Here is a 72,089-nt window from a genome sequence, read left to right on the forward strand (position 1 = left end):
AGTGACTTGAGATCTTTGAATCAAAGTTTTAGCCCATAAATTATACGGATGCTTTTAGCTTTTTGCCGCTCTGATTCCTCCTCCCCCAATTTTACAGATGAAGCTTTTACAGTGCTCCACACATTTAAAGGAGAACATAGCAGAGTATGTGCTGAATACATTCAAGTGCTTTTCCCTTCTTTATACCTCCTTACAGAGGAAAATTAACTTCTCTGTCAGAGTATAGAGACTGTATCCTCGTCCACAATCACTTGCGAGTGGATTTACGGTTCAGGGAACTAGGGGGGTGAGTAAGATCTGGCTGCAAGTGTGGAGAGGTATGTTTCTGAAATATTCTTAGAACCAATTAACTTGTTCACATCTGAACTAGACTTTTTTTTTTCTTCTTTTTAAATTAAAAAATGAATGTAAAGAAACCAAGAGAATGAGGTTAACCAAGAAGCCGTAAAGCCTGATAATTATTTCCTGGCAGCACCGGACCATCGAAGTGTTCCTGCTGGCTGAGAAGGTGTCTTAGATCGTGAGGCGTTTCTTCCTCTCATGATGAGCAGAAGGTGCGAGCCAGCTGCAGTGAGACCTGCCCTGCATCAGTCCTGTGACTGGCTGTGACACCACCATTCCCCAAATCATGGCTTATTCTGAGATTTAAAAGCCCCGAATGGGGAACTGTCTCTTTCTCTTGTCCCTCTGCCATTATGTAACGTGCATTTGTGTTTCCTGTGACTCCTGCCCTCACCGCACTGCCTCCCACTCAAACCCTCAGCTCTTTCCAAACGGGAGGCTCGCATTGTGCCCCGGGCAAATGTCCCTGCACCAGACACCAGGGTTGACCCTCACCTCACTGTAACCTGGCTAGTTTGGCATATGCTCTTTACTTCCAACCTGCAACCTTCCTGCCCGGTATGTCTCTCTCGGAGTCCGTGAAGGAGGGTTACTGAGTAGCAGCCTCCTTTATTGCAGTTTTTGAACATGAATCCTCCTACTTCTTTAATCCTGAAGTACCGTCACAGCTGGAGCTATTTTGGAGTTCTCCTGGCTGAATCCTCAGGTGCTCTGACCTTCTCTGGAAGGGGCCCCCGGGAGGCCCTGGGGGATGACAACCCACCCGAAGCTCCTGCAGAGACCAGGCTGAGGACATAGTGCTCTCTTCACTCCCGAACAGAGCCTCCTACCATCCCAGCCAGATGTTTCCAGACTGCTCTTGTACACATTTCATTCACTGCTGAAGAATTTAACCAGGGCGATGCTGCTTTTCACTAGCGCCATGCCCAGTAGATTCCCTAAGCGAGACCCTTTCCTCTGTAGCCCGAGGCCTGGGGGCCCACCGGGAAGGGCGCCTTGGTCTCCGGCGACTCGGCGCCTCTTCTCTTCTCACAGGGTGACTGTCAATGGGCCAGTTGGGAGATCTGTCACCTCCAGAGACGGCAAATGGATGTGAATGTAAATTCCCAACCTTTTCCCATTTTCCTCTCATTCTTCAGTCCTATTGTCAGATACCTCATTTCTGTTTCTCCGAGGTCTCCCTGCCCTTCCCCTTCTAGAGCCCGTGTTGCCTGGGAGGCAGCTCGTCTCTGACACTGCTCCTCCCTCTGTGCCTCAGGTCCCCTGGCAGTGTGGGGGCGTCTGGAGACTCATTTTACAGGGCTGGGGGAGAAGCCCTACGCCACTGGGCTAGACTCCGATCAATGGAGATGTTGCACTCAATCTGATATAAATTAAGCAACAGACTCTGCAAAACTCTTGCCTCATTCCTGCTGGAGATGCTACGGGAGTGCTCAGACCATGAGAGGTGGAGGCCTTCATCACTCTCGGGACCAGAGGTCTTAGCTTCAGACTTATCAATACACAGGTCCTGGCTCTGTTTCCTCAGCCGATGATGAGCTCAGGTTGTTTTATCTAGTGATTACATAAACTGAAAAGACCATATTGTAGCCAAATATACCAAGATACAGGAGCCAAATGTAATTTTAATACGCTGGCATAATATAATATTTCTGACTTTGAGAAGTACCCTGTATGATTACACCTCCTCACTTTTACTAAGAATGATTATTTGCTTCAGATTAAAGTCAAAACAATGAAGCTGCTTATGGAAAATGACCTTTCTTTTCCTTACACATATCAAGTAGCTGCCCAGAGAAGAGAGCCCAGCAGGAATCCCATTTAACTAACTGAATCCGCGGGATCCAACAAGCCATTCCTTACCGCTGCTGCTCTACGCGAACCAATTCTGTCACTAGAAGCCCAGGGGTTTTTGTGGAGTCACCTTGGTGAGATGACATTTGTTGTACTAGGCATGGTGATGTTAACTTTGTAAAATTTTAAACTCCAAGTTTATATATCCACTTATAATATTCAGCAGGATCCTTGTTTTGATGTGATGTCATCAACCTATGATATGATGGGGACAGAGACTTCAGTTTAAAATCGAGTTCCCACACCTCACATAAGGTTGAATATACATGGCGGGAGATGATATATTTTGATCTGCTCTTTGCTTCTTTCTGCAGAGAGGTTGTCCTGCAGTCATCCCAGGCTTTAGTGTCCCTGAGTATTTTTACATAATCTTAAGTAGGTCGACGCTTAAGAAGCATCATGGGTAGCAGTTTCATTGGCTTGTAAAGAATCATTTAGAAGCCTATGTGCAGCTGATTGACATAAAACTGTAACAGAGAAATATCCGAGCCTTACTCTAAGTAAGAAACATTGTAAAATTGGCGGCCTTGAACATAAGAATACATAGCAAGTAACACGTTTGCAGTATTGCCTGCTTCTGTGCCCCCAGGCTTGGCAAGGAAGGTAGACCTCGGCTCTTACACAAGTGTGCAGATAAAATATGCATTGGAACATTCATCCTTAAAAGGGTGTGTGGCCAGTCTGGCTCTAGATAAAAAAAAAAAAAAAAAGACTTCCTCTGGGTCACTTTATTTCTACTTCTGTGATGACTCCTTCTTGTCAAGAGCTGTGAAGGGTCTGCAAATTTATCCAACTTGCATGCTAAAATGTTAGCCTGCTGCAGCTTCATGGTTGCTGGCAGAAGATGTGACATGCCTAGGTCGAAGGTAAAGGACGATTTATTACTCATAGAAATTGCAGTTGCCTGAATGTCATCATTTTTCTTGTGCGGATTCCTCAGAGTTCCAGTTCCCATGAGCAGCATGAACAGAGCCAGGCGATACCAGCACATGTATTAGGTTGCTGATTAGTCCAGAGAAACAGAACCAACAGGACATATTATCTCACAGGATGTGCAGGAACTCAAGGGGTCCATGAAGAACTGTCTCTCAGCACTTTTTTCTTCCCCTTTAAATCAGTGGTGTCACATCAAAACTGGAAGCTGAAATAAGGTATTTGCACCATAATGAGAATGAATTTATCATAATCTCAACTTTTCAGACTCCTTTATATTTTAAAATCAGCACTGCTCATTGTAGAATTGAAGACTTTGTGTTACTCTTACAGAATTCTCAAGCTTTCCTGGGTAAGATGGAGATGTCTGTGGGAGCTAGGGTACCTGCCTGTATGGTGGGCACAATGGCAGAAGTGACATAATTGTCCACCAGAAACCATGTTCCGTGTTGCACACTGGGATGTTGTTCTTGGCCGAGATCACATTTTTCTAGCCCATCTTCCAGTTAGAGGCATCCACACTAAAGAGTTCTAGGAAAGAATATGAGCAGAAAGGATGAGAACTACTCACAGACCTGGCTCATAGACTGCGTGAGCAACCTTCCACATTCCTTCTCCTTTTGGCCAGTGAAAATGGGCACGGTCATACGGAGGCTTGGAAGCAAATGTGGAAGAAAGCCAAGTCTTTTGTGGAAGTTGAACATCCATTAACTCATTCATTGACTTGATTTCGTTATATTACTTTAATGTGCTATTTTATCTATTTTGATGACTGCCTGCTATAGCAACTAGCCTTCCCTAATCGATACAAGTATGCTGTATTGGTTAGGAGTGATCTTGCAGCAATGTGGAATCATCTCTTGACTTCCCCAAAAGCCTCGGCTCTGTCCTTGGTAATCTAGGTGACATCTATTGTAGAGATTTTAGAGTCCTCTTTTCTCTCCCACAGCAAAATATAAAGTTGATTAAACTGAAGAATACAGGGTGATGAAGATAACAGAGATGTTTAGTGGCTCAAATACCTTCCCTACATTTAAGGACATAATTTATGCTATTTTAGGATTGATGGATTACCTACAAATGGCTATTTATAGTTTGCTGAACCTCTCCGCAGATCTCAGACAGCAGTATCTTTGTTTGTCAACTTATTAACACTAAAGCATTTAACAAAACCCCAAATAATGAAAGGGGGTGGTGGCTGCTGGCTTTATGTAGTATTACATTTAATGATAATCACAAATGTTTGGCTTTCTGGAGACAAATGGCCACTGCAAAGAAAAATTTCACTGATGTGGGCACACCAGTGCCCTGCCTGCATACTCATGAACCAAGAAATAAGCGCATAATTAGCTCAATAGTGTTTAGAACTCTATGTGTTGATATAAAGCAGGGGTCAGCATGTTTATTTCTATAGAGGACCAAGCAGTAAATATTTCAGCCTTTGGGAACCCGATGGTCTCTGCAGAAACTTTTCAACTATGCTGTCATACTCCAAGCAGCCACAGGTAGGACATCAACGAATGGGAGTGATGATCTTCCAATAAAACCTTATTTATGAAAACGGGCTCTGGGATGGTTTTTGTTTTTTTTGGCCCAGCTACCCTCGTTTGCCAATCCCTAGACCTAGAGAATGTATATTCTGTCTGTGTAGAAAAAGATACCTGTTTCAATGGAAACTATGCATGTCTAGCATACCCTTCAGGATTAGTAGATTCTAACTCTGTGCATTGTCTTTGGGTTGTTTTTGTAATATGCAAATTCTGTCCTTTCTGGTAGTAATTTAACTGACTTCCCTTTCATATCCCCTACCCTCCAGTTTTGTCCCCATTTGTTATTGATTTCAAATGCCCTTTCTCCCACATACACTTACACTGTTTTGATTCCTTTGGCTGGTTTGTCAGATCTGCTGGTTCCCTCATATCATGTGAGTTAAAGAAAATCTTTAACTTGTATCTATTTCAGATCTGCATAGAGTGATGTGTGGAGGCTAAAAAAGTAAAAATTTCTTCTACTTTCTAAATTCTTCTAGCTGGGCTAATAAATTAACAGAGATGGATTAACAGGAGAATATCAAATGTTAATACATGTGCAGGGGAAATTCACATAAACATGAACATTCCCAAGGCAGTGTGGTAACATTGGGTACATACGATTTCGGACAAAGGAGAAAAAGTCAGGAACAAGGTGTTAGGTTTCAGAAGTGAGAATGGGCGATTTACAGGGGTCGAGGAGGAGCAGATATGCAGAGCAGGCACGCACTTGCTTCGGTGGGGCATGGGGGTGATCTTCGCGGTGCCTGCCCATCTACCGTACTTAACAAAATAAGGCTCAGGTGAATATGTTGATATATCCTTTCTGAAGAATAATTTTTTATCTGAATCTCTTCTGCAGGAAAAAGGGGAGACTCAAAGAATTTCTCTGTCCTGAAAATCATCTTTCAGTTGTGTGTGTGTTTAATGATTAGAAATTGTTATAGCATTGAAATGAAATTCTAATTGAAGATTTAATCAATTTGGTATCCGAAACCAGTTGTTCCCTCCCCAATCTCACACATAAATGGTGACAACATTGTGTTTATACAGCGTTTTCAAAAAGAGCTTTCATAACCATTAGCTCATGGTTTTCTTTCCACACCTCGCCAGGCTTTGTTAAGGCAAACGATTATCAACATTTCATCAAGAAGGAAAGTGTGACACATAGAAACTTCACAACTGTGCTGCTGTATCTCCTGGGAAAAAGAACCTGATTGCAGGTGGCTGCTTAACTGCTCATTCACTCTCCTGTCTGTCCTTCCTCCCATTTGCTCAGATGAATAGTCCTGCTCCCGTCTCCACACGGGCCTTGCAATGACTTAGCCGTTCGAAGAGAAAAAGGTGCTGCTGGCCCCATGAGTCGAGTTTGCAGCAGCAAACTGACATTTAAGGCAGGAAGTCTTTTTTAATGTTGCTTATAAAAATTCAACTTGGAGCATGAAGCAAATTTCAGGAATAAAAACTCAACAGAAGAGATATGAGTGTATATAAATAGGGCTCCTGTAAAAGCCGATTACAGCTTTCACGAGGATCCCGTGCAGGAGATAAGAATGATAGAATGCAAATGGCAGAATTCGGTGTCACTGCAGCTAATGGTATTGTCCCAGAATGTTCGAATCTCTCATTTTCCAGCAGGGAAGTAGCCGGAAGATGACTCCCAGCTCTCCTAGAGCTGTGTTGCTGTAACCATAGGTGACATTTTCCAGAATAATTAGAGGGTGATTTTTCAGGGAAAGTGTGCAGTGTTTCTATTTTAGACAGAATGTGATGGAGGAAATTTAAAAGTAGATGGTCTTGCTTGTAAGGGTACATTTCTGCTAAAATTAGTACTAAATTGGTTGGAGATTTGAAGGCAGGAATAAGCGGGTCTGGAGACTGGAGACTGCCTTCTTTGGAAGTTTCTCCACAATCTCGTCTTACGTCACCGAGACTTCGTGTTTGCCTTTGTTTCTCTATTCAGATAACTAGTAATACACATGTTTCTTTGAGGAGCCATTAGAAAGTTTATTGTCTAAAATAACTATTTGTTTGCTGTTTTTCCCTCTGTGACTATTAAAGTGTTGTATGGTATGTATGCATATTATATATTCTAACATTCATACATGACTAATGATGATATGAAAGGAAAATTACAGTATTTTGGTTTCTGTTGACCCAAGTAATTTTAAAAATATTTAATATAGCTTTTTAATTGTTCATGGACTATTAAGTGTCTGAAGTTCTTTCCCTCTGTTTAAGATAAAATGAAATTCTTTACACCCTTGTTTGAGGTTTTTTTCACTGTTATGATAAGCTGACAAATACTTAAGTGAAAATTAAATGCATATGGTTTCAGATTCACTGAATCTGCTTCACAGAGAATTGTGTTAAAAAAGGACTTTTGAACTTTTTATAAGAAGCCCATTGAATATCTTTCATGGCTTTTTAGAGGAATCAGGAATAGAAAGTTCCAGAATCCCAGGAACAGAGACAACTTGACCCAAAAAGGTAAAGTTACATCTAAGGCTTGGAAAACAGGAAATTCTAGATGGTTTTTGGCAAAACACACAGTGCCCTGCCTCCGCTCAGTGTGTGGTAAAGTTTCCCCGTCTGTGCATTCCTTCTAAGTCAGGGCTTCTCTAAAGACAGAAACTCCCATTCCATAGGGAGGGACAGTACCCGCAGCAGCGATACAACCTTCTTGAGGATGAACAAAGAATACTGTCACTGTGGCTCCTCAGCAAACTATTGCCCATTTCAAAACCCACCTGGGGACAGGACATTTCCCAGACACTGGGGAATCACCTTCCACGTGGGAGGGAGGGAGCCATTGTTCAGAAAAGGAAGTCGTGTGTGAATGAGCATGTTTGTGTCTTCTGTTGGATCAGCCACAGAACTGGGCTGGGCAGGGCTGTGCATCTTGGAAATATATGTTCCTTTGTGACGGTCCTTCCCTGGAGATAGTGAGCACAGAGCACCCCTCCTCTGCAGCCCAGAGGAAAACACCCAACGACAACACCAACACCAACAAGAAGGACAGAAACAGTGGGTGTGTTTGAAATTCCATTTGCATGAAGAATGCTGGGGAAAGCCTGCCAGTGATCATGGGGAAAAACAGATTCTGCTGCTTATTGTTCTGCTCCCTGAGTAAGTCGGCACAGAAACGTGGGCGTGTGCAGTCTGGAAGAATATAGACTTGGACAAAACGTGGGAATCACTGGTTTTCATTGTCATAGGGGATCTATGTGAAGTGATTATTTAGCTCCTAAAAGTCAAACAAAATAATAAAACAACAACAACATGGATGTATCCTCTATTTCCCAATGCATTTAAAACAAAACAACAACAAAAAATTGATGTGGTCAGCTGAGGCAGGATAGGCTTCCTAAAACCTTTACAAATATTTAGTGTTATGATCCCGAGGACTATTTAAAATGTAGCCAACCCTTCCTCAAGCTTTCTAAGCCCCCAAAAGGAATGTGGTGAGCAAGGAGTTCATGAACATTAGAACTTAACTGATGATCCCCAGCTTCTCCTCCTCCCCCATAGGTCACCGTGAATCACAGTTTTTGTGGTTATGCTATTCAAACAGGCAGGCACTTGGTGGTTTGCCTTTTGTTTAATTTGCTACAAGATCACACAAGATATTTTCAACAGAGTTTCAGAAAGCATCTTGGAAAATCCACAAAAACGGGCTGAGTCATCTAACCCAAAACAGCTCATACCACATCTGACTGAATCCTGCTCTTTTGTCTCTTGGGAGAAAGTTCTCAACCTCAGTCAAATGTAAGCACAAGGATGCAGACATTGATTTAGGGTCAGAAAAGAAAGCCCAAACAGACTATGAGCATTGCAAACCTGGACGCTTTTTCACTGTGAAGGTAAAGTGTGTGAGATACAACCTGTCAATGGCTTTGGGACCTCAAGACTCAACCCATAATGGAGATACTAATGGAAAAATGACTGTATTAGGAACTCGTTGCTAAAAATAACAATTTATAAGGAGAGAGCTGCATTCCATCTATCTCCACGTCATCGCATCATCAGATCACAAGGTACAGACCAAGCTAGATTTTTGTCTTTTTTCAGCACCTTTCTCTCTAAATCCACAAAGCAGGTTGTATTTCTTTTGGCCTGTGACCTGATCCTTAGATTAGAGGAGGTGTTAATTTGTTTGCTCAAACACAAGCCCAACGAGAATTTGGCTTTTTGATTTATAACAGGATTGGGTTTCGGGCTTCTAACAATTCAAACTAGTCTTCAAAATAGAATCAATCAGGAAAAGGGAAGGAACACAGTGAGTGGATGAGTTGTTTGGTGTTTGGACATTGCCTTTTTTCATAGGAGAGTCACATTTCAAGCTGGGAGGTGTTTCCCCTTTTCAAAAAATGCTTGTGAAACGCATGACTCACCATGCTATTGCAAACAGCCAAAAAAGTTCCGGAGAGTACAGGGCAGGACAAACCACAGCTAGTCTAATATTTCAGACACTTGCTGAGCCAGTTTTTCCCACTGGGGTCCAGAAGGGGTGGGAATAGAGGGTCCCTGCTTCCATTCCCAAAGGTCGCTCCCCATCTTGAACAGAAACGGATCCGGCAGGGAGAATTCTACGACACGTTCCATGACCGACATTCGCATCCTGCCTCCAACTCTCCCCTTGGCAGAGCTTCTCTATTTGAAGAATCTGGCTCAGAGCATGATGTGGGCGGAGGAGGGAGAGGAATACTAACACCTCAGTTACTGAGAGGAAAAGACAAACAGGTTTTTTCCTAACGCGTGAACCCCAAGTAAGAAAGTGCTTTGTCTCTACCTCTGAAACACACACACACACACACACACACACACACACACACACAGACTTCCCTTCACATAGACATAGATACCACCTTGAAAAATGGATGTTGGCCCGATGACCAATTGTAGTCCAGTTTTGGCATAAATGGATCACTGGCCCTGTGCTGTCAGGGACTTGTACTATCCTAACTGCCATTATGTCAACACGGCCGTGACAGCAGTCCCTCCTGGGGATGGCTGATTTTGGCTTCCAGAACAAGTGTGACTAAAAGGTCCCCAGCCAAGCACCACATGCATTTAACCATGTCTTCTTCATGGAGAGCAGGATGCTGAGGCCACTCTCAGTGCTGTGCGGGGTCTGCACCCGGGACGGGCGCTGTGAGCACGGCGGCATCGAACAGGCATCCTGACACCCAGCACCGGGATGTATGGCCCAGCTACACACAAGGATTCGTTCTGGGTGAGCTCAGAACTACTGGAGAGTGAAGCCCAGAGACAGGCTCCTGTGCCGCAGCCCCAGAACCAGAACACCGGATCCAAGTAGTAACAGATTCCTGATGGTATGGAGATATATATAGCCCCACACACACACGTACATATATACATATATATACATATATACATACATATATATATATATATATATATATAGAGAGAGAGAGAGAGAGAGAGAGATTTTCTGGTGCAAGGTAAACATTGAGTTTCAAAAGGGATTCATTACCATCACTGTTACACTAAGCAACAAAATTTTTAAAAAAATTCTGTGATGTGTATATGTGAGTGTGTGAAGCCAAAGCTACAGAACAGTTAACACATGTATTTTGGTAATTTTGTATCTCAGAACCAAGTCACAGAACCATCTGATCCCTGCTCAGGACGCCTCGGCACTAAATGCCACCCGCTGACCAAAGCAGGGTCCAGGTTTCTCCCAGCACGTCAGTCACCTGTTCTCGCCGTTTTCCACGCTGCGGCCCTCGTGCCATGATGCAATTCCCCTCGTTCAAATGGGTTCTCCACCAAGTCTCTCTTTTTGATAAAACCTTTTTTTGTTTCTGCTCTGTCTTTTTTTTTTTTACCCCAAACTGTTTTACTTATAGGCATACTGCAGTGTCTCCATAGCTATAAGGGAGCACGAGGAAGCCAGAGCTGGGCTGGCTGCCTGTTTCCACACGGACAATCCTTCCCAATGTGTCAAAGCCGCCACTTGCCCCCAAGACACACGCTGGTACCCACGTCAATATCCTTTTTCAAAACAATGATCTGCTGTTCTTAGTTACCATTAGTTATTGAAAACAGGATTTTTCTTCTTGCATCCTGGTCCCGCTACTTCCAGGAGAGCATTTTCCGGTTTCAGTAAACGGCTTATCTTTTATGTGGAAAGAAGTAGGTTGTCATTTTTATTTGGCCTATTTCTTCTCTCCAGCCTGGATGTGTTAAACTGTGAGCTGAATGCAGCGGGGCCACCCCACAGAAAACGTGACAGTTATTAGGAGACGGAGCTTGGCGTTTTGGTTTTCCAGGCAGTCAGTGAACTCTGCTAAAATACACTGACTAACTCACAGCCAGAATTGAAAACCCTCACCAACAAATTTTTTTGCTGAGGATGTGGAAAGGGAGAGGGGACGGGGACAGTCTAAATAAGGAAATCCTATGCACACTGCCTTGGCTGGAGGGAAGGTTCTGGAAGCGAGAGCAGACGCATTGTGTTGACATAGTGTTGGCGGCAAACAGAGATGCTCAGTTTGTGGTGAATTTACACTGTTACCAGCGATGCAAACAATGAGAGTTTTACGAGCTTGTTTACATGTCCAGAAAATACGTTTAGCTTTCAGAAGCGGTGTGCTGCGGCAAGTGTCTGACATTCAGGTGCTGTCCCCAAAATAACTCCCTTCTCAATGGCTCAGGGAGTTCTGGATGTCCTCCTCTGTTTCAAGGTACCAAGAGCCATAAATCCATATTTAATTAGCATTGAATGAAATGCTGAAGATGATAGGATCTTTGTTCTAAAAATGAAACCCAAATGGGTCTGGCTGATTTATGTCTAATTCAGAGTTGTGATTTAATTAAAACGACACACTGAATTAAAAAAAAAAAAAATCTCTCTGGCGGATTCCTTCCCACGTGAAATTTAAATTCAGTGTCTTATGGCTTAGGAATCTCCACATCCCATTTCATTGTCACATTGCTTAATATGTTTATTCACTCCTCTTCCAACCACTTACAGCTTACTTTCTGAACCGGCTTGTTTCTCATTAAATCGCTGAAATCCTTAGTGACTCAAAGTTACAAGGCTGAAGTTTGCATACAGACACATCTTTGTAGATTACCGGTGACTTACCTTACAGCTCCGTGAAGGTCAACACTCTTCTTCACCGGACGTATGTTAATGGGAAAGTTTAGTGTTAACTTTTAAGTATAGGATATTGAGACAAAGTTGCAAATGAAAAGAGAAATAAAGTGATGGATTTTTAGATTGTGTCAGAGGGTGAAATCAAGATTTTAATATGAGAGTGAAATGTCATTAGTGCATCTGAAAAATGAAAACTTCCCACCCAAACCCTAATGGTTATGCTATTTTACAAGAACAAAGACAAGAACTCCTGTAAATTAAAGCTTCTGTCTTCTTTCCCGCTTAGTAGTGCAAAACATTTTAAGCTAATTAAGCTATAAAATAATATAATTTCATGAGCAGTTAATAAATTATTATTAAATAATTTAAAAAATGTGCTTGTACTTCTATAGATGCTCCACTTCCAATTGCCAGGATGCCCAATCGCGGATTTATTCATTTATTTATTTATTTTTTGAAGTGTAAGTTTCCTGGGATTCTGGCCCAGACGATAAAATGCTGTATAACTACCCCATGGAGCCATCAGTCCAAACAACAGATAGAGCATATCTGTCACCCTGAAAAGTTCCCCTGTGCCCCTTTCCCGCGAATTCCCCCAATCATTCTTGGCATTCTTCCCCCTGGCTCTCCTTTGCTGGGCACAGTGTTGGAGGGCCCGAGCTGCTGCAGGCACGGGTAGCGTGCTCCCTCCCCCTCCTGTGGGGGGCTCAGGGCAGGGCCGTGGGTGGTGGGGGCCTCCTGGGATTCTGGCGGTCAGGCCGGTCCACTCAGGCCGCCAGTGCTAGAGAAACTGGCTGCCGGCTCCTCCTTCACATCGGAGTGGCTCCGCCCTCTTCTCCCCACTCTGCAGGGATGAAATAGGCCGGGATCTTCTCCTCAGGGAAGGGCCAGTTCTATGTCCTCAGTTCTCCAGAAGGTTTCAAAATCCTCTGATTCTGTAGACGGTCTGGCTCTGTTTCCCTGTTGGGGTGAAAGGGACTCTCTCCTGCGATTTCTTACACTAGCCAGAAGGGACAGTCCCCTCCAAGTACTTCTGATATGTACATTTTATACAACTTCTTTATTTAAAAAATCAGTTTTTCTTTATGCTCCTCCCAAGCCGTTGAGTACGCAGTGACGACAGTAACACAGGAGCACAGAGAGCTGTGGGAACGGGGCCTTCGGGACACCTTTTCGAAGAGAGCTGATCCCTGTTCCTACAATACAGGTCTCTCACTCTGAGGTGAGTTACCTTCTGAAGGTGAGTATTTTACACCACCCTGGAATAGGTGTTCTTATTTTATAAAATCAGGGAGAATTAGAGATAAGTAGAGATTATCTAATTTAAGAAAACTTTTCTAGGTGAGAAGTCATAGGAAAGGTTGTATATGAGCAGGCAGAAAGTTGAATGGGTTTTGAAGAATGAGTAGGAGTTCATTAGGTAAATGAAAGTGGAGAGGGGGAAGAGGGTTCAGACAGAGGAAACGTGAATGGGATGGAGTGTTCAGGAGCTGCGGAGAGAGGGAGCTAGGGTTAAAGTGAGCATTACTGCTAATGCCAAAAACCTGAGGACCACAGGCTCCAGGAACTGGTGCTGAGGACTGGCCAGCGAGCAGCTCATGCACTGGGGTTTCCAAAGTACTCCTAATGCCTACACAACCTTTCCTTCCCTGTTCTCTTCTGACTCTCCGACTTTACCCTGTCTTCTTGCAGGAATTAGGGCACAGCTCAGAATCAAACCCTTCTTTTCCCTGTTACGCTAGACTATGCATTTGAAAGGTTGGGCTACGTGTTTCTCACTGTGGTACTTGTTGCGTTAGGATAACGTCTCATGTGGAATAAACCCTGGAATCCTTTCATGTGTGCAACAAATATCTGTTGCTGACCTGCGATGCAGCAGGTGCTGTTTTAGTTCTTTGGGATACAGTGTTACACAAAGGAGTTAAACTCCCCATCTTCCCAAAGCTTATGCTCTGTCAGGTAGAATGAGGAAGCAGTGGTGATGGACGCAGAAATGACAATAAATACAATGTATGAGTAAGTTGTATGCTATACAGCACAAGAGAAATCCCATTTACATGTAACAGCAACTATTTTATACAATAATATTTCAAAGCTTTGATACAGAGGGACGTATAAGGTTTAGTCAGAAATTTTGTGATAGAGCCTAAAGATTAAAGCCGACGTATATTTGTGATATAATTTGTTTGCTTTGAAAAATATTTCTTGAAATGAAGCAATTCTCTAACTCTAAAGAGACATTTCACCAACAGATCCCATATATGCAGGAGGTATGGGGATTGAATGCACATCCTGATTTAATGCTTGGAAATTGGAGACAGGGACAGGTGAATGTCCTGACTCAGAAGAGAGGAATGAACCCTAATCTCAGAGGCAGCCTTGTGATGACATAAACTCCACCATCTACAGGTTTGGCTTTTACAAGTCTCGCTCGCCCTGGGCGTCTGTCTCTGCAGAAGCGGAGAAGTGTACAGAAACCACCACTCCGTCATATCACGTGCCGTCATATTGCCTAGTCGTTCAATCACTGGTTGTTTCCTCAGGAAACTTCCACTGAGTATCTGATATTAAACATATGAATAAAAGACATGTCTCATGTTTAATCAATTAACTAACTGATGAACTCAGCCCCTAAGGTGTGCTGGGCATTGATGGAGAAGAGGGAGAAACGGATGCCCCTGGAGAATACACTCCACTGGGAAACTTAGGTAAAGGCAGGTTTCCGCTACTTCAACTCAAGGTTAAGTGGTTTCTTCTCTTCACTGTCTCTAACTCTGCCAGTTGGTTGTGTTAAGAATTGGTTGTGTTGGATTTTCCCATTCGCCCCACCCCTGCTCCATCCTTTCTTCATGATCACTATCTTCATCCCTGTTCTAAGAAGCTGACCCTTAAGGACAGGGTGAGCCAGCTCCCTTGCTGGATAGCTTCTGGTTGGGTTTGGCCAAGGACAATCCTGGAGACACGAGGATGTGGTACTGCTTTCTGGATCTCAAGCTCTTGCCAGATGGCCTTTCCAGGAAGGTCTCTCCGTTGAATGAGCTGAGTAGAATTCCAGCGGGACCTCTGACTGATATTCCGGTTTTGTACCAAGTTTAGGGACCCTGGTGAAGAGTGGAGGAATCAACTTGTGTTTAAGTTCAGAATCTAAGACTTGCTGATATATAGATCATATCGCCTGTTGAACATAGTAAAAAGAATGCATGTTGATAAACTATTATACAAGGATCAACAAAAGTAAGTTTACAGTTATGAGTATGCGCACAGTTTATTCTTGTATTATTATTTATTTATTATTGCATTATTTTCCATATGAGCAACTGTAAACCTACTTTTGTGTACCCCTGTATGCCATCATCAATCTGTTCAAGACCATATCCACAGTGGATGAATTTGGGGGGATTACTATGGGGACTGTGTGTTTGTGTGAGGCTCTGTGTCCTTTCAAGTAGTCTGAGAGAGCTTCAACCAGGAAATGGGCGTGTAGGAATTAAAATAAAGTCGAGGTCTCAATAAGCTGGTATTCCACTGAAACTTGGAAAGTTCAGGGACGGAAAAGCGTGTCCTAGTCAAGAACGTGAGAAAGTGCCCCGGAGTGAAGAAGAACGGCTCACCAGGGAAGAAAGATTAAGGCATCCCACTTTGGTGGCAGACAGGAGTCACTGAATGTTGGGACTTTATAGAGAGAGTGCTGTGAAGAGCCACCCAAAGTGCTCAGTCCTGTGGGTATTATGAAGAACATTACTGTCTTGTGAGAAAGCAGCTGGAACGGAACCGGAACCATCTGCATGGACCTGGGACACATGGGCAAGGTCTTGAATGGGTCCAGCACAGCTTTAAACGTGAAGAACTGGACCTCAGAGGCAGGTCAGTCAGGATTAGGTGTGGAGGCTGGAGCAGGGGACAAAGTCTCATTGAGAAGAGTCTTGAGTATCATGTTGGGGAGGGCGTCTGCTCGTCACATTAATGGGGGCAGTTGAATCAAGGTCCATCAAGGAAGGCGGGAGATATCTGAGTGCTGCGTCCAGCTTGTGGTCGCTGGGACTAGAATGTATTTCCAAGAAACCTTATGGGTAAGTAGTTAGAAAGAAAGGAGCAGATGCAGCGGGTCAATTGTTTGTACATGTGATTTTCTTCTTTGAACTCTTCTGGAACCTCCTGCAATTACTGACATATCCCTTTGGAGGAGCAAAGACTTGAGGTAACTTGGACCCAAGGTCGAGCCTAACTCTGCCATCATGGCCACACACGTGGGGAAGTCCCCAGGCCTTTGTTCTCCAGTGTGAAGTGGGGATGGTGAAAGCAACCTCACAGAACAGGGCCATCTACCGAAGTGGGGGTGAGCCTGTGGGTGCAGAGCAGGTGTCCATCAAACATCAATCTTTTTCTGGAGACACCATCCAAACTGTCGAGTGCTTACTGCATATGCTTTAATCCCTTTTCCTGTCAACCCCCTATACTCCTTCTTCCCCCTGAAAAGAAACTGTAAATGCCTTGAGTTCTGGGTCATACCCCAGAAGTGTCCATTACCACAGGCGCTAAGGAAATGTTTGTTGAATTGGATGGGGCTTGCACTCAGTCATCAGTTAACACTCACCACACTTTGCGTATCTGAGGAGAAGGGCAAGGCACCCTCTCAGAGTCTGCTGGAAGCCAACAGACAGGTTCATTCGCGTGCTCCACAGCAGAAGTTTTCAGTCCTGGCTGCACCTTGGAATTCCCTGGGGAATGATTCAACATTCCTCTGCCTCAGCCTCACTCCAGACCCATCAAGTCAGGCTGTCTGGGGGTAGGACCTGGGTATCAGCATCGCCAACGCTCCCTGGTGATTTCACAGTGAAGCCAACTTGAGAGCCACTGCTCTAACCACAGGGAACATAGGAATTATGGCTTCATCAAAATACCAACTCAGAGGACTCAACTGGCTCCCCAAAAGGACTATATGATTATCACCTTTCACAAGTCATTAATGACAGAAGCACCGAAAGATCTCACTCATGAATTTTGTGAATTGTAAAATAAATACGTGGTAGTCCATTCAAGCTGCCATAACAAGATACTATAGACTGTGTGACCTAAACAACAGATATTTATTGCTCACAGTTCCGGAGGCTGGAAGTCCAAGATCAAGATGTCAGCAGACTTGGTGTCCGGCGGAGGGAGACTTTCTTCCAGGATCGCAGTCAGCATCTTCTCTCTGGGCACTCGTGTGGGGGAAGGGGTGAGGCAGCTTTTGCTTCTTTTTCATCAGTGTACCTCCATGATTTTTAACAATGCCTGGTACACCTTAGATGCTCACGTTAATTTGCTCAGGTCGCCAAACAAACACCACGGACTGGGCGGCTTTAATAACAGACATTTATTGTCTCAGCCCTGGAGGTTGGGCAGAGCTGGTTTTTCTTGAGGCCTCTCTCTTACGTGTGTAGATGGCTGTCTTCTCCCTGCGTCTTCACTTGGTCCTCCCCGTGTCTGTGTGTCTGTCCTGATCTCTTCCTCTGCGACACCACTCAGATTAGATTGGGGGCCCCATGTCTCCCAGCAGCACAACCCAGGACAGTGGTGCATTGAATAGAAGAGTCAGCGTGTGTCCATTTGAACTTCATGGTTCACACTGTCAGGCAGAGCATGAAGTGACTGTTGGTACAGGAACCTGGAGTCGTGCCATGGTGGCCCCGTGACGCGGCAGAGTGGTGTCCTCGCGGCCAGCTGCTGCTTGGTTACTATCGCACCTCAGTCAGAAAAGTGTGCGCATGACGTGTCTGTGTCATTTAGAACCTGTTGTAACCTGCCCTGATTTTGCATTGAGTTTGTAATTAGACAATTACCCCAAGGAACCTAAAAAACCTGCCATGAATGATCATGCACGGCTAAATAAAACGGATGTGAGAGAAATTTTATTAAAATACACAGTGCAGAAACGGACATCGTATATTACATGTCACAGTCAAGAGGGGGGAACTGCCCAGTGGGTTATGTTTCCTTCAAGCCTAAATCTCTGGGTGCTTCAGGATCCCCTTTTACAGCGGTCACCTCATATTGCAATGAACGTGTGTGATCGTGTTTGCTTTCTTGTGCCATTGGATGAACACGGGAGTCAGCACTAGCTGAGGAAATACTCATGTGCTTCCTTTAATTGTGCTACGTTTATGTAGTAAATTTACATGCAATGAACTCTGTTGTAGATCCACTGAAGTCATTCAAGAGTGTCAATGACGCGGTGACTAAAGGTGAAAGTTGAGGTTAATCTAGAAGCCAGGAGCTCTTGTGGGTCATGTATAACGGTGAGACCGGGAATTAGGAGGCAAATGGATTCTTCAGCAAACAATTACTAGTCGATGTCACATTAATATAAAGAATTGGTCTCTTATCTGAACATGGGAGTGCTCTAGAAAAGTCCGTTTGAATGCTGTGTGTGTAGGACTTGGGAGAGAGAGTTATAATAAAGTGCGTGGCGTTGCCAGGCCATGTCTGAGAGGTCCCTCATTCGGAGAGAAGTCCGTGGAAAGCTCTGGAGCACCTATGGGCTGGGCACTGTGAGAGCCCTGGGCAGGGGCCCCTGCCTAGGAGGATCTCACCCAGGGATCACCTCCCTGCTAACACCTGTGCAACAGAAGGGGCGATTTCCCCCACTTAACCCCTGCGTCCAGATCTTTCCTGACAGCCTCTCTTCTGCTTGCTGGGCTGCTCTGTGCTGAACCTCTCGGTGCTCCTGGCACCAGCCACGCTGGAGGCGGGGAGAGGACCGTAGGCTCTGTATCATGGACGGATTCTGATGTTCCACTTTCTCTTTCGGGGCCACCAAAAAGTTCCTTCTGCCTCTCCCAGTCCTTGCTTTTCTTCATCGTGTCTGCTCCATGTTCTATCATGGAAGGTCCTGAGGATTTATTGGAATTTGTACCAACTAAGTATTGCCAGTTGATATCAGCCCATTATATCCTTTGACCCTCACCACACGCGGCTGGGGTCACATTCTGTATTTTCCGATTCCATACTGCGGGCTGTTGGACGTTTACCCCACCCTCAGCTCCCGCTTCCTCCACCTTCTGGTTCCGAATAAAGTGCGTTCCACTCACCACTGTCCTCACGCGATGGACACTGACTGGCTTAGCATCACCTCACTGATATCCTCCACGGATGCTCTTGGTTAGTCTAGATAGTCCACAATAAGGACAGAGGAACAACACTATGTGCTTGTTTTTATAATGATATTGTCACTCAGAGGCTGGTGAGTAAGCAGATCCCCCAGTCTTAACCTAGGAGGCCTCCTTCATGCAAGAAAACAACTCGGAGGGGACTGTTGTTTTCAGGAATTGCTCCAGGCCATGAGTTTATGCAAACTGGCAATTATAGTTTCAACCCCAGCATTTCCAGTGATCAAGCCTTTGGAATGTAATCTTCACTGGGGCCTCCTCCAAAGTCCAGGATAATAAACAATCATTTGTGATCGCTGCCGATAGCAGCCTCTCCTTGTCCCAGAGAGCGGTGTCATAGAAGTTCTGAGTCCTTGCCTCCAGGAAGGGGGTCCTTTGGCCAAATCCCTCTGTTCTCGCTGCCATTTCTGCTTCTGAGAAAGGAGACTCTTCCACTCCCCCGCCCACTGCTCCCACGCTGCTCAAGAGCCACCTTCTGGGACACACATTCTTCAAGGCAGAGCAGTGTCTATTTTTGCTTCTTCTCTTCCTCTCAGCACCCAGTCCGTGTGACTCCACAAATATGGCCAAGTGTTCGAAATAACTTCAAGAATTGAACACTGAAGACAAGCTCCAACCTCCCCGTGTATATTTTGAGTATTTTGTCACAAATGTCAAGATTTTATGCATTGCAGTCTGCGCAAGAGATCTTCCCCAGGTTTTATTTTGGGATTTTATAAAATCTGGAGCCACTGGCTTCTCGCAAGTCTATTTTGTGCTGAGGAACCTGTTAGTTTCCATGTCTGTGATTTCTGGGGACCTACCTTCACCGTGACCGGCTTCGTTCCCAGGCTGATGTTCCCACTTCCATTTGGCAGTTCCTCTCTGCTGCTGGCTTTTGGGCTTCTACTCAGTCTTTTGAAATGCCATTTGGTAAGAAATCAAGGGCACTTTAGGAAGCTGCTGCAGGTTAGAAGCTACACACATGATTTAAACAGAAAAGTGTTTTTACCTAAAGGGAATGAGAGAACGTGTGTATAAAGATACAGTTAAGACTGTAGAATAGAATTAGGTAGGGCAGGACCCCCTAAGTAGATGGCTGTTAGTACAAAGGGGAAACTAAAATGATCTGCATAGAGAAAGTGCCCGCAGGGAGCGTGCTGTTTCTCCGCGCATCCCTGCCCTTGCCCCCGGAACCTTAGTCAAACTGTTCATTGAGACATGACTCCCTCTTAGTGTCTCTCACATGGAATTAAATAAAGGAGATAAAAATTCTGTCCCTCTGAAATTAGAAAGAAAATGAAGAATGTCGGGAGAGTTTGAGACAGATAATCTAATGTGTGTAAAAAGGCTTCCCTTTAAAAAATAATAGCCTACGCTCATTAAAACTGTTGTGCTCTATTCCTTAAAAAGTTTGTAAGTTTACTTAAACAGGAAAGAAAAATAGCAAGTTCGGAAAAGGAAGTCCATAGCTTCTTGGAGCCGCCGCCTCTGCCTGCACCCGGAGGTGTCGGTGGGAGGTTCTGTTTGCTGTGGCCAGCAGGATATTGTGACATCACAGGCCCTGGATAGGAAGTATTTCCAGCAGAGATTACCTTCCCCTCTGGAGGCATGGCTGGCAGGGGCCTGTGGCTTTGGTCTTACCTTTCTGTCTGTGGGGCCAGGACCAACTTCTCTGAGGAATCTCCCTGGAGGGCACCCCAGGGTGATGCCTCATGGTCAGCGTCTAGATTCTGGAAGTATCGGTCCACGTGAAAATTTAGGAAATGTTTTCATGCCTCCCAATTCTTTGAGTTCCTCTTATTCTTATTATCAGGCCCAAATATTCTATTTCTTTACCCTTTCATGACTATTTTATTTTTCAAATTTTCAAATAAATGGCATTTTGTACCCTCCCCTCTTAAATGCAGAGACCAGGTCCAGAAGCCACCTGCCTGGCACAGCATCATCAGGTGATCACCTCCACATGCTTGGTCCAGGTCGCTGCAGCAAAGGCAACACCCAGAACGTGGTGAGTTAGTCTCCTCCTCCCCTTGTCCCCTTGTCACACAGATTGGAGGAGGCACACAGAGCTCTAGGGCCTTTCTCTCAGTCCTGGAAACAGGTCAGGATACCCTGGGCTCCCACCCCCTGGCTTGAACACTTTTACTCATGGCCAACATTGAGACACTTAAAACGCCACCGGGTGTGTTCCAGTTAGACTGCAACACAGCTAGAGAGTCATTTTAAATTCTTAACCTGGCGTTATCTAAACGTAGCAAATACAAAGCAGCTGTTCTGTTTACTTACAAACCAGAGCCCATGCTTTGTCAGTCTATCTGCATTTGCCCATTTGTCCATTTCTACTCATTCTACATTCTGAGGCTTTTCACGGGCGCCAGGGCCGCTGTCCGTGTATGGGGGACCCCGAGAGTTCTGGCATGTTTTCTCTGAGCCGCGATGAAGCTGGGGCCGCAGGAGTGACACCTCTGGCCCATCCGCCCGGTTTTGACGTCTTGGCTTTGATAGGGCAGCTTAGGTCTTTAGAGTGTCACGGCAGCTGTCATGATAAAATCGACTCAGGAGTGGACTGTGCATGAGATTCTCAATGCTGCAGCCGCAGTTCCTCATCAGGCTAGCGTTGGATTATTGACCTCAACAGACAGTTGTCCAACCAAAGATAGAAACATTTTCAAACCAGATTCTTAAAAAACAACAACAACATTGTTTCCAGTAAGGTATACCACATTTCTCTTAGGATATTCAGCAGATTTGTCTAGTCAAAAATAAGGACACCTTATTGTTTAAAATGCCCTGACTATATTGATATCAACTATCAATATAAACACAGAAATTGTAAGTAATAGATGGGGTTATTTGATTAAAGTGCAGAGTGACACTGATCTCCAAAATGCCTTATGTTTTTATTTCTGGCAAGAAAAATACATTTTCCTTCCCAGGTGAGTGAGGTTTCTAGCTGAGAGCATCAGACCACAGCAATGAGCCTAAGTCTGGGAGCTCTTTGGATGATTCCGATTAAAAAGACCTCCATTCAGGTATATTTGGTTGGAGGAAAGGAGATGGGCAGATGGTAAAAAAAGCAAACCAACAAAGCAATCAAGCAACAAACATTTCTTTCTTTCTCTTTTGATAAATTCCTAGTCACATTTATTGGGAACACAAAATAGTAGAGCCACTTTCAAACAGAGTCTGGCGATTTGTCACAAAACTAAACATGCTCTTTTCATAAGATCCAGTAATCAAGCTCCTTTGTATCTACTCAAGTAAGTTGACTACTTATACCCACGTAAAAAACTGAACCCAGATATTTATAACACTTCATTCATAATTGCCAGAATTTGGGAGAAAACCAAGATGCCCTTCAAGAAGTGAATAAATAAACTGTGGCCCATCCAGACAGTGGAATATTATTCCGCACTATAAAGAAATGAATTATCAGGCCATGAAAAGGCACAGAGGAATCTTAAATGCATATCACTGAGTGAAAGAAACCAATCTGAAAAGGCTATATATTGTATAATTGCCATCGATGACATTCTGGAGAAGGTAAAACTGTGGAGACAGTAATAAGATCAGTGGTTGCCATGGATTGGGAGGAGAAACTGATGAACAGGCAGAGCACATAGGAATTTTAGGGCAGTAAAAATATTCTTTATGGTGTCAAAATTATGGATACATGTCATTATACATGTGTCCAAACGCACAGAATGTACACCAACTGCGACCCTAATGCAAACTGTGAACTTTGGGTGATGATGACGTGTCAATGCAGGTCCATTAGCTGTAACAAATGCACCATCTGGTGGGGATTGAGGATGGTGGGGGAGGCTGTATACGTGTGGGGGCAGAGGCCACATGGGAAATCTCTGTCCTTCACCTCACTTTAGCTGTGAACCTAAAACTGCTCTAAAAAATAAAGTCTTGAAACAAACAGTTGTGCTGGACGGTGCATGAGAGCGGGAGCAGGTGGGGGCCCTTGCAGGGTTCTGAGCGGTGTGTCCCCAGCTCAGCCTGCAGCCTGGGTGCAACTTCTCCCCGCACCATCTAACCGTGGCTAAACGAGGCACTTGGGGCCTTTTTTTTTTTTTTTTTTTGGCTGTAGAGCAGCAGAAACATTGATCACAGGTGTCAGTAATTGGGCTTCTCTAAGAAATGTCACAGAATCCATGGCCTCCAACTTCCACCCACCTGGGAAAAGGATTCTCCAGCAGCCAGGAGAGAAGGCTGGTCCCTGTCCCTTGAACAGCTAAATGTGTGAGCACGTGGCTCACTGCCTGATGCCTGCTTGAGGTTGTCCTCTCTGCCTACCTCTGTTTATCCAGGTGGGGGGCTTGTGTTGTGTGCGTTTTCCATTAAGTCTATTTTTAAGGTCCTAGTAGTTTATACAGAAGAAAGGAAAAAAAACAAAGCAAAACCAAAGCCTTGCTGTCTTGGACGCAGGGCAGTGCCAGCCAAACATTACAAGTTTAAACCCTGTGGCCTGGAAAGGAATCGGGAGATGATGCACAGTGCCAGGGCTCCAGTCTCCATGGCAACAGTGGGTTTTCCCAGGGGGGTTCTTGCTTAATGAGGATTGTGAGAAGGTCTGCAGATTAGGGGTTCAGGGTCCTTCTTTTTATCCTTCTCTGACTCTGTGTTCAAGCTGGTGGCACTATGCCCCACGTTAGCTCCCAGAGCTGTTTACTTGTGACTCCCACATTCCTCGGTTGACCAGTTTATCCTGTTACTTAGAAAGAAAAACGAAACAGAACACGTGTTTTTAAACAGATATATTGCCAGGTGTGAAGTGTGACGTGCTGGCAGGAAGAGAGAAGAGGGAATTTGTCCTCCCAAAGGGATACCTTTGCTAGGACATGCCAGAGGAGACCACAGTGAAAAGGACTAGATGGAAATGCCAGGCCAGAGAAAGCGGTGACAGGAGGCATCTGTCGCTTTGCTGGCTCCCCTCCTGACAGGCCAGATCCTCCCCCAGGTTTGCCTTCTTGCCCTGCTCGAACCTTCTGGGCTCTGTCCCTGACACTGTTGCCATTGCAGCGGCTACAAACTGTAGAAGGAAGATTTGCCTGGAAAGAGGGGCACATGGGCCTGGCTGCAAGTCCAGCTCTCTGCCCCCACGCACCTTCCAGCAAGGTCCAGGTGGGCTCCATTTCCCTTGTGAAGTGTGACTATGATGAGAACATTCTGGGGTCAAATGTAGACAAGTTTGTTCTGTGAGATGAAATCAGTTCTGGCAGAACTAGGGTGACAGGCTTGCATGCTCAGTCATGACTTAAGGGAGCTGTCACAGCCCAGAGGCCTCTAGGGCCAGGCAGGAACCACATGAATCTGGCAAGGTAAGGCACTTGGGACTGGTGAGGCCTGTGACTAAGGGCATGTGCTCTCCAAACTAATGATAATAGCTGGCATTCATTGAGCCCATATTCTGTGCCAGGCTTTACTCAAGAATTTTGCATATTTGCTTATTGAATCCTCACTCTAAGTCTAGAAGTTAGGTGGTCTTACTAGCCCCAATTTAAGGATGAAGATGGAGGCGCAGAAAAGTGAAGTGATTTTCGAGAGTCCTATGGCTGGTTGGTGGCAGACGTAGGAGCCAGAGCCGGATCTCTCTCCCGTGTCCATCTGGGCCGCCGGAACAGAACACCACAGAGCGCATGACTTAAACAGCACACCTGCGTTTCTCACAGTCCGGAGGCTGGAAGCCCAAGATCGGGAGCTGGCGGATTCAGTGTTTGGTGAGAGCACGAAACCTGATTTACACACAGTGTCTTCTCGCTGTGTCCTCACATGGCAAAGGGAAAGGGAGCTCAGGGAGCACTCTGGGGTGTTTGATAAGGACACTAATCCCATCACGAGGGCTCCACCCTCACGTCCTCCTCTTCCGACGGCCTCACCTCACATTGTGGGTTAGGGTTTTAACATGAGGAGCCCACAAACATTCAGTCCTTAGCACCCACGCCTACATTTGAACTGTACTGCCCCTAGGGGCTGCATCTGAGAGGTCCTGTTGAGTTGAGACCGTTGAACAATATGATCATGAAACATTTCGATGGAGACAGATGAGGGGGTTATCTACAAGGACTAAATGGCTTCTCAAACTCACTGACACATGGCATTGATGATGACAGGGACGGCCAGAAGTTGGCGTAAGACCAAGCTCAATGGCCGGCACAATGACTAAACCTCGAACCCAGAGCAGGCCCGGGCTGACCACTGTTCTCCAGAAAGGCAGAGGTGGCTTCATTCTCCGTGTTTAGGGTAGGACCAAGAAGAACAGTCACGCCGCAGGCATACGGTGTGACGTGAAGAGCTGACTGGCAGGGAACAGACGACAGAAAGCAAAGCTGTTCACCTATTTCACTTGTCTTTTTTTTCATTAAAATAACCTTCCATCTAAAAAGGGTAAAACTCCTTCAGTGTGAGGAAAGTGAAGCCCAGAAAGGGGAGGAGATAGCGAGCACATGGCCAACTTTTTTGAGTTACGATCTCAGGATGCTGAAAGATTGGGCAGAAATGCCAGTGACACCTTCATCCCAGATCTGGGAGCTGGGAAAGAGCAGGTGCTAGACGCTGAAAGGTATCTGATCTTCTCTTGCCTTGGACAGCTGGAAATCAGTGGGTTCTCCAAGCTGACCATGCGCGGGAACAGCACCGGACTATATGGCGCAGTTAGTATGGAGTTGAAGTATTTTTCCATGAATTCCAGTTTGGATGAGAGCAGAAGCAAATGACAAAAAAACGCTGGGAGAACTGAGAGGGGGTTGGAGTAGGGATGGCTTCATAGGCAGGGAGACAGCACAGTCACACCCGGTCCTATGACTAATAGGACCCAACATCCAGCAGGACCCCAAGTCCAGGAAGGTTCCTCACCCAGGAGGACCCCATCCCCAGGAAAGCCCAATCCGCTGGAGGGCCCCAGCCCTAGGAGGGTCCATTTGCAGGTTTGCCCCATGATCTAGCACCCTCTGTGGGCTGGGGCGGAAGGTCCACGAGAAGGGGAGATTGACTCGACTCCCTGCTCCCAACCTGCTCCACACTCTCATTTCGTACCGAGCCCAGCAATGATGTCATCAGCTCTGAGGTGAGAGGAGAGGTGATGAGAACTTTGTAGTGACTCAGCTTGGTGGTTGATTAGGACTAAATTGTGTTCATGGCCAAGTCTACTTGGAGTCAAGTATAAAATGTAAAATGCTGAGTCAGTCAAGAAAGTCAGGTAGAAAACAGTGAAAATGAAGATTCGATGTAGAGCAGTAAGAGAGAAATCAAGGCACATTTCCCCTGGAAAGTAGTGATGAGGTGAGAACCTTTCTGAACGGCACACCACTACTAAACGCTTCGAGTACCCCTTGACGCAGGGGGTTTGCAGAATGTCAATGATAGGCAGTAAATGGCTTGTCCAGGGCCAAATGAGGAAAGTTCAAGGTCACACTCTGAAATTGGTCTGGTTTCATATAATGATCAAATCTAGACTAGAAGACTGTGCGAACTGCATATCTTTTGGGCAATCCTCCAAAAATATTATTTCTCAAAATCAGGCTTTTGAAATAATGTGAAAGAACAAACACTTTAAGGTTACGGTATCAGCAATGTTGTATAAGCATAGGAACTTGAGATATCCCTGACAGCCCCTCATGGAAGTTATGGATGGTTCGAGACTCCCACCTGAATGGAAACTACTTTACGTGGAGGTGGACAACAGAAAGCTACAGACAGCATAGACATTTATAATTATGGGTCAGTGTATCCCAAAACACACGGATAAATGAACAATCCAAGTTCAAAAGTCTGCATTACAGAATATAAAAATAGAATTTTGAAGTTCTACCATCTAGTTAAGAATCCACCTTATATCTCTAAACAAGTTACATGCCTAAGCCTCAACTTATTTACCTATTGATTGGGGAAAATATCAGTACCTACATTTTTAGGGGTATTGTGAGAACTAAATGAGATGTTATATATAAAGAACTACATTCTATCATAAATCATGGCACATCATTTATGACCTACAAATACGTACAGAAGCATCAAAATGGAAAAGGAAACCACTGTATGGGAGACCATAATTGCCAATGATACATCAGATAAGGGGTTAATTTCCAAAATATATAGAGTAGTAATACAACTCAACAAAAGGAAGACAAAGAATCCAATTAAAAATGGGCAGAGGACCTAAATAGACACCTTTCCAAATAGGACATACAAATGGCCAAGAAACATGAAAAAATGCTCAACGTCACTAATCATCAGAGAGATGCAAATTAAAACAACTATGAGGTATCACCTCACACCTGCCAGAATGGTCTCCATCAACAAATCATCAAACAACAAATGCTGGCAAGGGTGTGGAGAAAAGGGGACTTTAGTACACTGCTGGTGGGAATGCAGACTGGTGCAGTCACTATGGAAAATAATATAGTGTTTCCTCAAAAAATTAAAAATTGAACTGCCATTTGACCCAGTGATCCAACTTCTAGGAATATATCCTAAGAAGCCTGGAACACCAATCAGAAAGAAAATATGTAGCCCCATGTTCATAGCATCACTATTTACAATTGCTAAAATTTGGAAACAGCCCAAGTGTCTATCAATAGATGAGTGGATAAAAAAGCTGAGGTACATACACACAATGGAATACTATGCAGCTGTAAGAAAGAAAGATCTCTTATCCTTTGAGACGACATGGAGGGACCTGGATAGTATTACGCTAAGCGAAGTAACACAGCCAGAGAAAGACAAGTATCACATGATCTCACTTATTTGTGGAATATAATAAACAAAATAAAGTGATGAACAAAATAGGCCCAGAGACTCAGAAGTAGGGTTCAGACTGACAAACCTCAGAGGATGGGGGTGAGGGGGGAGGGAAGAGATAAACCAAAAAACATATGCATATAAACATAATCATTGGACATAGACAACAATGCTGGGGGAGGGGCAGAAATGGGAGGAGGGTGTCATTGGGGGAAAAAGAAGAAATATCTGTAACAAAAATAAATTAATTAAACAAAAAAAAACAACACAAATATGTATAGGACTAGGACAGTAATGATTCAGTCTGCAACATTTAAAAAGTGTCAATAGCAATGGTTCATATGGGCACACAAAAAAAAATCTCAAAATAATCTCCATAAGTTGCCGGACATACCTCTACTTAACCAAATGGGTTGATCTGCTCTTCAGAGCTACCTGACATAGACAATTCAGTGTTGGTTTTAGAGCAGCGGATTAATCACCACCCTTTTCCCCCCTCTGGCTGCTGCAGAGAGAATAGCTTCACCTGTCCTTTGGATTCAGCAAGCCAGGAGAAGTTGAGAGAATTTCAGTTCAATCAGAAGTGTTTTTGAATCAAGATACAAATAAAGTAAAAGTACCGAAGGGCTGGAAGGTAGTTTTGTTTTCGTGACCCCCAAATCTATCTGGACATGGTTCCAGTTGCCCTGATTCTCCCTTTGATAAAAGAAGATGCAGATTCTTCCTGAGCTAGTTCTTATAAACTCCTGTTGAGTTCAAGCAGCTTGGACAGCTCTACTGATCACAGATGTTCCTTGGAAGCAGATTATATGACCACAAACTGAGCATGGCCCTAGATCTGCTAGAGTTGTTTGTTTGCCTTATCATGTATACTTTACTTTTTAAGGTGTCTTATATTTAATAGAAAGAGAAAGTCCTGCTCTGTTGGGACACTCAGAATTATTTGTAACGATTCTTGTTCAAGTCAAATGAAGCCATGCTTAAGACTTCAAACCTTGAAGTCGCATCTACCTAGGTTAACATTATGATCTGACAAATTCACAGCTGTAATGTTCTAGAAAAGTGGCTTCACCCTGCTGAAGCTCAGTTTCCTTATCTATACAATGAGTGTGACAGTACCTGTCAGTTTTTGTTGTGCAGATTAAACCAGATAACTGGATGCAAAGCATTTGGCAAGTCTGGCACATATTAAGCCCTGAAAAGGGAGAGATATTACTATTATAATTTTGGTCCTGGGTTTAGAGCTACCATCTAGTTGCCTGAGAAACAAAGGCTGTAGTGAACCAGATTATAAAGTATCTCAACACTAAATGATACTGAAGCTTTACAATAAGTACTCAATGCATGGGAGCTGCTATTACTGTTATTATCCTTATTGCTATTATCACTACTCAACCTAACATGGAAATGTGTTTTCAGGAGTTTAATTTCATTTTAAAAATGGGAATAAATGTACAATACAGACATTAATTCTACAGCAAAAGGTTATATTATTTTAATTGGATATAAAAAAGTACATTTTTCTGGGAAAAGAATTTGTCCTAGAAGCTAGAATTGGTTGTTATTCATTGGTATCATCTGGGCAATAGAGACACTGTGAGCAGCTCTGTGCATTAGACATAACAGTGAGTGACAACATTATTTAGAATGTGTAAGAAGCACTGTATAAATGACTGAAATAGTGGTGACAGGAACGGAAAGACCACTCCTCTTAAAGCATAGATGTAATCAAATGTGGGATCTGCTCAATGATGTTTAGGCTTAAGTTTATACATAGACAATAATTGAGTCAGCCGATGACTATAATGCCCTCTGACAAAAAACAACTTTGCAGTTGTAAGTCTGATACAATCTAACCTCTATCCCCCACTTTTCTCACCAAAACAATAGTTTGTAAAAGAACCTTTAACAGTGTAAGCTTTCCTGGAAACATAATAATCATGTTAAAACCAGAGTGTTATCTCTGTTGTTTTGAAAATCAAACATTGTTTCTAGGAATATAATGCAAGCCAACTCTACATATGCAAATTTCCAGTATTTCTACTTAGGTACTGGGAACAGAATACAAACTCTGCATTTGTAGATTTCAAAGTTCTAATTTTTCTAGATTGGTTTCTTTTGGAATAGCTAATTTCTACACCAAGTTTCATGAAGGGAAGTTACTGCAGTGGAGTTAAATAGTATCTTCCAGTTAATTGTGATATAGAATTTTCAAAGTGCTTTCACATAAAACATCTCATTTGGCCTTGTAACAATGACGACGTCAAGGCAGGTATCATTACCCTCATTTTCAAATGAGTAAATTAGAGCTTGGAGAAGTTTAAGTGACTTGCCTGAGGTTACAGCATCTCTCTGGTGCCTCCACTCTCGGACACTTCTCCTTCCAAGCCTGTTATTATAGTTTTCAACTCCTTGCTTGTTTGTTTATATGAGGAGACTAATCTTTCTGGTCAATTTGCATGTCCACTGTCTTGTCTAGGAATAAATTACTTTTCAGAACATTTCAGTCATGGAAGAGATAATTAAATGAGGACGTAGTATAAATTCTCTGCCTCATGAAATAATCTACTACAAAGCTCAGAACTTCCAAGAATCCAACTCATCTCTCTCAAATCATGGATGATAAAATAATGAATGAAGACTGTTGTTACTGTTGCTGTTAATACTGGGAAATGAATCATACACCCTTTTCAGGGAGCCAGGGCAGCCACCGTGGATTGTCTCCAGTATAACAATTGAACAAAACAGTTAGCTGGCTGGCCGGCGGTTCTGTTTCCCATAGTCCTGGTGCTTTTCCCCCCCGCACCACTGGACCAAGACTTTTTTTTTTTTTAAACAAACTACGTCAAGTGTGAATTGTTTTGTCCGTGTTAGAAGTGCATGGCCATCACAGAATCTGTGAATCCTGACGGACTGCATTGTTCTCTGTGGCTGACTCATTGCCATAGGTTCTGTTTTGTGGACTACGAACACATTCTAAGTAGTTAACTCTGAGATTGATCGGGGCGTTTTCCAGTAAAAGCACATTTTCAATCCATGAGAAAGAAGGTTGTGGATAAAACCACACTCATGACTCTGACTCATGTGGTTTTTCCAGGTAGAGGAAGTGGCGAGGGGGAATTAGTCCTCCGTTCCGAGTGCGGCCCAGCAGCCCCAGTGGGCATTCAGCACAGGGAAAGTGGTTTCTCCTCTGTTTTGGGCAGTGATTATTTCCCCAGGAAAGTGACTTGATCATGCTGTTCCACTGGGGGAAAAGTAAGCACTCTCAAAATTAGCCATATATGCTGTGTAATACTGAAATAAAATTAGGCTTGGTTCACAAATGAGTCATCACACCAGCTTGGCTTAAATTTTATTTTTTCCTACTTTAGGGGCTGAGGTAAAGGGTTGGGTGAGGGCTGGGGAAATGGAGAAAGGAGGAGAGACCCTCACAGACATCACAAGAGAAAGAACCACCCGTGGGTTTCACATACTGACCCTCAGACCAGCAGCAGTGACCTCACCTCTGGGTCTCAATCCCCTTCCCTGTGATATGAGAGCACTCACTGAAAGCGAACTTGCAGAGGTGCCCTTCACACTAGGTCAAGGTCCAATAAATTTTTATTTTGTTATTAGGGCTATTACAATTCCAAGAAATAATTCACCTGAGTATATAAGGTAACTTTATAGAAAGGCTCTTTAATACCTTGCCAATTGCTCTAAATAAAATAACAGTATAGATGTGACTCACTTATGAACCCACATAAATAGATCTGTTTAGACTGAAAACATGTTCAGCCACTTTTACTCTGCTATTTTGGGAAGTCTGTGGGGAGTTTGCCTAAGAAAGAGCGTACACCCTCCGGGCAGAAAGGCAGCTGCATCCAACCCCATGCCCTTTACATCAATTCGAAGTCTTGTGGACATAGGCTAAAAAACAACAACAACAAAAAACCCCAAACCAAAACAAAACCTAAACCTTCTCTTTCTAAAAATCAAAGAGAAATGGGGGTGGGGAGTGGGGGTGGAGACCAACCAGTACAGTGAAAACCCTTGATTAGACCCAAGATTTAAAAAGAAGCTAGAAGTGCTTATTGTCCTGCCATCTACACCCATGTGCAGTAAACGTGTAGACGTGACAATCTCATTGTTACAAAACCGAGAGTGCAACTCTAACTCACGGAGCGTTTGGGCCCTGGGTTACTCAGGCTTTCAATGAGCAAGGCTGAGCCCCTGCAAGCACCCTCACGCAAAAACAAGTTTCCAGTGATAATACTTCACATCATCAAGGCTTCTTCTGTGTCTATTTTTTATTGTTTTTTTTTTATTATAAAAGTAATGTGATCAATACAGTTCAAGTTGTGTTATGTAGTCAAGTATAACAAGGAAAACAAAAATCTCTCCATCTGCAAACTCAGAAGTAACCACCCTCAATATTGCCTCCCAACTTGATAAAGAGTGTGCTGAACACCTGTTCCTAGGTTCACTCAACACCGTCTCCCTCTGGGTGAGGACCCAGATGTGGTCCCTGAGTGCCTCCCAGTAGTAGATGCAGACAATATGCCAGGAAATAGGAAACACCAGTGTTATCACAACGTGCAGCGAGTCAAGAAGGAAAGAGCCTTCGTGCTGAGATGGAGAAGAAAGGGCAGAGGAGACAGGCATCCCGGACAGCCCTCTGGGGAGCGGTGCCCAAGCAGGAGGCTCGGGAATAAGAAACGGGGACGAGCTTTCCGGGCAGAGGGAGTTGTGCCTCCAAGCCCAACCCAAGAGAGTGTGGCTTACTTGAAGAGCAGAGAGGCGTTCACAGTGCTTGCCGAGTAAATGGAGAGTGGCAGGACGTGAGTTTTGAGATGCGGATGGGTGTAGTCAGGTCCTTCAAGGTTTTGCAGACACTGGTAAGGACTTTTTTTTTTTCTTTTTCATTTATTTCTGGCATAATATGAAGCCTTTATATTTATTTATTTTTTTTTAATATTTTTTATTGATTTTTTTAAAGAGAAAGGAAGAGGGAGATAGAAACATTGATATATGAGAGAAAGGTGGAGGAAAGTGAAGGCGGATGGACATCAATTGGTTGCCTCCTGCACGCCCCCTACTGGGGATTACAACCTGGGCATGTGCCCTGACCCAGAATCGAAATCTTTCAGTCCATGGGACAAAGCTCAGTCCACTGAGCCACACTGGCCGGGCATAACATGAAGCCTTTAAACAAAGGAGAAAGTGAACCCAGGTTTGGCTTTAGTAACTGGGTAGATGGTGATCTGGTTTACCGAGATAAAAGGGCTGTGAAAGTTCGGGAATGACATAGACACCGGGACTCAAAGGCTGGTTTCCCCACATTGGCCAGCGTGATTTTAGGACACTTGGTCGGAGATGGTGTGTGTGTAGGGGGGTGGGTTTGGAGTTGGGAGAAGAGGACGAGAGTAGACATACATGTTTGTGAGTCATTACCACATACACAATACTTAAAGTGATGGAGATGAGCACACTTAGGAACAGAGTGTAGACAAGAGAGAGGGAACAGAATTAGCCTCTTAAAAGTCAACAGTTGGAGAACAAGCCACTGAAGAGATGGAGCAGAATGGACCAGGGAAGCAGAGGGAAGTCAAGAGAGCTGGCTGTCACTGTCTCTGAGGCTGAGGACTCCATGAGGGGAGCTGTCAAGGGTGTGTAGGGATGTGAGAGGAGGAGGAAAGTGAAGGCAGATGGACATGACAGATGTTTGGGCCTCAGAGTCATCCCAGACTGTGGACATCACTTGCCCCATATTCAACCACAAACCACAGATTTTGTCTTATTAGTATTAATATGACTGTGTGCACCTGGTCATCCTCATCACTCTGCTGCAGGTGCACCTGCCTCCTACGTTACTAATCGGCCTCCTCTTGGCTCAGATTCACCCAGCCTGGCTCTTCCAAGGCCTCTCTAAACTGAGAGAGAAACTTCTAAAAACACCTGCTAAGAATGTCCTTCAATGCCCTGCCTAGCCTACCCCACTGTCTTTCAGGATAAAAGTCAAACTCCTCAGTTTAGTACACAAATTGAATACTTAGTTTAATATACAAGGTGATTAATGAGCATTATAGGCTATTTCCTATTTGGGGCTATTGTACTAAGACTACTTTGAACATCTTACATGTATCATTCAGTACTTGTGCATATCTGTTTCTTATGGATGTATACCTGGGCTGAAAATCAGAGATCCAAATAACTTATTTTAGAAGACAAGAAAAGAAAACCCAGCTGAAACTAGAAAGATTAGAAGTGAGGAGTTAATAATGAGCAGAGCAGTTACCAAAGAAACATAAAGTAGGCAGTAGAGGAAATTAATTCCAAATGTTGGTTCTTTGAATGAACTGATAAAAAAAGATAAAAACTTAATGAGATTGATTTAAAAAAAAAAAAAGCCCAAATGTATAACATTAGAAAGGAAAAGGAGGGGACATCACTACAGATCCTAAAGACATTAAAAATAATGGCAGGTTGTATCAGTGTCCTTTGGTATAACAAATTGCCACAAATTTGGTGGCTAAAAACAACACAGATTTATTATTTGACAGTCCAGGAGACCACAAGTCTGAAATTGGTTTTATGGGGTTAAAATTAAGGTGTTGGCAGGCATCTGTTCCTTCTGGGGCCCTAGGGAGAATCAGCTTCCTTGCCATTTCCAGCTTCCCACATTCCTTGGGCTCTGCCCTTTGCAGAGATCACAACACTCCAGCCTCTGCTTCTGTCTCCTCAGCTCCTTCTCTGACTCAAACCCTCCTGTCTACCTCTTTCACTTAAAAGGATGCTGTGATTACAGTGGGTTCATGACATAATCCAGGATAATCTTCCCATCTCAAGATCCTTAACTTAATCACATCTGAAAAGTTCCTTTGCCATGTAAGGTAACACAGTCACAGCTTCTGGGAATTGGGAAAGAGGGTATTATGAAAAATGCTTTGCAAATCAATTTGAAAATTAAGATGAAAAGAACACAATTTCTTAAAAACAATTTTTCAGAAAGAAACAAGAATAGAAAATATTTATAATCTTATTTCTACAAGTGGAACTGAATCTGGAATCTGAAACATTCCCAGTAAAAAACTCAAGTCCCAGGGGGCGGCAGTATTAAAACACTAAAAATACCTAAGGAAGAACTCGCACTTATCTAACATAAACTCAAGCAGACACTAGAAAAAGAGGGAATACTTCCAAACTCTTTCTGAAGCCAGCATAACCTCAATTCCAAAACTTAACAAAGATGTTATAAGATAGAAAAACTACAGGTAAATTACACTCATAAACACAGGTACAAAAATTCTAGACTAAATATTAACCAAGCAAAATGATGTGTAAAAAATAATACATCATAACCATGTTGCGTGTATTCTATGAATGCGTGTTTAAGACCGAAAATTTAAACAATGTGTTTGAGAAAAATTACGTGAGATTCTCAATAGATGCAAAATAAGTACTTGATATTTTCAGAACTCAATCACAGTAAAGCAAGCTATGAATGGAGGGAAATTTCTTTTATTTAATAACAAGCTCTTAAAAAAAAAACCCTACAGAAATGTTACATATATATTATATATATATTTTTTTCTTTCTTTTTTTTTTTTAATCCTCACCCAAAGACATTTTTTGATATTTTGTTCAGATAGAGTGGGAGGGAGAGAGAGAGAGAGAGAAACATTGACACATCAAGTGGTTGCCACCCACACGACCCAACCAGGGCCGGGGGCAAACTGCAACCGAGGTAGATGCCCTTAGCGGGAACCGAACATGGGTCTCTCTGGACCGCAGACCGACGCTCTAACCGCTGAGCCAAACCGGCCAGGGCAAGAAATATTATATTTGATAACAAAACTTTAAAAGATTTCTGCTTTAGAATAGGGACTCCACCACAATAGTTTCCATTCAATAGTTCACTGGAGCTGTTATCCAGTGCAATAAGGCCAGCAAAATAAATAAAACTCATGAGCATTGGAAAGAAAGAACCCAAACTGTCATTTTTCATAGATAGCATAACTGTGTAGATAGAATATTCATTAGACTATACAGATAAACAATTAGAATAAATAAGTGAATTTAACAATGTTGCCCCAGAAAAAAGAGTGGAGATATCCACAAAAAGATACTTATGAGAATGCTTGTAGTAGTTTTATTCAGAGCAACCCCAAACTAGAAACATCTCAGATGCTTATTAACAGTATAACGCTGAATAATTTGGGTTCTAGTCACACAATGGAATTCAGACAGCAAAAGAAAAGAAAAAACTGTGTATGCACACCCATCAGATATACCACAGTCACGAAAGAGTACACACTCTATGATACTGCATGATTCCATTTATATAAACTACAAAAACCAGGGAAAATGAATTCATAATGGAAGCTGTCAGAACAGTGGTTGCCTTTTGAAAGGGTGTGATTTGAAGGTACTGGATGTTGGTAATGTTTTATAATTTGATCTGGATGGTTGTTATATGTGTGTGCCCATTTAAAAAAAATATAATGGACTATATACTTCTGATTTATACACTTTACAACATGAATGTTGTACGTAAGAAAAATGTTAAACTATTTTAAGGATGAATGAGTAAATGGAACACACTAAATAAATATGGTATATCTATGAACAATTACATAGTTATGTAAGAGAACTTGTTTGATATAATAACTGTAACTTCATCCAACCACAACAATGTTTTTCTTTTTAATAGAGGTTTTAAATTTTTCTGAATTTTTACAAAGGTCATCTATACATGTAAATTCAGGTCACTGAATTTAGCTAAATGGCTCTGGGCAGGAGTTAGGAAGCTGGAGGACTATCTGATCGACTCTTCATCAACTTTAAAATTGGTCATCTGGGTACCAAGATTAAAAAAAATATATAGCATAATGTGCTATCTCCTGGGAACAGCTGTGACTTGGGACTCAAAAGACAAAAAGCACGATTCAAAATCCTGCTCTTGTTTTGATGGGTGGTCATTCCTAAGCACGCAAGGCCTCATTTGTGTCCTGGCCTGTGTCCCCATCCCCTGGTGGTTGTAATGACATGTACTGTAAGAAGTGGTTGCTGGAAAGGACATGTAAAATATGAGGGGAATTTTGTTGATAACATTTAATATGCTGGCTACCACAATATTTACCAACACGGAACTAAGCCTTCTCTGAGGTCCTCAGCTGAAAATCACCCTTTGTTCCCTCAGGGACGCACAAAGCCACTGTTCCTATAGCAACCCTGTCACATGGTGTCAGAAATCAGGGTTAGGCCTTGAATGATAAAACAAAAGAGAGCACTGGCTAGCTAGCAAGGAAAATATCGTGAAAAATAATGCTGGGTCTCCAAGAAAAGAAGGAAGCAGTGTATGTATATGTACACATTGTGTGTGTGTGTGTGTGCGTATGTGTGCGCGCGTTTTTTATGCTTGAGGATTGTAAACGATACATTTAAAATGCAGTTTTTTTATAAGTCATTTTTTTATGTGTCAGATCACTTAGAATATAAGGTTTTCCTTTGGCGTCCATTAATATCTATTTTCCCTTGCATGTAGTTAAGAAGAAATTTTGGACTAAAGAACTCATTTGCCCAAACCCTTGAGATCTTTGATGCTTGCCCTGCGCAGGGAGTCAGCAATTCTGAAGGGAGAATTAAGGGGTGTGAAGGACTATTTTGTAAAGATATGAATGGCATAAATGTGCATACTTTTATGACATGCATAGATTTCTTATGATGTTTTAAATACACAAGATATTATAGGAATAATATATAATGGCTTAAAAAAAAAAAAGAAAATGTTTTATGAGAATTCTAACAGTTGTCCAACGAAGACTGACTTCTCTCCCTGCAGTTCCGAAGAAAGCCCACAGTTCCACTGAGATCCTTTCAAACCCCCCAGTCATTGAATGTTTTATGTGTTAATGTTATAGAAATGGATTCATTGTTCTGTTTTTTAAAGGAAGGTTTCATAGAGAAGACAGTATTGATTTAAGGGGACTCCTTAACCTAGAAGGGATTGAAATTTCTGTTGAATGTGCAGATTCTTTAGTTAAACTAGTGTGAATGACATGACTTTAGCCTACAAAAGAAAGTTTTAACATAAGCCCCAGATTTGCTGAAATAATATCTTTTGGTACTACAGCTTGGTTTATATATGTAATATAGTTGGAGAAGCCAACATCAATGCATTTTGCTAAAATCTTTAAAATGATTAAACATATCTATATATATACACATGTAGATGTATATGTATATGTACCAATGGTATAATAGTATTTAGAATTCCTATGATATATAAAAACTTGGTAATAAATCTCATTCAACTTCAAACCCCATGAGATAATGTCTGCTCCAAGTTACATGAGCCCAGGGGCAACTGTAAAAATAATGCATTCATATTTTGTATTTTAAAACGCTTTCTACCATCTGCTCACAAGTGCTAAAAATTTAACATAGACAAAGCACTGAGATAATTAAGATAAGCCAAGTAGCAGCGATAGAAATAGCTACACTTATTGATCGTTTATAGTAGTTCAGGCACTGGGACAAAGACTTCTGAACTGTTAGCAGCTCTAAGACTGAGTGTGGGTACTCCCCACTTAGTGGGCCAGAGATGGCTAAATTGATTGTTGAAACAGGCTGACCTGGGTGTCAAATTGAGGTTTTGCTAATTCCAAAAACAGAGTTTTAAAAAATCTACCCCAAATACTGCTGCCTCTGGGACTAATGGTTGTCCAACAGATCAGAGGGCAAGAGATTCAATCCTCTCCACACCCTCACTGTGGCCAGGTAACGCGTACATGACGACTTCATGCATCTTACAGGCACAGTACCTACCACTGAGTACAAGCTATCAGTGACATAGAACAGAAACCTGCTTAAAGTGAAATCAGATCATTACCCATTATTTCTCAGGTGACACGGCCTCTAAGCATAATAGTGAACACCCCCTAAGGACCAGAAACTGCCTTGGAAAATATTATTGTGACCTTTCTTTTGCTATTACCGTGGAACACTGCCATCCTGACTGTTGGTAGAAGGTTGATAACCATATTTAAATGGAATGAACACCAAACATCTATAGTGCATACAGTCTACTATTATTTCTTTGTGGGAGGTTTATTATAGGGTTTGGTATATCATCTAAATTAGATGTCTGCAGAAAATAAGGCTATTAAGTTTAAGAACTTTCAGAGAAATCTCTGAATGAGGTTCTCTTTTTAAAGTCCACAAATTTCCTGATAGCCTTTGAAGTTGTTTGTCTGAAACTGAGTCTTCTTTTCTCCATTCTTTTAAGGAAACCTTTTCTTTCAACCGTCCCCAACAAATTGGCTTTCTTTTATGTTTATGCAAAGTTGGATGCAATTATTTTATAACAGCCCATCTCTGTAAACAACCCTGTAATTTTTAGACTTTTAAATGTCATTATCATAAACACAGATCAGTGCTTATTCTGCCCCTGGTTGGCTTTGAAATGGCATTTAGCATTTGCATGACTCTATAACCTTTGTCAACTGGATTGCCCTGGTGGATAAATTCTGTTAGCAAGTTACTACTGGTTCTACATTACAGTTTTTCAAATTCTTGATACTGCTGATATGTGCAAGCAGCCCACTTCAAAAAGGAAATGTTCCATTTCATGGTACTGGAGCATGTGTAGGGGGAGATACATATTTTACTAAGGGTATTGGTACAGGTGGACTGGAGATTGCTAAAGAATTGTCCTTTAACATGCTGGTGACTATTGTTACTTTTCCTGGCAGTTAGAACTTTAAAGATGAAGGCTTATTAGATCATATTTTAGTCTAAGGGACATCATGGATCATTTGGCCCTACATCCATCCCCCTTTTGAATCATAGAGAGATTACATGATGAGGGGCAAGTCCTTGAGCCCTCTCTGGACACCAGTGTTTGAATTTGAGTGAGTTCAAGCACATGGTCTTTAAAGTAGGGTTAGTTCTGATTTGCTGCTCATAGTAGGGGCCTATGTATGTCTTGTTTCATCCAATAACTCACAGGTGTGAGTTAAATATGCTTTTCCTATTCTTTCCATGTCTTCTCTGTTGGATCTGGGGTCAGCCATTTGCTAGGTTTTCTTTCGAGAAAGTCACTTCCCTCTCTAAGCCTAACAAGATACAAACAATGGTGACACCCTTGCAGTCGGCTGTAAGGGTTGGATGAGGTAATGATTTTTTTTTTTTTTTATCCTCACCAGAGGACATCTTTCCATTTTTTGTTCAGATAGAGTGGGAGGGAGAGAGAGAGAGAGAGACATCAATGTGAAGGGACACATCAAGTGGTTGCCACCCGCACGACCCAACCAGGGCCGGGGACAAACTGCAACCGAGGTACATGCCCTTAGCGGGAACCGAACCCGGGTCTCTCTGGACCGCAGGCCAGCGCTCTAAACGCTGAGCCAAACCGGCCAGGGCAGATGAGGTGATGATTTTGAGGCATCTGGCACAATACACACAATGTACCCCCAATACTAGTGGAGCTCACATCAAGCCCAGCATGTGGGCAATCACGCTTGTGCATCATGCTGCTGTGTGCAGCATGGGAAGTGTGCAGCCTGACTGAGCTGAAGGGAGGCCACGCAGGTGGGCTTCAGCCCATCTCCAAACCCGTGTGACCAGCTGGAAGGCTCTGCCTTCGGGGAGAGAAGGCCTGAGAGGCCCATACTTGGCCCTGCTCCCGGGCTGACCTTGGAGAATGTGCCTTCTACACGTAAACACTTATTTCTGAATATACAATGTAGGGGAACTGCCAAGATGTGTTTCTCTGTGTGTGTGTGTGTGTGTGTGTGTATATTTAGGAAAGATGACAATACCAATCCCTAGCAATTGGACTACCACACCGTAGGAAAAACCATATACAGAAAATCACTAGGGCTTGTGCTTTCTCCTTCACAAACGTAGGCAGAGAAACAATGTACAGGGCTGAATGAGAACTGCATTCTGGTCCTTGCCTCGCCACAAATAGCTACCTAACCTTACACACATCGTTTTAATCTCCCTAAGCCTCTGTTTTCTCATCTGTGAAATTAGTGGATTAGACCACATAATCTTTAAAATCCCCTTCACTGATCATATTTTGAGATTGTAAAAAAAAATTCTTGTTATGCACCGGGGAGCTCAGAATGCCCAACAGCATTCGTGGGATATTTTCGAGAGCGTGTGCCTCAGCAGAGAGTGTGACAAGGAGCCCAGCATGCACTGTGGTTTTCCCATGTTCTCTTCTATATGGTAACTGAAACCAGCGGAGGTACATTCTAGAATGGGAGTAGAAAACCACCGAGGGGCAAAGGACATCCTTACAGACACGGTCATAAGGCCATAACTCATCATAGTCTAGCTTTTATCATCTTTTTAAAATATAAAAATACTTCATGAGTTTTCAGGTTCCTTGCACATGGACAAAATTAATTTTTCAGTGATTAAAATAATGGATTAGACTATAAATTATATTTCTAGTTTGGCACTAATGCACATTCCTCTGTTTTTATACCTGTTTGTCCAGAGACAAATGAGACTAATATTTTCTTACACAAAAATTATAAACCAAAGTAAAGCTAGAAAATATGTTATGATTTGTTTGTCTAACTTATTAGAACAGGTAGAATTAATTTTCTTTTTTTAATCCTCACTTGAGGATACATTTTAAAATTAATTTTTATATAGAAAGGAAGGGGGTGAGGAGAGAGAGAAACATCCCATATGGGGATTGAACCTGTCACTTAGATGGAGAATCTAACCCGCAGCCTTTGGTGTATGGGATGACGTACCAACCAACTGAGCCACCTGGCTAGGCATAGTTTTCTTTTACATGAGCGTAATGTGTTCTCTGATGTCTGGACATAACCTCTTCACTTTTAGGAAGGTATCAAACTCGACTAGAGTATTTTTGAAAAGATTCTGTGCCAGCGTTTGTCTGTTTCATGGGAGACTTCACCTTACTGCCTCCCAGTCTTGATGGGATGGGACTTGAACTCAGAGCAGAAATACCCCCAGCCCTCCCAGTCTCAGAGGCCTGTGTAGAATTCTCTCCACGCTACATGTAGGGTTTTGCCCCAGAATTGATCTGAGTGTCCCTGATTTGGGCTCTGATAACCCAGATTTGACCCCAGTGGAGAAGGAGGAGATGGGACAATCCTTAGAGGGTAGCATAAGAATGCTGCTCATATCTGCTCTTCGTTCATTATTTCTCAGGAAGGGGCTCTGTGGGTGGAGCCTCAGGCCACAAAGGGTAAGCCTCGGGCCCTGAAACCTAACAGGGTTTGGCCAGTGGATTTTGGAATTACTTGGGACTGATGGGGACTCCTTTTTCCTTTCTTGTCTATATATTTTTTTAATGTGTCTTGAATGGTTATGCTAGGCCTGTGTCACTATTGTGTTCCAGAAGCAGATAATTTGTTTCTTGAGCTATATGCTCATAGATGGAGAGACATTTTGGCTGAGGATGAACCACACCCAGGACTCACCTGTACCTGACTTAGAGTATTCAGATGATGAGTTTGGGACTTTTGAACTGATACGACTTAAATGAGATTTTTGAATTCAGTAGATGCTGAAATGGATGGAGACTGTCAGGGACCTCGGGATGGGGTGAACATGTTCTGTATGTGTGAGATGTGAATCTGTGGACCAGAGGGTGAACTGTACTAGGCTGAATAATGACCACAAACAGGTCCATGTCCTAATCCTTAGAACCTGTGAATATGTTACTTTAGATGGCAAAGGGACTTTACCATTGTGATCAAGCCAAGGCTCTTGAGATGGGGCAATCATCCTGGATTACTCCAGGGAGCCCCAAGTAATCACAAGCTTCTTATAATTAGAAGAGAGAGGATGAAGAGGTAGACACAGAGAGATGCCAGCATGAGAGGGACTCAGCCTGGCATTGCTGCTGGCTTTGAAGATGGAGGAATAGGCCATGAGCCTAGAGATGCAGGTGACTTCTCAAAGCTGCCAAAGGGTTTCTCCACTGGAAACCCCAGAGAGCAACGCACCTTGCTGACACCTTGATTTTAGCACACTGAGACCCATTTCCTACTCTAACCTCCAGAACTGTAGAATAATGCACCTGCATTGCTTTAACCCATGAAGTATTTGTTACACCAACAATAGCGAAAAAACACAGGGTTATTGAAGCCAGATTGCCAGTGACCTTTAATGTGGGTCTTGATTGCCCCACATTCTTCTGTAAAAGAGATGTACTCAATGCTCAAGTTTATAAACAAGAAGCAATTCCTCTTTATAAGTGATTTTTGACCAACAAAAAGATTAGAAGGGATTTCGAGTAGGTCAATGGCAGCCAGGGGCAGTAGCATTTTACAGGACGTGGACAGGGAAAGCAAAGCACTCCAGGTCAGCACCGAGCTCACTGGGCGCTGCCTGTGACTCAGCCGGAGCCTGAGGTCTGAGAGCATTAGAGAACCAGGAACCCAAAAACGTGACCACAGTAGGAAGCCTAGATGAGTGACACAAAGCAAATCAATAAGTGCAAGATGTGACAGGAGTCCAATCACATGAGCATGATCCTCTCCCACATTTAATAAAGAAAATGTATTAAGTTATTATTCTATGTTGGAACAAGCATCATAGAATGGGTCTAAAACTATACTTACCTGAAATACTTGCCTATTTATACAAAATTCTTCTTCGTCTAAGCGCCCTTTTTTTTTTTTTTTTTTGCCTGACACAGCATCAGTAAAAAACTGAGTGTACATAATATATTCTTGTTTGCAAAAGGACAGAATAAATCTGTAGGATTAAATTTGAAAAGGCAAGTAAGAAAAATAATGTGCACATCTCGGAGCCTAAGACATTTTTAAGCAATATGTGGTTCAGGAAATTCTGCTTTTAATGCAGCTATCAGTATGAGAGGCACTTATCAATAAGGGTAGCAGGCAGAATGGCCACAGGTTTTGGTTTAATGATGGAAAAAATGTGAGATAGTTCCTTTAGTGGCAACTAGAGAAGAGGGATCTAAAAAGCATCTGCTTGTGAAATGCTTCAGGCAGGTCCCTGGAAAATGGCCAAGAGCATAAGTGCCTCAAGGTCATTCTTCTAGCCCAGGTGACCATGTGTTTGTCTGCCCTTGATATTCAGAGGAAGGCCCATCACATGTCACATGGCAAAGGACACACACACACACACACACACACACACACCCTCAAGACCTCCAGGAAAGCCTTGTTGTAGGTGCTCAGTATTATCAACTTTGGTTTTTTATTTAGTTCCCCCTCCCCCAATATTAAGCTCCCATAGCACAAGATGAAAAGGCAGAACCCATTCAATCATTCTTGTTAATTACTCTTGTAAAAAAGTAAAAATAAAAAAAAGACTGTAGAATGTTAGCTCTTCAGAGAACCTCAGGGATAATTCTCAGCCACCTTTTTATGCTTTAGGAAGAAAGAGTAAGTGACTCAGCCAAGCTCTCACATCACAGACTTGTAGCTGAGCCAAGTCACAAATGTGGTCGCCAGTCCTGAGATTCGTCACCTTCCCACAGCACGAATGTCCCCGTTGATCAAGATGACATTTAGAGAGGGGAGATGGGGCAGCCTCTCTGAAGGTGCTGCTGGCACTGACTGACCCCAGGGGAGACCCACCACGCTGGAAGCTCCCGTTGCATCTTGGGACTCAGAGTCTTCTTTCAGGTAAGGTCCGAGATTCCCACAGAACGAGCTCCAGCAGCTCTGCTTCACAGGGTCCATGGGTTTTAATACGTTACCTCCTCCTCCTTACAGACTCATTCTGATGCATGATCCAAACCGTGAGCTGCAGTCTCCAGAGCTGATACACAGTTATGGGGAGATTCCTCCATCCACATCCTCTCATCCAAACAGACAGCGCGTTTCGTCCACAGCCCCCTGTGCCGTTCACATGTTCACTCGGCCACGTGCGGAGTGTCTCCCTACTGCCGTGCCAGGTGCTAAGAACATTAACATGATGAAGACACAGATTTTGGAGAAGACGGACATACACATGTTGACACAAGATGTCAGTGCAATGCCTGAAGTTTAGGGGCGCTGAAGAGGGAAGACAGTGGGAGGAGCTAGTCAGGGAGAGGGGGGAACCATCCATGGAGGAGATGCGGCTGAGGGATCCCTGAAGGACTGAACGCTTAACCCGGGCAGGGAGGGTGCAGTCATTCAGGCCAAGATAGCAACCCCAGCAGGTATTAAACATTAATTAATTTACAGATGGTTTTGCTTTACCAGAACTGGATTTAGAAACTGCTTCAACTGATTAAAATGCTATGATATCCCTGAATGGTAACACAATAATAAAACAAATGCATGGTTTTCTATTGTTCTAAAGCCTAAGAAACTACAAGTAAAGGTAAATTTAAAAGCTTAGATTAAAAAATGTCCTGTATTGGTGTCCAGGGATCTTGCTAAACTAGGCCACAAAGTGAGCACATATCCACAGACGTGATTTTCAACCCACCTCAAGATGCCATTGTTCTAATACCCTTTACTGGTTGGAAAAAACAAACAAAAACTAGATGATTGTCCCTTGACAAGGCTGCTTGTTTTATTGGTCTCTCACAATCATAGGAAATGCCCCTGTGGAAACCCGACCCTCCTCCCAGATTCTCAATTCAATTCAGCTTCATAAAAGCCAGCAGAATGGAATTGGAGTTTCAGCCTGCCCTGAGGCTCTTTCAGGGAGAGAAAAGGGGAGTTCTTGACCCCCACAGTGGACACGGCACTTCCATGGTTAAACTATTTCTCAATATTTACTCATGATGTCTTTCTACCACTCTTAAAACTCACACCTGCCCAGCTGCACCTTATCGATTATTTCCATGTTATCCCAGACTTAATGTGTCTAACACAACCACCGAATCATTCTTTTGTTATTATTATCATCACTGCTTAGGGAAAAAAAAAAACAACTTTGCCATTAATTCATAGTTGGCTGGAAGTTTGTGAACCTGGGGCCAGAGCCTCTGTTCCACAAGATCAGATGAGATTTCTGAAGAAAAGACGGCCGAAGAGGCGGCACATTGACCTAATTCACCCACACGTAAAATACATTCACATCCTGGTCCTTCCTAAGAGAAAATATTAATACGATGTCAGCAGGGGAGCAACAAAGCGCTCCGTGAAGAGTAGGAGAGGAAGATCAAAGATGCGTTTGAGCACTGGCCATCTATCATAAAACACGGCTCAGAGTTCAAGCAGAAGGAAGGACTACAGAACAAACACCGCTCTTGTCTGCTGCTCGGCAGCCACCAGCTGGCCTCCCATTCTCTACCCGTGAGGCCTCTGCCACCGAGAGGCATCCAATTACCAATTTACCTTCTGCCCTTAGACCTGGCCTCCTGAAAGCAGCTTTTGTTGTCTTTGCCTGGGCTGGTGCAGTAGCTAATTGAGATGAAAGGCATGGGAGCTACTTTTAGGACCAAAGCCATTATGTTAAGTCTATCTTACCAACTGGTCCAAAAGGAATGTTCTTGACTGATTTCTTTCCCTAAATATACATATACATTGTCTGGGACCCCATCAGGAGTGATTATTTTGGAAAGGCAGCTAGTTCTGCCGGCTGGGGCACCTCACGGTGACTTGTCATTATTCTTTCTCAGCTTCAGGAGCCGAAAGTAGAAAGCTCCTTGAAAACAGCTGTTTGTGCATTGTGTGCCACTTTAACAAGGAGCCAACAGGCATGTGTCGCAGGGTGGTGATGGCTAAAGCTTTGTTGTTCTTTTTCAATTAAAGGAAATATCCACCATGAGGTCATTAACGGGAAAAGGACTTCAAACGAAAAGTATAGAAGCAGTAAAATGAAAAGCAGTTTTTTAAACAAAGAATAAAAAGATTAGGAGCCTAGCATTCAAAAGCATGTTTGTGGGCATGTCTGCCTGAAGTCCGTGAGCAGGAATGAGAAAAAACATCACAACTGGCCGGCGTGGGACCGGGTCGTGGAGGACTAGGAGCTGGGATGGGGATCTGGGCTTTGATGGACATGGGAAGACATTCACAGCTCCTTGTTGCATGGGGGGGGGGGGGGGGCATTGAGAAAGAAGAGGAATAGGAGCTGAGTGCGAGATTAGACCTTGGGGGAAACAGCGTCAGGGAGACCAGTCAGAGGCCATTGGCATGTGTTTAACCGGTATTGACAAGTGCCAGGTAGTGTCTTCAGACAGAAAGTGAGGGACACATTTCCCCAACACTGAGAAAGGAGGATCTGTGGTGTGAAGGCCTGTTTTACTGCTGCCTTCTGCATTCAAAATGTTTCCTGTATTTCATCTGAAAATAAAATGCAAAGTAATTTTGGGTGGTCATTTCATCCCTGTTTCTGACCGGTCCTAACCCCATCATCTTTATCTCACATTATCACGCTTTTGCATGCAGATGGGGAATTGTGAAAGAGGCTCACTCGTCACCCTGTACCTCTCCCCGTTTGTCCTTTAAGTAACAGACCTGCCTCCCACTTCACACCAGGCCATAGGATTTCAGAAGGTACAGCAAGTAGGAGCCTGTGACTACTTTTCAGATGGAGCAATTGAAGACCTGAGTGCAGTTGCCACTGGCCTTTACTTCTTCCTTCTCCTCTGTGGACTGGGGCCAGGGCTGGGTGCTGGAGCCAGATTCCACTATGCAGACCAGAAAAACATCCTGGAGAAGGTGGGCCGAGAAGAGAGACGGGACCTAGTCCTTGGATGACCTCAAGGAACTAAGCTGCCCACACCCCCTGGACCTCTGCCTGCCTCTGAATTGTTTGTTACATGAGACTTTTGTTCCCTATGAGGCTTCTGTCAACCTGGCTAGTGCCCCAGCAACATGGTGGTCATTTATGTAAGGCCCCTTTGACATTAGATTCTAAAACAAACTTATTGCATCTGACCAGGATAAATAGCAGAGAAAGGTCTACTACCCAGCCTGTGATCCCTAGGCATTTTTCCAGATTTAAATGTCTTTGACTCTACCTTCTACTTGAATATATTTGAGAGGAGGGGTTACAAGTTTTTGGTGTTAAGTCTTTTGCCACAAATTTCAGAAGATGAAGACAGGTTTTCAGATAAGTAGTTGTCTTGGTTAATGCTATGTGCCATGCTGAGTATGAATGTGAGGCTCTTTCTGAATGAGATGAGCACTGGATCAGTGGGCTCAGTACAGCAGGTGACTCTCCCCACTGAGGATGGTCATCGTCCAATCTGCTGAGGGTCTGAATAGAACAAAAGTAGAAGAAGAAGAAGCTTCCCCTTTGTTTCCTGTCTCACGGCTTGAACTGGGGCATCTCATCGCATCTTCTTCTGCCCTTGGAGTGGGACTTACACCATCAGCTCCCCTGATTCTCAGGACTTCAGACTTGGACTGAATTATACCACTGACTTTCCTGTGTATCCAGCCTGCAAACAAATCATGGGACTTCTCAGCCTCCATATCTGTGTGAGCCAATCCCTCACTGCAAGTCTCCCTCTATATATACACATACACGCACACGCACACACATACACTCACACACACACACACACAGTCGGCACTTGAACAACACAGGGTTGAACTGTGCCGGCCCACTTGTATCCACTAGGCCCTCCATATCCCCCCCAGGTTCACATTCATAGAGTCAACCAACCTCAGATGAAAAACAGGATTCAGGGTCCTTTAAACAAATCCTCATGGATACCAAGGGACAACTGGAGAATTAAAAGTTATATACAGATTTTTCAACTGCAGGGGGTGGGGCTTTTGGCACCCCTGAACCCCCAATTGTTTAAGGATCAATTGTATATAATGTGTGGGATATATTGCACTTAGCTGTAGATAAACAGACAAAGAAACAATTTTTAATATGTTTTTATCGATTTTTTTAGAGAGGGAGGAAGGGAGAGAGAGATAGAAACATTGATGTGAGAGAGAAACATCAATCAGCTGCTTCCTGCACACCTTTACTGGAGATCACGCCTGCAAGCCAGGCATGTGCCCTGACTGGAAATCGAATGGGGACTCTCAGTCCATAGAATGACCCCTCTATCCACTGAGCCACACTGGCTGGGCTAGATAGACAATTTAATTTCCTATTGGCTCCGTCTCTCTGGAGAACCCAAATACTGTGAGTATATTTAAAGTGTAAAAAAAAAAAGCAGGCATTTTTACAAATAAATAATCTGAATAATTTGCCTCACAAAAATCCTTGACTCGTTAAAAAAAAGGATGATACTTTTATTGACATATCTCTTCATTTGTTCCACTTTCCAAGAAATCACTGAAGCTCAAGAACAGTCATTTTTATTTTTTAAATGAAAGAATAGGGATCTTCCAATACATTTTTAAATTTGAAAGGGACAACTAGTACTGAATGGACCGAGAAGAAATAAAACCAGTGGTAAAAAATTAAAGAAACAAACAAATCCTGAATGTCTACAATGCCTGGCCAGATGGGTCCATAGAGATGGGGTGGAGATGTTGTAGACATCTCCCCAGCCTCAGGGGCTTATGGGAGGGTGGCCTGACCCCTGTCTGGGATGCTCTTCTCAAAGAGGCAGCAGAGCTACTGTCCAGAAACTAGCAACCAGAAGCAGCAATCTCCAATATTCCTACATTTTCAGGCTTCTTCTAATCTGGCAGGCACCTATCTTCCAGAACCTTTGGATTTGAACTCATTTGGTGAATTATTTCTGATTCTGTCTTCTAAGGTTTCTTCTAGATGTTTTCTGTTTTCCATTATATTTGAACCTATTGTTCCAAAAAATCACCTGTGCCTTCCACCTCTCTGTCTTTCAGTAAGTGTTGGGCATTCGGTATTGAACCCTCTTGTCCTCACTGGGAGAAACCTATTTCCCTTGGATTGTTCAGCATTCCCCCTTCTTTACCACAATGTAGCTACTTTCAGACACAAGTGATGCCATTGCTTCCAAGCCACTTTGAATTTCTTTATAAAGGAAGATATGAACATCGACTGTTGAGTATTTTGCTAAAATAACCACGTAAGGCACCTACTGTGTTTCCCATTTCTGCCAATGTTATAATTCTGTCAGGTAAAGGAACCACGTCAGTCTGATGTGATTTGTTCCCTCAGTGCTCATCCATGCCAGGGCTGGCATCTCTAGCTAGTCTCTGGTTAAGGGGTGGGGATGTAGTTCGGAGCTGGGCACAAAATAGAAGGAATTCACTTTACACTGTCTGCGGGAGTGAACACATGATGCCATCTCTGAGAGCCTGTTTCAGAATGCTCCTCTGAGTTACCTGCTCTTGTCTCAAGGACAGGCACTATTTTCCTCTAAAGAAGTTAGTGCTTGGTTCTTATCCCCAGTTCCTATTTGCATTTTAAGTTGATATAATTACTGCACTATTTCTGTTAATGATCTTTGCATGACCCACTTTGACTACATCTGGAACTCTGGAAATCCTGCATTCATTAATCTGTATAAACCCACTTACAAACTCTGTAATTTTGAGAAGGTTATCCCATTTCTACAATGAAGAAAATACTACCTTGTTAAGAGGATCAAATGACATAATGCATATAAAAACACCTCCCCCATACCTCACCCTCATCAGCACCATTTCCATCTTTATTAAGAAGGCTTATGCTTCCACTGATAGCTTTGGTGAGAGATCCAGTGAGGCAGTGTAATCAAGAAAGCCTGTGCATTGCTGTTGGAGATCCAGCTGTACTAGCTCTCTCATCACTAGCGTTATCTTGTGTGAAACTCCTTTGTAGAAACAATTTATGCAAAACCTTGTTGTATCACCTGGCTCTCAACCAATGTAGCTATAACTTGCAGTTCCTAACATGTCATCTAATTGTGTCTCCCTTTCTGAGATGTATTTGGAGCTAGAAATCTATCATGTGTTGCATAAGTCATCATTCTTGATAAATTTCTGGGTCAGTGTGACTGCAAACCAGATTCTGAATCATGGAAAATGTGCTATGGAAAGCAATGCCAAGCCCAAAGAGGCCTCTGTCGCTGACAGGCTCACCATCCTTGGCCATCTCTAACATTGTTGGTTCACCCTCCATTTCAAACTTCTGCATTTACTACTTTACCATTTACTCAACCAATGCTTAAGGTCTGTGTAGCCCTGAGGTGATGCTACATGGTAGATAAGACCACCACACCCGGTCTCACAGCCTACACTGGAAGACTAAGCAAAAAATATGCAGACACACACAATACCAATAGCTACACATGAGAAAACTTAGCATGGTAAAGGATAAATTGTTATACTGAATGCCAAGACACCTTCGCATCAGTCTTATTTTAAAAGAGAAATGAAAAGTTATGGTGGAAGTGGACAAAGAGGGCTTTCTAAACCACCCAGAAACTGAGTCTACTCAGTAAGGATGCAGGACTTCCATGGCCGGCTGCTTAGGCTGCACAAGACACAGTTTAGCAGGTGCTTTGGATGGAAGAGGAATAAAAACAATACAACATCCATTCACTGAGAAAACATAAGAAATATAGGTTAAGTAACTGATGGACAAGTGACAAAAAGGAGAAATACATTCCACAATAGATTTTGTAATTATTTTTGTTGAATAAGATACTCCCACAACGCAAGACTTCTGCCCATTACAAGGATCTTGTCAGTCTTAGAAAAGCTATTCTCAGAGCTTGAGGAGGTCTCAGAGATAAACTGAATTCTTACATCTAACTGGTGAGGGAGCTGAGGCCCAAGGCCACACAGCTAGTAAATAGCAGAGGCTGGGGTACTAGTAAGGATGATGAAAACCACTAACAGTGAGAAGGGGCCCTGACCCTGAGCAAGAGCCCCACCCAGCACTATCCAGCTCTGTACACTTGAGAAAACAACGTCCAGAATGGCCAACTGTAAATGAGGTATTTGAGCCAACTGGTTGCAAAATTTTGTTCATTCTACTCTACGTAGGAGAGACAAACTCAAAAGTTTAGTCTTATATAGGTGGTGAAGTGATGGAGAAAACATGTATAAAGCAAATCAAATTGAGCTTGCTTTTAACAATTCCATCAGGCACACCCAATAAGGTTATTATTTTTAACATGAATTACTCCTTCATTTTATTATTAAAATGTCTCTGAAAGAGAATAGATATTCTCTTATTCTGAGCTATTCTGGGCATAGTATTTATCAATGAAACCATATGAATAAAGAGAATATGACACCATTCATGTAGTTCTCTTCTAAATAAATTGAAACTCGCTGTGTGTGATTTTCTTTGTGATTGAACTATGTTTATTTTCCCTCAGAGTTTATATTAGATACTTTGGATGCCTACATGATGAGATGTCCTATAAATAGTGTTTATTGCAAAAAACCCATTTCCTCAAGCATAAAACTTCTGGACACTGTACTTACGCAGGCTATATAGACACTGTGTATAGATTGATCAGTGCTAAAACATCTATTCTGTCAAATATTATGTCATGAGATGATACAGTACAATAATAATACTTCAGTGCCCCAGGGAAATAGATAAAAGAAAGGGGATGCTGCCTATGACCAGTAAATAGCAATCTGTCATTCTTCCATTGACTTTGAAGCACAGTCTTCCGGAGGCATTTTTCCTCTTTTCGGTGATATTTGTTTTAATCATCAAAGATTGAAAGAACCATATCAAATAGCAGTATGTTGTGTGTAATAAAAACATGGTGGGTAATCTTCCCATGTCCTCCCTTTAAACAATTCTGCCATGTATAAGAATCATCAGGGAAGAGGGGCTGTCACTCAAGGCCACTTTCTGAGTGATGTCATTTCAATGCTTATTTCCATACCAAATATTGAGGGTGGAGGAGACACATGGACTGCCCAGTGCTGCCTGTCCTCTCCCCCTGCCTGCTTCCCATCTCAGTTAATGTGTGTCTATTGGAGTTAGAAGAATCCTTTCCCCACGTGGGAAAGACTTATAATCTTCAATGTTCACAGTGCTCATCTGGGGCATGTGATGCAAGGCACCCTGACCCCCAGGAGCAGTTCCCTTAAAGCCCTGTCCTTGTCTTGGGGTGATGAGCACCCATTTGTTACAACAGCCTGAAGAGGCCAAGAACTCAAAGCGAATCCTCAACTCGAGCAAACTTCATTCTAGCCCTGGTTTTTATAGGTTTTGTAGGCTGGATGGGCTGTGGGTTGAAGAGTGTTGGATGTCAGTACATTGACATCTTAGTCTGGTGGAGGGCAAGGTTGTGGGAACATTCCCTTTGGAATGTTCCAGAAATCTCCCTAGAATGTGCAGATACTTAGTGCCTCTGATAATGAAACAGATCCAAAATACAGTGCTGTGCTCATATCTACTTGTGTAAAAACAATTAAAGTGTGGGAAATGATTATAATGAAATAAGAAAAAAAATGGGAAAAGAAAAATGCTAAAATAGCAAGTTCAAGCCATCAGACTGAGAGACGAGTGTTCATGTTTAGTGTGGTTTTGTGACCAGCTGGCTTGTAGGTGCTGTTTTGCTTTTTTTTTTTTTTTTTCATGTACTTATAAGAACCACCTTCTTAAAGGCCAATTCATAGTGACTGAAACACCGACAATAGAGATCAAGTTTTTGTTGAATCAAGTTTAAATAGGATTTTCTTTTTAAAGAAGAGAAAGATAAATTTTCTGCTCATAGGTTTTGTTTGGTTTTGTCCTATCCACCCTCTTATGACTGGTCGGGCAGGAGTCAATTGTCATGTGATGTGGTAATGAAAGGGCACAGCTGTCAATGGGATCATGAGTCACAGACCATAGAGCGGCAAAGAGAAATCGTCCAGAGGGAGGTTGGGAGGCAGCAGCGTTCCCAGAGGCTGAGGCCAGGTGGCTGTTTGGCCACCTGTAGTTTTTCCTTGGATGGGTGACACTTCTTTGCATCCAGTCCATGGAAACACTGTGTTACCCAGACAGGGAAGACACAGATGACCAGGCAGTGCGCTTCTCAGGAAACCACAACCCAGCTGCAGCCAAAAAATGGATTATTCTTCTAAAGGAGTGAGACCTTCCCCCTCCTGGCAGCTTTCTGTGTTACCTCACTTCATCTGGTGAAAACCAAGAGGCAGACTGTCGTGGGGGGAAGTGCGGGGGACGTGGAGAAATCTAGGGCCGAGCCCGCCCGTGCTCTGGGCTGACTGGGGTGAGTTACTGCACTCTGTGCCTTTGTTTCCTCAGAATCAAGTTGAGAATGGAGGATGGGCTGGGTCAGTGAGGCCCTCCCCAGTTCTGAAATTCTGACTCCATGTTGTCCAAAGGAACCAAGTGTTTACTTAAGATTCTGAAAGAATCTTAATCCTCAGGGGAATTTACATGCCCAGCCCCAGATCCTCTGCATCGGCTGAGTCCTGCTCACGGTCCAGCCCAAGGTGGCCTGCAGCATGGAGCATTAGCAGGACAGGAGCAAAGAAGATGCTTCTAGCGCAGGTGGTGTGGTCACTTCTGTCTATCCCTTAAAAATGTCATCTGCTAAAGACATTTAACATTTTAAAAATTCTATGAACTTTACTGTTTCTAAAAATACCATGCCAGCTTCGCCGCTAAATAAAACTTCCCTTCCAAAGATGAGTCAGACACATTTTGCATCAATGGCTCCACATACTCGAGAAACTGAGTTGCTTTTCCAATGGACCTACTTGTGGTGAAGACGTTTTTCCATGTAGAGCTCCAGTAGAGCTCATTTCTAAGAAACTTCCAATTTTCCTGGAGTAAGATGAAGGCTTCAAAGTCGGAGAAGAAGGATGTCTTGCTCCAGGGTGCCTTCTGAATCCTTGTCAAACTGGCTTCTGGCCTTTGAGATCAAACGTTGCTCTATCCAGTCTCAAATATATTTATTTTTTTCCTCTCTACCCAGTGTTTGTTAACTGATGCAAACTGCGTGCCTAACATTTATCTTCTAAGACACATCCAAGTGGTGTTATTTCCATTTCCTCATCTCCTACCAAGTATAAGTTTTTTCAAAATAAGTCAGTCCACAAAAAAACACTTGTAAGGGTATGATGATGATGAACTTCCTTCTTGCACTGATAAGTTTCCCAGTGACTCTAGGGCTCCACAGTAGACAGGTTGCTTCCCTGGCCAATGGTGTGGGTATCTGTTAAATATTGCAAGTGTGGCTTCTGTCATCTGAGTTCAGCACAATGTTACATGAATTAACTGTTGGTTGATAATATTTTGGAAAACTGAAGATTGTTATTTCTGTTATTTAGATCAAAATCTGAAATGTCATGAAAAACATTCAAAAGGAGCAAGTCATAGGAAGGGGAGAAATGAAAAACTTCTTTTAATTTTCAAAGGATTATTTAATAATTTAGTTCGCAGCTGGTCAACTCAACCAGGACCATTAGGCCTTCAAATCCATCTGAGAAGCAACTGGGGTCATAAATTATAAATGGAAATAATAAAATAAATGATGTAATTTCCCTTCCCAGATCATTTTTGCTGTAACATAGGGATGTATGGTGACTCCAAAAAAATGCAAATTAAATTAACTTTGACACACCCAGCAGCTCTTCCAGGGCCATTGGTTTACACCCCACTTACTATGACATTATACTAACTTCATTTCTACAGCCCGAGTTAACTAAAATGAAGCAAGGTGATTAAACAAGCATACGTGTTCTAGGAAAACCTCTCTAATGAAGTGTGACTAGTGTGATAGTGTGTGTGCATGTGAGCAGTTCTGGGGTGCTTTCCATGCCAGTGGGGTACCCTATGATTTTCCCTTTAGAATTATTAAGACAGATGTCTATTACCTCAATCAAGTTTTCTGGGGTTTGATTTTCCTATAGTTTAAAAGTTATATTCTATTATTACCGACTTCTGGAATCTTTTAAATCCAAATGCAATTTCACACTCAAAATCTGCTTTTCTTTGGTTTCTTCACCTAAAAATTTTGTCTCCCTGAATTTTTCTGTTGGCTTTTTCTTTTTCCTTAGGTGAGCTGTTTGTTGCATGTGCAAGTAAATTGCCCCAACAGGCCAGAAAAATGTATGTTTTCCCTAATTTGTGTTTTTGTTATATCTTTGATTGCAATAATTCTTTTGTTTTGAAAACAAATTACTTTTTCACATCTTGTGATCCAACAGATATACTGAATTAGGTTGGTCTATCTATTTGTAGATAGTTACAGGGAAAGACTTGGATGAAGATGTATAACAGATAGACCAGTGATCTGTCTCCAAGGAGAGCCAGAGTGCATTTAAGAACCCAGGCCGTAAATGCAAACCACTGGCATCTACAAATAACTTATATAATGGTTATAGAAATCAGTGAACAGAAATTTGAAATGGTGACAATTTCTAAGCAATGTCTCAAAATTAATGGCTTGTGGCCATCAGATGTACAGGTTCATCTTCCTAAGGAAAACACTCAAGATAAGAACAGAGTAATGAAAACATCCCCAAATCATTGAGAAGAGAAGAAAGACACACCTTAGCCAGGTTTCAAGCTCATCGCTTTGCTCACTAATCCTTCCCACACATTTCCTCCTGAAATTTTATCATCTCTGAGAGGCTTTCTAACCTGCTTCTCCCTGTGGATTCCAAGAGAACAGTGGGATAAAAATAACCAACTGCTCCAGTTAAACGATTATAAACATCAGCGTCACGAGCTACTCTTCTCAGATCTGTTCCAAGTTTTTCATGAAAGTCAATATGGACCCATGTTCTCTGGCCATAAGGAGGTCAGGCAGCAGGTTCAAGGGTTTCTCGTGCTCCTGGGTGTTCTGAGGGCTTGCTCCCGCTCCTCCTTTCTTTGGCCCCCCTGGCCCTCTGATCTTGTACCATAAGTCCCCGTTTACATGAAGGCTTTCCATAGCCTCCCTCTCTGGCTCCCTTCTGCATTCAGCACCCTCTGGTTGTGACAGAAAACATCTCAGCAGGGTCCTAAGATACATCTTCAAATGTTCAATAATACTAAAAGCGAACATAACAGAAATCTTCTCTACCTACTCCGTGTTTATATCAAGCGTCGCTGCCTTCCCGGGATACGTGACCTTGCTGTGGAGCCGAGATTTTGTCAGAGACGGTTTCATTTGCTTGGTTACCTTACGCTGTTTGTGACCAGGGCTCAGTGTTGGAGCCTCTCCCGTATGAAAGCTGACTGAGCAGACAATTAGAAATGTCAGCCTTTGTCTAAGACATCATTAGCTTTTAGTCTCAGTGATGTTTTATGAACCTACTGTTCCTAACAGGATTGTTTTGAAATTGGGACTGGTTTGGTATAGAGTGATACTTTGATCAGGCTTCTCCCAGAACAGAAATCATACCAGCCACACGCTCTCTAGTCTGCTGTCTGACTCCTGAGTATTCTTGTGTCAAGTCCAGTGTCTGAGACCAGACGCTGCTCTCACACCATGACTTCCAGTCACCACGCGCCCTCACAGGAGAGAATGTGGTAAGCCCGGGTCCCATCCCAACAGGCCATTCTGGCACCTTAGTCCACTGTAGACAACTAGATGGTCAGCCAATCAGAACATGGAGCACGCTGCATAGATGGCAGAGCCTTGCATCAGAAGGTGGAGGTGCTAGTTTTCCACTGAGTTCATGGCAAACCTTTCAGGTTTTACAGTTGAAATGCAAGAGCTCCACCAATCTTTTCTTTCTATCTTTATGTTTTAAGTAAACTTGAGTTTATTTTAATTTTTTAAAATATATATATCTTTTTTTAATCCTCACTTGAGGACATTTTTTTGTTTTTTGTTCGGATAGAGTGGGAGGGTGAGAGAGGAAGAGACAGAGAGAGAAACATTGACGTGAAAGGGACACTGCAACCGAGGTACGTCCCTTAGCAGGAACTGAACCTGGGTCTCTCCAGACCGCAGGCCGACGCTCTAACCGCTGAGCCAAACTGACCAGGGCTTAAATATGTTTTCAGTGATTTTTTGAGAGAGAGAGGAAGGAAGACAGATATAGAAACATCGATGTGAGAGAGAAACATGATCGGCTGCCTTCTGCATGTCCCCTACCAGGGATCAAGCCCACAACCCAGGCATGTGCCCTGACTGGGAATGGAACTGGGACCTCTCAGTCCATGGGGAGACGCTCAGTGCACTGAGCCACACCAGCCAGGCTACCAATCTTTTCTTAATTATCTGATAGTATAGATTAGTATAAAGTCAACTGGATTCATTTAATGTTCAGGCTATGTGACAACAATCAAATTACTTATTTGACTAGACTTTGATACATTTATCAAATATTTATGTGTCATGCAAACACAGTTCTTTCATAATCTTGCAAGCAAATTCTATTGCTAAGGACAGCATCTGAGAAGTTGTTACACAGAGTTACTCCTTTTCAGTTTGCTGAGAAACAAAGACATAACGCTCACTGCTCCCAAAATGTTGGGGGCACTTTGATGATTAAAAGGTCTCTCTTCTATTGAGTGATCATCTGCTTTCAAGTAGCTTACGACCCTTGCTTCTAGATCTTTCCTTTGGTGATTTAAAGTATCAGTCAGCCTTCTCTTCCACCTGGCATCGCTTAAAATATGTGAAGAGAATTACCAGGTTCTACTCTACATCTGTTCATTTCCTTGTGACACATCCTCTGGCCTCAACGCTATCAGTGAACAAAAGGGAATCTGGACCCTTCCCCATAAAAACTGGTTCCTGAATCGATGCTGATTGATTGATAGTTGCTATGGAGCACCCAGGGTACACAGGATTCAATGCTTTCTGCAACTAAAGACACATTACTGCACATCAACCTTTTATATTCATTTATTTATAAGAATCCCCAATGCAAACAGAGAGACCCAGAACTGTGAAACAGGTGGAAGACAGCTGCAGCTTGTCATATCTTCTGATGACCTGGTCATGGCATTGACTCTTGTTGGGGGCAATTTCACCCTCCAACTTTTTGGTTTTGTTAAATTCTATCACTGCAGACCTCTCCCACTTTATCTTTTGAACTCAGATGGAAGAGCAGGCAGCTATCTGTCCCAACTGTGTAAACAGTACCTGAAACCCCCCTATTCCTGCCGCCCTCAGGGTGGCTGCCTTGATCCCTTCACTTAATTATAGCCTTTGAAGGAGGGAGGGATCTGCTTTCCAGCGATAAGGATAGCATTGTCTGTGAGTGCATCTCACACCTTTTCTGAAGTGTTTCTCCTTTTCATTCGACAATTCTTCTCTGAAATATCCTAAGTCCATCACATATCAGGATTTTGAAACCATAAAGTAACAAGCTTTTTTCCCCCAATCTGTACCAGTTCTGTGTGCATCCATATTTTCTCAGTTTAACTTTGATTGTTTATGCATGCATAACATGCACCGCTGTGGGAAAAACAAAAACACACAACTTCTTTCGTTGAAGCTCAAGGTAGGTGCATTTTTTTGTACATTGGTAAACCATTCCATCTAGTCTTTGCTGTGGCTGTATGAATTGTCAGCTTTTAATATTCACTCCTCTTGAAAAGCAGCACAATCTGGTGAAGATCTAAGTAAATCTTGGATTTACTACTGGAATAAATTGATGTATGCCTTTTTAAGGATACTCATAATACTATTAATGTTTCAATAATGGTGGCAACTCATTTGCAATGTAGAAGATGTGCAGTTTATTTGCATCGAGAGGTTTAAAATTCCGGTAGGGGAAGTGCTGTTGTTTGCTCATTGCTTCTAGCAGAACTTCAAATGTTGTACAGAAAAATGTCCCCATGATATAATTCCATGCAAAACAGTGATCTGCTTATTTGTGTGATCTGAGCATGGAAGTGAAATCTTCATATAGTGAGCCAGTTTCCTAGCACTCTGAAAATCACATTGGCCATTCTTCCCATGAGACCAGAATGAGTATGAATGGGGTAATCTGTAGCTGTGTCTACATCTTGCAGTTGGTGATGTCTCTCCCTTCTCTGTGTACATGCTGTTCTTATGACTTGTTGAGTTTTGACCAGGTCCAAGAGGAGTAACCATGGAAGCAGGCATTCTGGGAACCCCCTGAGAGATAGGTCTATGGGATGTCTAAGTGCTTCTCAATAAGCGCCCATTCACACCCCATCCAATATGGCAGCCACAGTTCTCACCGGGGCTTTGAAGCTGAGACAGTACCCACTACATGCAAAAAGGGCTGGCTGCCTCCCTGATGAGCTTCCTCAACTGACTGATATCTTCTCATCATCTACATTTGCAGCAATTGACTCAGGCCTTTCTAAAAGCTTTCTGCCTGCAACTTCATTTGCATTCCTATCTTGTTTAAGCTGGTTTCTTGGAGATTTTTCTGAGAGCATTTATCTCCTCTTCCACCTGGTACCCCTTATATATGTTACTGGGTGCCTTGGGCTCCTTGACTCACCTCAACAGCGCTCTGCTCCGTCTCTCTCTTTCTGCTCTCTAAGACTTGCCCTTTCATTCCTGAAGGTGGGTTTGGAGAGGAAAACCTTCTCTATCTACAAACAGACCCTCTAACTGAAGCAGAGGGGAGAGCACATCCCCAGTTAGTGACAGGGAGGGGGTGAGAAAGCAATGGGCTTTGGTGGGAAAGGCCCAGCCTCAGGTGCTGGGGAAGTCCTAGGCAATGGTGCTGGTCAGCTTCCACTGACAGTGTTTCATGCTCCAGACAGGAGGGGGTAAGAGACTTAAAAAGATACATGTAAATGATTGGTCAAGAATGGGAGAGTACATATGGCCACACCTAAGGAGTTCTCAAAATATATACATTGGTGAATTTTCTCCATTGAATGTTCAATTCCCCACATTCCATTTCTTCCACTAAATGTGGCCCAGCTACAAGTGGCTCATACTTTGCAGAGCTTGGTTTTTTTTGCAAAGGCTCAGATGAGGGTAAAAATCCATGTAGTAGTCACCTAGACCCAATGGTCATGTTTACCGGGATATGTTTTGAAACCTTAATCTGCAGCCTGTGGATCTTTGAGAATTGCAAAATACATACTTATTTTTTAAGTTTGAAGGTTCATCCATTACACAATCAAAAGTGATAGCACTACAACCTTTGTTGTTTCTGGAGATGGTCTGTGGTTGTTTGTGCTGCTTGCTTCTTTGTACATATATGTGTGCACATGTATCTGTGTTTACCACTCTCTGATTCTCTTGATAAACTCCTTCTTCATCTGTCATGCTTCACTCACAACTTCACACATTCAGATATCATAAAATAAAGGGAAGAGATAAATCTATATAGTACTAACACTTTTGATGAATGCATCATGGTAGGGCTCTTATTGGACAATTTACTGAAAAAAATTAAAATTATTTGGGCTCTATATTCCTCATTAACCTGTGAGCTCACCCACTATAAGCCTTGCATTTCATTCTTACTTCCATCTCCTTACCCATCATTAGCCTGGCCCTGCTGGGTGTGCGATGAATTTAGTAAGTGAAATAACCCACATGGGGGAAAATGAAGACCCACAAATCTCTCAGTCACTTGGATTAATGCTGAACTTTTCATATTTCCATTATGTAGACAGAGAAAATAATTCTCAAAGTAAAAACTTACACATTTGTAGTCCACTCTAAGAAATAAAAAGATCTCAAGGTTAATAAAGAAGAAAGTCTACTTCACACTAAACTAGAGTAAAACTCCTAAAATAATGGACTCACTAAAAAACCACACAAAAGTGTTGTTTCTAAGATGTTAGAAACCAAGCTAACCTCTGCAAGAGCCTGTGGTAGGAATCTTAATTGTTTGAGGTTTGGAAAAGGTGAGACTCAGAGCCACAAGGATTTGAACCTAATAGTGTTTAGTTCACTGAACTGCCAAAATGTAAACAGCCCAGAGGGGAAAATGGTCCCCAAATGCAATGTAACCTGGGACAAACCTCAGAAAATGAATTCACCATAATTCCTGCCTAGTTCCACAATCCCTTCTGATTTGATGATACGCTTGGGTGCCACTGAAAATCACACCAGCAAAGCCTTTTCCTGACAGAGTCTGCAATCTGCTGTCCCCATGGGTTTCCCGTGATGGTTGCTGCTGCCCATTTGTTCACCCTCGGTTCTTTGCTTGGACACAATCAGACAGACGCCGCACCGGCGTGTCCTGAGCTCTGTGGCTGGCTGTACGTTCAATAACACGTGGTGCTGATTCAGTGGTCCCAGTTATCATATTCTAAATGGAAGACGGTATGTGTGGGGACATATTTCTTCACTAATAAAAAAAAGAGTGAGGGGCACCCCCTAAGCAGGCAGGTCTGACCAGAATCAGCTGGTATTTTCCTCTTTCACATTACTAGGGACCCAGAAATGAGGGAATTAGAGGGAAAGTAGTTAATTTTCTACTCCATTTCATCTGCACACATTTTGCAGATATCATTTCAGATGCACATGTGGATTTTAGTTTGGGGCTACATAATTTTTAAAATTTGTGTATTGGTTCTTCTTTCAAAAATGTTCTAAGAAGTCTTGTAAAGATGCTTAAAATGAAACATGGTGAGCTAAATTGAAAGAAGATAAGGAAGAAAATTAGAGCTTTTTGTGGGTCAGCTGTAGAAGTGGAAACCACACAACCAGGTGAGCTGCTTTGGTGAGTTGATCACAGGTATGTCCAGGTGTCCAGGTGTTGACACCTCCAATCTTTGACCCTCTGGCTGGGAGAAGTAGCATCCAATGATCCTGTGAGTTATATAACTGCTAACATTTTCTATGTCTACTTCTATGTAAAATATGTTAGAAAATTCTAGTTTAGAGCATGGCACCATGACAAGTTAGATCCTAGAGGCTTGACCTATGACAAAGTATTAAAGAGCCACAGGTGACTGCTCTAAAGATGGCCATTGTTCCAAGCAGTAGTGCCCAGACAAAGGGCAAATCACTCAGGACAGCCCATGACCACTTCCAGAATATTTGGTCTATGCAGCTCTTTATAGCCTTTGACAGAGCCCCACATTCCTCAACACCACACACAGGTAGCAAGCACAAGCACTAGATACAGAAAACACACACAGAAGCATGCACACACCATCCTCCACCCTCCAGGTATTATTTCTATCTGTAGAAGCCCTGAACCCTCTCAGTGGGCCTGCAGGCTGCACCTTATTTGGTTTCACACTATTCTTTTTACATCTTTGCATTTGGGAATTGAAAGAGGTGGGTTTCTCGTGTAAGATGTGCCTTCCCATCTAACAGGTATTCTGGGCTCTTAGGTGATGCTGTCTAAGCTCTTGGGTACTATACTTGAGAATAGCACCATCCTGTGGATCAGACCAAGGTAAGGTGCGAGTTCAAATCTAGTAAAGAAATAGGTCTACCAATACTACTTTTTTTCCAAATTTTTTTAAATCCTCACCTGAGGATGTTTTTCCATTGATTTTCAGACAGAGTGGGAGGGAGGGAGGGAGAAAGAGAGAAACATCGATGTGAGAGAGACACATTGACTGGTTGCCTCCCTCATGACCCCAGCTAGGTCTGGGGATCAAACCTGCAACTGAAGTAGATTCCCTTGACCAGAATTGAACCCACAACTCTTTGGTCCACAGGCCAACACTCTAACTGCTGAGCCAAACAGGCCAGGGTTACGAATACTACTTTTCATTGAAGAAGAACTGTGACATTTCAGGTAGGTTGTGGATCTGCATGACCCAGGATGTTAGAGTTGGCTGGACCTTCACCCTCTCCCATGGGGTGTGTGCCACCTTAATACAGGCATCACACAAACCAGTTCATGTGCTGCCATAGAAGCTTCACCTGATTGTGAGCAACCTCCAGGTCAACCTGGTCACCCTTTCCTGTGAGGTGGTTGGATCCATTTCCAGGTGTATCTCTGCATCTTATCTCTGCTTCAGAAACCCACCATAGCCCCACAGAACACTCTTGCTTCTTAGCTTGTACCTTTCTGCTATGGACTGAACATTTGTACACCTCTCCAAATTTATACATTGAAACCTAATACCCAGAAGGATGATTTTAGGAGATAGGTCCTTTGGCAGGTGATTAGGTCACTCTAATTTGGTGAGGGAGCTCCCTCACCCCTTCCTCCATGTGAGGACCCAGTAAGAAGACACCATTTGTGAACCTGGAGGTAGGTCTCACCAGACACTGAATCTGCTGATGCCTTGATCTTGGATTTCCAGCCTCCAGACTGGAAATTAGTAAGGAATTAGTGTGTGTTGTTGATAAGACCCTAGTCTGTGGTATTCTGTTACAGCAGCCTGAATGGACTGCGACAATTTCTATCTGGATGTTTCTGATACTGAATTCAGTATATGGAATATGATCAAACATGCATTCCTCTGCAGAGACACAAATTTACTTTCATGTGAGTTAAAGATGATTCTTTCTTTGTACATCTAGAGTACTTTGAAATACTGTTTTAATTGCCTTGCATCTTACATTATAATGGACTATTTATATCTTTTTGCCCCAATAAGCAATGGAGTTCTTAGGCATTCTGTCTACTTTTTAAAATTCTAGGTCTTTAATATAGCTTCTGCTATGTAATTCCTCACAAAAGTTTGTCAAATGATAATTTGAATCAAAAAGTGTTGCTCTGTTTTCTTAACTCCCCTTCACGACAACCATTAGCATTTGTAACTTTCACAACACATGCAGGAAGTAGTTCCGAATGCCGTTGATGTGTGGTTTTCAATCCTTGTCATAGCTCTGGGAGTACGAACTTATTATTGTCCCCATTTTTCCTTTCTCTTTCTTTATATAACAAAAGCTTCTGCAGACAATAGTTAAATTGTATAATGAATATGACTTGATTCAGAGACATGAAATAAGTAAGGTTAAAAATAGATCCTTACATGTGATTAGATATTTGTCCAAACCCATGGGATATACGACACCAAGAGTGACCCTGTTGTAAACTATGGACTTTGGGTGATGATGATGTGTCATTATAGGTTCATTGGTTGTAACAAATGTACTATCTGAGTTAGCATGTTGATAGTGGGGGAGGCTGTGCATGTGTGGGGCATATGGGAAATTTCTGTTACCTTCCCCTCAATTTTGCTGTGAATCTAAAACTGCTCTAAAAAAGTAAAATCTATTAAAAATAGAACTTTATAATCAGCTGTTAGGATAATGCAGATGTTTTTGTTCTTCCTAGAATCTCCAGAGATAGTTGTAAGAATAAATGAAATCACTTTTGCTGAAAACACAGAAATCCTCTGAACCAGAGGCATTCCCACAAAGGAAACGAAATATAAGACATGTATAGTTCCACAACAACGGAGCAATAATAATAAAAACAATAGCAGTATTCTGAGTCTGGAATTCCTAACCTTAATCTATGTGTAATTGCATCTGTGTGATTTAATATGCTTTTTTGAGCTACTGCCAAGATCATTTCAAATTTGCAATTTGAAGCCTCAAGACTGAATTCTCTTGCTTTAAAAACATTGAACTCTTAGTCAAAAAGAAAAGCATCAAATTTGTATCAGTAATGCAGTGGCATTTAGGGTCAAAAAAGAACTGGGGGGAATATTTTAAATTCTTTAAAAAATAATGCTTCAATATTTTGCGCTTTTTATTTCCAATACTGGGTTATTTAACTAGATCCTCAATTTGGGGATTGCTACTTCTTAAACATTTCTGTAATTTAAGTCCCAGGATTGCCTAGCTCTAGTATCCTAATTTCTGATCTTACACCTATTCAAATCACTTTCTTTCACAATATTTTACCTATATTCCAAGGCTTCATTGTAATTTACCTCTTCCAATAAGACCTTCCTGACTACTACAACCATTTTAAAGCATTTCTACTGTATTTGTATCATGCCACCTAAAATATATCCGGTCCTCCCACCAGATAGGTGGGCTAGTAAAGCTATTTTGTTACAGATGAGCTCTATTCTTTTGGGCCACGCTAAGGTAATGATTATAATGATCTTGTATCCTCACAATACCCAGCACTTTGCTAGACACAGAACTTACTAGGCACTTGTTAGGTTCCCAGAAACAGCATCCCAAGACAGCACAGTTTATGCAATGATCTGTATTTCCTTGTACTCCACATACCTCCAGGTTGCCTCCATACCGATACCCTCTATTCTTGACTAATTGTTTCCAAGGCTGCAGTCAACTCTATTTCTGCACATTCCTTCCAATGTAAGGTTTACTAGATGTCAGGCACAATAAGACCCTTTACATATACTGACTCATGAAATGCTTTCAGCATCTCTAAGATATATCATTATTCACCCCATTAGAGATGAGGAACCTGAGGCATGAGCAAGGCAGCTGGGTTCCTTAGACCACTCAACTAGTTAGTGTAGAATGAAGATAGAACTCAGTGCCAACTCCAAGTGCAGTGGCAGCAGCAGCTTCTACATAAGGGTTTTCTTTAAAATTTTTTTTTCTTTATTGATTTGAGAGAGAGAGGAAGTGAGAGGGAGAGATAGAAACATCGATGAGAGAACATTGATTGGCGTCCTCCTGCATGCCCCCACTAAGGATAGGGCCCCCAACCTGGGTATGTGTGACCGAGAATCGAACCGGTGACCTCTTGGTGCATGCATGGGTTGACACTCAACCACTGAGCCACACCAGCCAGAAAAGGGTTTTTGTTTTGATGTGTTTGCTGCTGGCTGTTTGTCATTGTCGTGCATGTGTTTATGAGATGGCGCACACAATGAATGGGTGTCTGGCCCTGATTCTAAAGTCTATAACCTGAGTGCTCCTGGCACATCTTTTGGTTCCTCTAAAGCTTAGTTCAGATTCAGTATGTGATTCCATCATCTTATTGGAGGAAAGGCTGCAAAGAGGGATGCATACACAATTGTGTTATTATGATGATGATTAGACGATGATGGCAGAACAAGGACATTGATTTTCACATTTATTACTGCTTTTCATCAAAGATACAGTGTTTTATGCATGTGTGTTCTTCTAGATGTTCAATAAATGCTTGCTGATTAGATCATTGGACAGTCATAGAAGTAGATCCTGATTAAACTACACTGTATCATAAGAGAAATAATATCATTTTTGAGCATTATTTCCTCTTTAGAAAAAAAAATAAACAGACTTAGGTTTGGAGGACAAATATAATAAAATGGGATGTTTTCTTTTTAGCAACAAAATTATACTTGAATTATAAAACCCTCAAGGCATGACCAGTTAATGCAAGGACCGTGAGTAAGAGTTTCACTCTCCTCATTACATAAAATGCCTGTCTCCTGTTCCCATGATCCCGACACACTAAGACTGTCCAGCTGCGCATTTTGTAGAACGTGGATTCCTGCACCTGTGTTCTCAGTCAATGCGGTGATCAGATCATGGCCCCGTTTCTATCAAAGTCTTCTGTGGACAATAAAACTGCAGAGACTTTATAACTGTACAGGGCACTTGGCTCCAGGAAACAATTTGTTACCTGGGTTCCCCCACAGCCTGTCTACCCACTGCCTCCCTCATTTGCTTGTTTTCTGCTTCAGTCAGAGCTGTGTCCTACTACTATGACCTAATGGCATCATCATTTTTCCAAACTTGCCAGAACTTTCTAAAATATGCTTAAGAAAGTAGCCACTCTGCTTCTTGTTAGCTGGCCCTCATCTGAGGCATGTGTGTCAGAGGTGGGATCAATGAGTCACACTTGCTGATCACAGGGGAGATTTCAGCAGAGGAAGAGGATGCGGAAGGCCCCAAGCTCCCTTCCTAGAAAAAGCTTCAAGACAAATGCAGATACGGATGTTGGCTGACCAAAGGCTTAAACCACATTGACCATTTCTTTTCACACTTTCTTTTCCTTGGAAATTCCAAACTAGGCACATATGCAGTGTAATTCGTTTCTTCCAGCTCCACTTTCCAAGCCTGCACCAGGAGGTGGGGCTGAAGTGGGAAAAAACAGAAGACAGTAGAGCTGAAATGTTTCACACTTCTAAATACGCTCAAACTTCCTGGCAGTGTTCAAAATTTTGGGGTCACAGGACCTTTAATATACGAAGAGAAAACTCTACGTCCTCTGCTGTCTTCCTCAACACGGCTTTCTGAACTTGTGTTGAAGAAGGCCCAGGGCCTCTGACACAAAGTGGGTCTGTGTCTGAGAAAACAGCCCAACTGTAATTGGGAGAGCTGGTCAAGAGGTCACCAGTCACCAAGAGATGGCATCGCCCTAACCTGGACTCTGTTTCTTAAAGTCCTTGGTGTGGAATCTGAAATGGTCAAGGACAGTAGGAGAGTCGAACTTCCGTTTTGAGACCAGTGCCAAATGACATGCTGACTTTGAAACAGGGCAGAGTACTTTCCGAGGGTGGCCATAACAAAGTGCCACAGCCTGGTGGTACTTAAACAACAGACATCTACTTCCTCACAGTCCGGGAGGCTGAAAGTCTGAGATCAAGGTGTGGGCAGGGTTGGTTTTTCCTGAGGTCTCTCTCTTTGGCTTATAGATGATCTTCTCCCTGTTTCTTCAAATTGTCTTCCATCTCTGTATGTCTGTGGCCTAATCTCTTCTTTTTTTTTATATAAATTTTTATTTATTTTTTTGTTACAGATATTTTGCCTTTTTACCCCATTGGCACACCCCACCCCACCCCACCTTCACCTCGTCCCCGGCTTAGTTGTCCATGTCCATTGGTCATGCATACATGCATATAAATTCTGTGGTTTATCTCTTCTCACCCCTCCACCCCCCACACCCTCTTCTGAGGGATGTCAATCTGTGCCCTACTTCCATGTTTCTGGGTCTACTGTATTCCTCAGACTGTTATGTTCATTATATTCTGTATATAAGTGAGATCATGTGGTATTTGTCTTTTTCTGCTTGGCTTCTTTCACTTAGGATAATACTTTCCAGGTCCCTCCATGTCGTTTCAAAGGATAAGAGATCTTTCTTTCTTACAGCTGCATAGTACTCCATTGTGTATATGTACCACAGCTTTTTTATCCATTCGTCTACTGGTGGACACTTGGACTGTTTCCAGATCTTAGCTATTGTAAATAGTGCTGCTATGAACATGGGGGTACATATATTCTTCCTGATTGGTGTTTCAGGCTTCTTAGGGTATATTCCCAGCAGTGGGATCACTGGGTCAAATGGAAGTTCAATTTTTAATTGTTTGAGGTAGCACCATATTGTTTTCCATAGCGGCTGCACCAGTCTGCATTCCCACCAGCAGTGTACTAGAGTCCCCTTTTCTCCACACCCTCGCCAACACTTGTTGTTTGATGATTTGTTGATAGCAGCCATTCTGACAGGTGTGAGGTGATACCTCATTGTTGTTTTAATTTGCATCTCTCTGATGATTAGTGGTGTTGAGCATTTCTTCATATGTCTTTTGGCCATTTGTATGTCCTGTTTGGAGAGGTGTCTATTCAGCTCCTCTGCCCATTTTTTAATTGGGTTCTTTGTCTTCCTTTTGTGGAGTTGTATGAGCACTCTATATATATTGGAAATTAACCCCTTATCTGATACATCATTGGCAATGATGCTCTCCCATACAGTGGGTTGCCTTTCCATTTTGATGATTGTTTCTTTTGCTGTGCAGAAGCTTTTTAATTTGATGTAGTCCCATGTGTTCATTTTCTCCTTTATTTCTGTTGCCTTAGGTGATGTATCAGTGAAAATTCTGCTCCGTATGATGTCCGAAATTTTGTTGCCTACATTTTCTTCTAGAATTTTTATGGATTCACGGGTCACATTTAAGTCTTTTATCCATTTTGAGTTTATTTTTGTGTATGGTGTAAGTTGATGGTCTAGTTTCCTTTTTTCGCATGTAGCTGTCCAATTTTCCCAACACCATTTATTAAAGAGGCTGTCTTTCCTCCACTGTATGCTCTTGCCACCTTTGTCAAATATTAATTGAGCATATTGCCTTGGGTCCATTTCTGGGTTTTCAGTTCTGTTCCACTGGTCTATATGCCTGTTCTTGTGCCAGTACCAGGCTGTTTTGGTTACAGTCGCTTTGTAGTATAACCTGATATCTGGTATTGTGATCCCACCTACTTTGTTCTTTTTTTTCAAGATTGCTGTGACTATTAGGGGTCTTTTTTGGTTCCATATGAACTTTTGAAGTATTTGTTCTAGTTCTATGAAATATGTCGTTGGTATTTTGATGGGGATTGCATTGAACCTAATCTCGTCTTATAAGGATGCCAGTCAAATGAGATTGAGGTCCATCTAATTAATAATAATAGTGACCTCATTTTACTTTAATCTTCTCTTTAAAGATCTTATCTCCAAATATAGTCACATTCTGAGATCCGGGGGGCTGGGATTCAACATATGATTTGGGGAGGGAACTTAAATCAGTCCATAACAGTGTATGTCTATGTCTATATTTCCTTTCCAAATCTCCAGGAAGTAGTACGCATTGTCCAGGAAGTGTTTAGGAAATCCCCTTTGAAGCCATATATAATCCTTTATTATTATTTAAATATTTTGTGTTGATCGTCACATATTGGCTTACGAGGTGATGAGCGGTTTGATGGCGAGTTGTTATTTCTTCTCTCATAGTTTCTAGCACAGACTTGGGCACATACTAGGATCTCACTTAACACTTGGGATTCAAACACTAATCATTGTAGTTTTGGCACATTGTCATTCTCTAAGTTTTCTGAGACCTTGATCTGTACTCTGGCTTCTCTGGAATGAGTAAGTATGAAATCACTGAATGGACCTGACATCTGATGCAATACTTAAAATGTACGAAAGGCATATGATGAAGGCTTGTTGAATGACTTATTGTGTTGAATTAATTATACTCATCTTTTATAACTGACCTCTGTCTCTGTATCAAAATCTCTACAGAGCTAAAGTGATCTTGAGAAAGAAGAACAAAGTTGGAGGTGTAACATTACCTGATATTAAACAATACTACAAGGCTATAGTAATCAAAACAGGATGGTCCTGGAGTAATAACAGACACATAGACACAGAACAGAAAGCCCAGAAATAAATCCACACATACATGATCATTTAACGCATGAAAAAGGAGGGAAGAATATATAATGGGAAAAAGACAGTCTCTTCAATAAGAGGTGTTAGAGGTGTTGGCAAAACTGGACAGATAAATGCAAAACAGAAAACAAAACAAAACAAGACAAAACAAAACTGAACCACTCTCTTATACCATATACAAAAATGAACTCAAAATAGATTAAAGGCTTAAATGTAAGTCCAGAAACCATAAATATCCTAGAAAAAATAAAGGCAGTAGATTTTTTGACATCAGGCTAGGAAATATTTTTTAGATATGTCTCTTCAGGTAAGGATAGCAAAAGCAAAAATAAACAAGTGGGACTTTATCAAATTAAAAAGATTTTGAACAGCAAAGGAGACCATCAATAGAACAAAATGGCAACCTACTGAAGGGAGATTTTACTTGTAAATGAAACATCTGATAAGAGGTTAATATCCAATATATATAAAGAACACATACGACTCAACATAAAAACAAACAAATAATCCTATTAAAAGTGGACAAAGGACCTGATTAGATATTTTTTCAAAGGGGACATACAGATGGTCAACAGACACATGAAAAGATGCTCAACAACCCCTAATCATCAGAAAAATGTAAATCAAAACCACAATGAGATATCGCTTCACACCTGTTAGATTGACTATCATCTAAAAGACAACAAATAACAAGTGTTGACAAGAATATGCAGAGAAGGGAATGTTTGTGCACTGTTGGGATTGCAAATTTGTGCAGACACTAAAGAAAACAATATAGAGGTTCCTCAGAAAAACTAAAATAGAATTACCATGTAACCCAGCAATTCTACTCCTGAGTATCTACATGAAGAAAGCAAAAGCACTAATTTAAAAAAGATATGTGCACTCCTATGTTCATTGCAGCATTATTCACAATAGTTAAGATATGAAAGCAACCTAGGTGTTCATCAATGGATGACGGAATAAAGAAGATGTGGTACTATATACAGTGGAACACTATTGTATTTATTACTGTATTCAACCAAAAAAAAGGAAATCTTGCCATACAATACAAATGGACCTAGAGGATATTATGCTAAGTAAAATAAATCAGACAGAGAGGGGGAAATACCATGTAATTTCACTTATATGGTGAATCTAAATAAGAAATAAAACAAAACAGACTCATAGATACAGAGAACAAACTGATGGTTACCAGAGGGGAGGGGGTACGGGTTAGGAGAAAAAGTGAAGGAGGCCTGGCCAGTTTGGCTTAGTGGTTAGAGCATCAGCCTGCGGTCCTGAGAGACCCGGGTTCGGTTCCCTCTAAGGGCGCATGCCACGGTTGTGGTTTGTTCTCGGCCTTGGTTGGGTCGTGCAGGTGGCAACCACTTGATGTGTTCCTTTCACATTTACTTTTCTCTCTCTCTCTCTCTCTCTCTCTCTCTCTCTCCTCTCTCTCTCTCTCTCCCTCTCTCTCTCTCTCTCTCTCTCTCTCTCTCTACCTCCTACTCTATCTGAACAAAAAATGGGAAAAAATATCCTCAGATGAGGATTAAAAAAAAAGGGTGAAGGAGAATAAGAGGTACATACTTCCAGTTATAAAATAAATAAGTCATGGGGATATAGTTAATAGCATCGTAATAACTTTGTGCAGTAACAGATGGTTACTAGATTTATCAGGGTAATCACTTCATAAGGTATATAAATGTTGAATAACTATGTTGTATACCTGAAACTTATATAATATTGTAAGTCAATTATAGTT

Source organism: Molossus molossus, unplaced genomic scaffold (assembly GCF_014108415.1).
Source record: "Molossus molossus isolate mMolMol1 unplaced genomic scaffold, mMolMol1.p scaffold_m16_p_1, whole genome shotgun sequence".
NCBI lineage: Eukaryota > Metazoa > Chordata > Mammalia > Chiroptera > Molossidae > Molossus > Molossus molossus.